We start from the raw sequence: 59,743 nt of genomic DNA, 5'->3' as shown, positions 1-59,743 counted from the left end.
TTTCACTTCTAAATTGAGGTAATGTTTTATTTTCAATTATTTAAAAATTGAATAGCATTTATTTCACTTTCCAGCACAAAGAGCACAATGAACCAAACAAAATTTTTATCTCCACGTTTCCAGCAGGCAGCGAGTGGCAAGCGCCGTTGTGCCCCCACTGGTGCGCCTATGGCTCTATATATTTTAAATGCAATGTATTTGGTATTTTTTCAGACTTCTGGTGTACTTTTGTATTGAATAATAAAACTGCACTGTTTTTGTGAGGTATGTTTGGTCGCTTCTTCATTTAATCCTGTTCGAGAGTTGGTTGAGATTTCTCATGGCTGGTTCAAATTTGAAAGATTGATAAAACATTTGACAAAGTAATTATTTATGATGGAATTTGCTATACTTTGAGACTCTCTACAAGTACCGAGAGTACTATTATTGCATATGCAAAACTGATATCCTTCAGTTCTTACGAGTAAAACAAGAAATTGACATATCTACTCTTGAAACATTGAAAACTATCGATTCATGGTAGTTCGGGAGTTAGAGGAAAACCATACGTTCGAAAGCATTATTTTCAATCTTTGGGGGACAACACGAATAGCTGGTTTGAAGACTTATGTTTCATTTCCCATGTAGTCCTATTAAATGCCCCAACATGACATTTAAGTGATTGTAAACTTGTTTTATGGTGATATGTCAGGTGAACTTTAACGTAAGTGAAAGCATGTGTGTCACTAAAGATTTTCACATCCACAAAGAACATACAAAACACATTTCCACCTCACTCAAGGATTATGCGAATTCAAACAAAATTGTACAAACACCTACAGCTGAATGTGAACGAGGGTTCAGTGCCATGAATTTAACCTTTTCTGATCAGAGTGGGGTTGAAAATTTGCTTGAATCATAGAATGCATTGCCGTAAATCAATTTTGGTTGTTAGTGTTTTATTTACGAGATACGAGCGCCAATTACCATTTTAAACCTTAATTTTAAAAGTTATTCAAACTGGTAATCGGGGTCCATTTTAAGTGTTTTTCCCCCACACTTAATTTGATTTTCTTTATAAAAATTGGGGGGGTTGTAGCTCCTTCAGCCCTCCAGTGACCTGTACTACAACCAGTTTAAAAAAATGAGAGAACTAGACGGAGCTAATGTGCGCCCATAGGCACAGGTTTTAATTTTTTCTTATTTGATGAAAGGAATTCAAAAGCAAACACCCATGCAAGGATTAGAATCTGGAACTTACGGTGGATAAATTGCTAGTCCTCCACCTAACACGCTTGCCTATCGAGACAGATTTGCAAGTTTATATTTTCTGTCATGAGTTATAGTGACAATGGTTAAAATATAACCGACAAAAGGTTATCACTATAACTTGACTTCGGCTACGCAAAACTCAATATGCTGACCAAGGCAGAAATTTATTTTATTATAAAACAAACTAAACGTAACGTTTCAACCTTCTAGCAATGTCTTCTTCAGACTGTGTACCAAGTACAAACGTAACAAGGTACACAACAGGACAATATATATACACAAAAATACTCCCCTCCATTAGAAAGTGACATGGCTAAGGTTCTTATCTCCATGCAAATCTTTGTCACATACTTCTTGCTGGTAGCGAAAACTTCAAGAGTCCACGTTCATTTAACTAGCACAAAAATATTTCTCCAATTTTTTTTCACCAGGGATCAAACCTTGAACTTCTCATACCAAAGACGAGAGTACAATCATTTGACCATGTGGGAATCCTATTGCATCAAGTGCCATCATATTTTCAGTCTTGCACACAAAAAAATGATTTATTTCAATAAATTTGATGTGTGCGTAAAATTTCTTATTCATCATCACTCTCCAAGTATACAATAAGATGCCATGTAACGACGACCGCGTCTATTCCGTCTGTCCTCGACCAGCCCTGAAGATGACTCCGTGAAGGAGTCGAAAGCTTGGAAGAACTCCGAAGTGTTTTTTATCGTGCTGTTAGTGTTTTAACAAATATGTTGCCGGCACGTGACGTAAGAAGCTTTCTACAATCATATGGCTAACCGGGTCGCCTTGCAATAAAGAGTGCCGGAATCAATTATGGAATGCTTAGCTTGAAATTATTCTGCACACATTTCACATTTGCGCTGTTATCATACTCCTGATTCCCACGAAAAATGTTTTCCTGTGGATGCAACAATATTCAACAATTTCCTCTACTTCTAAATTTTCTTCGAACTTTACAAATCTAATATAACCAAGAAAATACATGGATTTTTCAAGACTTGCTAGAACTGATTGTTACTCTGGATTCCATTAAGTTAATTAGTTTATTCTGCATTTAGATCCCCAAAAATGGGTCAGGGATTTGGCGAGTTTGTATCAGTCTCCGATATTCCTGTAAAACAGTCAAATTTTGTAGTTATTTCTACCAAATCAAGAAAACTGCCATTGTTGCCAGGCCAAAGAAATCCAACAAGACAATACACATATACACACAGACGCACAGTATATGGTATGTATATAAATAGGATGTTAATTTTTAAGGTTTTGATAGAAGAAGGTTTTGACCCCCCAAATAGATCTACCTAGCTACGTCCCTGCATAAAGCAATACACTGATGGCAAATAACCAGAAAAAATACTAAATAGCTAACTTTATACAAAATAAATTACAACATACAGTACAATTATGAACAATTAATGTGTTTATTTGATTATGAACAATTAGTATATAAATCAGTAATAGCCTGCAATCATACTAGGCATGCATACCACACCTAAATGACATTTAACATTTACTAGAGGTAAGTGAAAATTTACAATGATTTCCGTAACACAAAAATTAATGCAAAACCAAGTGGTAAGTACATTTTAAATATTAAAATCAGAAGTGTTTGCTACAGTAAATATGGAGAAAAAAAAAGTTCAAAACTGCAACAAAGTAATGAACATGTTTATACATATATATAGATTGCAACAAAAAAAAGTATGAACCATATATAAAGAATCTATGCTACTGTTCCATCTCACACTATATAGTTGAGCACAGAGGAATATTATACAATAGAAAGTGTAATTTACATAACCACCTCGCATAAGGAATGAAAATTTGGTTTCTCTTCTTATAAACAACAAAATTTTCCCCTTTCTGAAATCAAATCTGTTCTGGTGATGTACTGTAATGTGAGGTGGTGGCCAGCATTAGATGATCAGTCTCTGCGATTGCGTTTCTGATTTTCCTGAAAATAAAAGACCAATTAAATTAAGGATAAATTAAGTTTACCATGGAAAAAATATATGTATGTATACTTCAATTATTATGCCATTAACATGAAAATGCACTGGCAATGAAACGTGCCAGTGTGTGTAAAATTTAGCACAGCACCCAACACAACATTCCAAAACAGCATAGGATTGGAATCTGAGGTTTAGATCTAGGGCTGTTCGATAGAGTTGATATTTTTAAGCGTTGATATTGATATGTTGGTATCGCCATTCTTAAATTTGTCGATATTAAAATGCATGTTGGTCTGTACTTACATTCTGTTGCGCTTGACAGAATTTAGCAACAGCAAAAAGTAGAAACAAGCAGCAAACAGTACAGGATTCACATTCCCCTGCTCGGTGGTCCGAACTTCTCCCTCCTGACATTCACCAGGGATTAGAAGCAGGATGGAAATTATAGACTTTCCCTTGTCAAGCTTTGATAAGAAAATAGAATGTTCGATACATGGCAGTGTAGAACTCTCTTCAGAAATCTGTTAGAAAGCCTCTTATTGGTGGTCTATCACTATTATTTTATCCTGGTGTCTTAGGACTTTGAAAAATTCTTATCATACCTTAACAGTATCATGAATAAGAATATAGAAAAGTTGAAACTCGCACATACATTGTATTGTAATTTAAGGACTCAATAATGTATTGTTGTTTCGTTTGTAGTTCCTTTTGTCAACTAAAATCATGACAGCTATAACTATGCGTAGACTCCAAAAAAAAAAGTCACATTTACAGAAATGTGGTAGTGAGGTAGTGCATAGGTCATAGTTCATAGCGTGAAAACAATACCTCAAACAGAAAAATGTTATTTCAAAAAAGTTTGTGCTGTGAAACGCTGTATATGTTGTCTATGGTAAATCGATACAAGGTCGATAAACACTGGTTGGCATTTTGAGAAAAAAGTTACGATGTTTTCAAATCAATGGATGTTTCTGGAAGTATTTTGAATGCTGATCACAGAAATAACATTCATTTGTTACCATCACATCATAATTATTTTATAATTTCACAATAAAATACTCATATTCGCCATTACATGGCATTTATTACATAACGCAACAAAAGGGTATTGTTGGTTGTTTCAAAATCAATAAGTGATTCTGGAAGTATTTTCAATGCTGATGCCGGAAGTGACATCCATTTTTTCTCATCACGACAGGATTTTTCACAGGTTTACAATGAAAATTCTCACATTCGCCATTACATCACAAATGCAACAAAATAAATTTATAAAAGGGAAATTTCGGTTGTTCGAAACCAATAGGTCGTTTTGGAAGTATTTGAATGCTGATCACGGAAATGACATCAACTTCTACTCATCACGTTAGGATTTTTCTGCACGTTACCAAGATCAATTAACCCATTATAGTATAACACAGATGATTCGACATTTTGTGAAAGAAATCATCATGGCAATTTCATGGCAATTACATGGCATTTATTACATAACGCAACAAAAGGGTATTGTTGGTTGTTTCAAAATCAATAAGTGATTCTGGAAGTATTTTCAATGCTGATGCCGGAAGTGACATCCATTTTTTCTCATCACGACAGGATTTTTCACAGGTTTACAATGAAAATTCTCACATTCGCCATTACATCACAAATGCAACAAAATAAATTTATAAAAGGGAAATTTCGGTTGTTCGAAACCAATAGGTCGTTTTGGAAGTATTTTGAATGCTGATCACGGAAATGACATCAACTTCTACTCATCACGTTAGGATTTTTCTGCACGTTACCAAGATCAATTAACCCATTATAGTATAACATAGATGATTCGACATTTTGTGAAAGAAATCATCATGGCAATTTCAAAAATAAAACCATGTAATTAAAGTCAATATAATTTTCATGATAATGTGTCATGTAAAGGAGGATTAAATGCCCACAAATTAACATGCATTTATGATTCAAAATTGGACGATTTGTATTGCAGAAAATCAATATTTTACCACCATCAAAGCAGAGCCATCTATTGATGAAATAATGGAACTACACATTTTATTGTGAAAAATCCTGACATAATAGGAAAAAATAGATGTCATTTGCGTGATCAACATTCAAAATACTTCCAGAATCACATATTGGTTTGCAAACAAACGAAATTTCGTTTGAATAAATTAATTTTGTTGCGCTGTGTAATGAATGTGATGTAATGGCGAATATAAGAATTCTGACTGTGAAATTGTGAAAAAACCTGACGTGATGGGAAAAAATCCGTGACCAGCATTGAAAATACTTCCAGAATCAATTATTGATTAAGAAACAACCGAAATTTCTCTTTTATAGCATTATGTAATAAATGTACAGTAATGGCCAATACCATAATTTGATTGTGAAAAATTCTGACGTGATGGGAATCATTTCTGCAATCAGCATGCTGAAAGTATTCAGAGACAATAGTCATCTGTGAGACATCGAAAACCCTAGTCGACCAGTGTAATTCATGTAGAGACCTACACCAGCGTTCACAAATCGAGGCAAGACCTATAACGAGTGTCATTTACAACTCAAGACAAAGTCCTTGCCAAGTGTAGTCTCATATTGAATCAATACCATCCCTATCCTTGGGCACACACATAACCAGCAAGATCTATAAAGTAGGAACCTTACTCCATCTATTGGTTGTTGCATGTATTTGCTTTCCAATTTCATCGCCATTCAAGTTCGCTTCTTTTCAGTTCCTTTATTAACGTCTTTAAGAACTACAGATTCCATGGGAGTCCTATTTTCGCCACCAAAGAACAACACTATTATCTGATTCTCCTACATAACACTAAAATTCAATTAAAACTTCAAATTGAAAGGTTTAGATGTGACGATAACATTACCAGCATCATCGATATCGATATAATCGGCATCGTCAATATTTTCAATGAAAAACCTATATTGCACAGCCCTATTTGGATCTGATTGCAATTTTCGATGTCTTCTTTCACTATTTGAGTGTGCACACAAATGGTATTAGTACAAACCATTTGGTTTGTACTAATAAAAAAATAACCTGCCATACTTTGTGATTTGTGTTTTCCATGCGCTGGAACAAATTTTACATTATGTAAAATATCGAAATATGTCAATAAAAAATTAACGTAATTCTCAAGAGGGTACAGTGAGTCAATGGCTCTGCATTTGCTTTTGCTTTACAATACCTCAGTAATAACGTGAACAAGAAAATGTTTTTCTTTAGTTCATTTTACCTGTCAGAGGAGGAACACAGTACACTTAAAAATAAAAATTCTCACTTTACCAGCTTTGTGACAGAAAGGGAAGTGACATTAGGGCAGAATAAAGTTATCAAATGTATTCTTCTAGAAAAATAAACCCTAAAATAGCTTCTTATCTTGGCATAAGAAACAACATATGCAAATTCATTTTGCCAACACCAAAGAATGTTCTACATGATGTTTACATCTCAACCAAGATGAGAACCTTGGCAAACTCCCAAATTAAAATGGACATTAATTTGTTTACACCTATCACTCTCCCTTTGGTTGCACCCACATTGCCATACGTATAGTTTCCTCTCCCTTACCTTAGCACTGAATACAGGTGAAGATGTGCTGAAGACCACAGCAAATTTTAGCAATACAAGGGCAGGATTACATGATAAACAGCTATTGTCATCGCCCGTGCTTCCTCCCTTGGCATACGGTTGATAATTTGATGACAGTGGCAAGCAGCTTGTCTCATCTTGGTTAAGCTACATGTAAGTGTAATGTGAGCATAGCTTTATTGTATGGCACAAGGTCTACACACTATTGATTAACAACACCCTGAATACAACAAATAACTTACCTTCTGACTCAAGATGATAACCAAGCGTCGAAAGATGCCCACGAAATCAATGAAAAGGTCAACGGCATGACGAATAAAATCCCCGTCGCCGCTTCTCTTCTTTTCCATGATCAGCTGGGTGTCATAGAGCACGAAGCCACACATCACTAGCAACCCTAGGTACAAGGAAGCCTGCGAAAAACAAAAGTCTCTGCTTAAGTACATAAAAGAGAGGAACGGCTCGGAAATTTACCTTCTTTCACCATATAACTGTCGCAGAATTTACGACAGTTTCTTTTGCAAAAAAGTAGGGTGTGACCATTATGTGAAGCTCTTCTAAAAAAGGATTGTGTCGGTATTACAGGTACTTAGCGTGGCTATCATTGGTTTCATTATCTTAAGCGTTAATGTGAGCATTGTGCTGAACAGTTATAAACTGATTTTTAGACTGTAAGAACAGGGTGGGACAATTATGTGGTGAAATACGGTACACATAATCAACAGTAACAGAATGGACTAGTACGAAGTGAATTTTCTATTTGAAATAATCCTATAGATACCGATGCTTGAGAATTGTAAGAATTAGAAGTTGTTCAAAATATTAATATTAGTGGCTGATTATTCCACAATTACAAGCATGAATTTACCACAGTTTTACCCCAAATTTTCAAGACTTACATCACTCTCCCATTATCACAAAATACAGTATCTCCACAGAATACTGGTGTGAATTACAAGTTCGAATTTTGCCCAGTTCATCAGATAATTAAATTACACACAAGTGGCGTGCGATATTTTTGCAGACTGTGTGAAAGACCAAAATCAAGCAAAAGTATCGGCCGGCATCGGTAAATATCCTCAAATACTTTCTGATCCCGATATGATGACATCAATATGAGCTCAGCGTAAAGCAAATTATTAATGTTCAAATATCCACTAACCTCAAACATAAGGTAAGAGCCAAAGAAGAGATTAGCAAAAGTAAGGATGACCAGTAAGTTGAGGCCAGCAAGAAGAGTTCCTCCCAGATACAGCCAAGATCCTCGTTGGGCAAACATTGCACTCAGACTGAAGGCAACAAAGACGAGAGAGGTGCCCACAAATGCCGTGACAATGATGCTGGGGTTGATATCGACAGCGAAACCCACCAACGGTCCAAGTCCAAGTCCTAAAAAGTGACAAAAGCTTCATTAAACAATATTTAGGATCGTTCCACACAAGCCTTATAGAGCTTGCGTAAAAATATGCCTGGGCAATTACATGAAAAGGGACCGATAATTACATCAGGCATGCCATATAATGTTTGTGTGATAATATTTGATATGCATTTGCGCAAATATTTCTTACTGCTGAGAAGTTCTAAGCAGAAAAGATATGTCAATGACAAATACATTTTAACCAAAATGTACTTAGATAATATTAATAAAAGTATGAACTTCATTGTTAGCACATCAGGAGTTTTCATGCACATTTTCATGCCCATCTTGCATATATATGCCACCTATTAAATGACAGTGCGTTCGTACATCGCAGCATAATTGGCCCATCTAGTTTGGTGCACTATTTGACACTAGGTATAATTCAGATGCATTACAGTGTCAGGCTGGTGCAAACAAAATGTGTTCAAGTTAGAAGATTCAATAAATTCCTGTCAGCTGTTTTCAATGATCATTTGATCAGTTAGCACACACGCCATGTGACCATGAACAAAGCTGTATATTGTTCCAGAACGAAGTGTAAATCGTATAGACATCAAATACGATACGTAACACCAACTTTGTATTGACCTAGATACACAAAGAGAGTCAAAAAATGAAGCAAACTAGATAGGGCTCATTTCTGATTAATTCTATGTGCAGAGAAGAATTACTGGGTCTCCAACTGTGGCCATAAGTCAATACCACCTTTGTAAATAAAATCACAGCTTTTCTTTAGTTTAGAGCAGCATTTCTCAACTACTGTGCCAGGGATCAACACCAGTGTCTCACACACCAAAGCTGAGGGTGCTCTCTACATGGCACGGGTCCTAAATTGAACCACTACATCTTATATAACAAGATTAGAGCAGTTTTATTATGTTGCCTTCATATTCTGCAATTTCTGTCCATATACAGGAAAAACACCATTTAACAAACACAAAACTGCAAAAAGTAAGTACTGTGGCATCAGCATCAAATATCACACACACTGGGATTATTTATCAAGGTTTCTAGCATATTACTACACCCCACCCCCCTACAATCTTACAATGTGTAAATAGTGCATAAAATACATTAGTTGGGCCATAGACTTTTCTCCATTACTATATTCTAATTAAATCTTTAACTGTTTATTTCATTTTGTCACTCTGCCTATGGTTAGACATCCATTTAAAAAGTACACTGTTGTCCGAGACTGAACATCTTCATAGCTAGAGGCATGCAAATTTAGTTTTTGACGAAAACACGAAATATGAAATAACATGCTGTAATGTTCATTTTTCATGTTTCTGAAAAGTGTGAGGTGCATTTTCCTACCCTGTTTTGTCACGAAATAATGCGAAATGAACTGCAAAGGTGAAATATACTCTTAAACACGAAATTTACCATTTATATTCCGACGCGACACTTTTTGAAGTCTGAAGTATCCTGTGAGTTATGCAATTCACGGGAAATTGATTAATTCTGCTGTAAATATTTGAGAAGCAAGAATGGACCGCTTTACACAGGAATAAACTTTATACTCCGGTAACTACATAAATGTGCTATTAGAAGGGGTAAGTTTATTTTGTGTAATAAGTGCAGTTTTTAAATCAAATTTAGGAATATATTCACAATTTTAAAACCAAATTTTCATTTCATATAGCACTTTTGATGTGATTATTCACCGCTATAACACCGAAATTTCATTTTATTTACCGCTTTTGAACCCAAAATCAACTCTGTTTTTGTACCGAAATTTTGTTTTTTATTTACCAAAAATATGTGCCCCTATTCATAGCTCTTAAATGCTTGCCAACTTTAAATAACATGCACACACTATTTTGTTTTATTAAAGAATACCCTATCTAATTTCCCCACAGTAATATTATATTCAAACTAGCCACCTAGGAAAAAAAGAACATTATTCTCATTAAATTAAAACAACTTTACCTGTGCAGAATGAGAATCCCAAGAGATAGCCCAATCGGATGTGTCTGTTTTTGCCATCATCTTGGGAGGAGAAAAGTGCCAACATGAATATGACTGCAGCCAAAGTACTTAGGAGACCGCCAGAAAATAAGCTGGTGTATAAATGGATATATGCTCCAGTTGCAGCCACGATTGTGGACATTGTGAGACAGGCATACACATTTTTGAGATGCTGCCGCATAGGCGCCTCGCTGGAAATGAAAATGAAAATTATGGGCTACCAAAATATAAAATCACAAAAATAACACTTTCAAAACACAAAATCTACAATGAATTTATTCTGAGGATTATAATTTCAATAAGTTACATGGCATAACATACGGCTTACATACCTTATGAGCAACTCTCTGCTCAGTTCATGACGGTGCACTTCTCACATAGGAATTTTACAAGGAATATACTGACTATAGAATACATTGAAAATGTGACGTCGTCGTGTGCTTGCTGAATAAAATACGGGTCCATGGTCATCTAACCCACCCTCAATTTCAAAAAGATTTTTTTTTATGAAGATTGTGTGTTCCTAAGTGTGAAGAAAGAAATTCTGGAGCACGGAAAGAAGTATTTAGTACTGTACAGCCGTTTATAGTTGAGATATAGCAGTTTGTTGCAAGGTGGAATTCTAATTGCGGCCATGTTAGTTACGTAACATTCGTACTCTACTTGCGGCCATGTTAGTTTCGTAGCACCAGTACCGATCGATGTATGTGAAAGAACAAATGTCATGAAAATTCTTCACACTTAGCAATACATAATCTTCATAAAAAAAATTTAAAAAAACGGTTCCGGTACCCCTTTCTACACCCTCGATTTCAGTCACATTTCAAATATTTTTGTGAAAATATTTAGTTCCTCATAACAAACAGTGTTTGCAAATAGCGCGGAACTTAATTTTTTAGATCTACGTGCTACGAAACTTACGTTTTTTATAAAATTAAAATGTCTTGCGTAACGTCAAAAAGGTCTTTCTGAGCTTCTATGATGGCGGATGATGGATTCATGTCACAGGCGCACGTCTGAAATTTTTCTTTTGGTACTAGTTTACTATCCTTCAAACACATTTATTTATTTTTACAGAAGAAACTACTTACCGTAATAAGTTCCTGTAGCATTGTCGAACATCGGGAAGGTGTTTTGTGTGATGTGGGAATGTTTCATAGCTGAAATTCATGTTGTTCGTTGAAAAGTAATTCTCCGACGGAGAATAGCGTTTGGCACGTACACCATCACGCGTCGTGATTGTGTTTTGTTCACGTTTATTGGGTATCCAGTGTTTCAAACTGTCTGCGTTTGCAACAAGAGTTAGAAGGATGGCGTGTCGCTAGCCCCACGAACCATTGGCACGTGGTTAGGTTAGGCAAACATAGTTAAAATTTGGTGTCGTCGTAGTATCAGGAGTATATATATATATTTGGTTGTGAAACAAAAAAAAAATTGCGAAAATCAACAGTTTTCATTCCGAAAACTAACGGCTTATTTTCTCTTATTTTGCAATTTCTAAATGTTTCCCACTTATTCCAGGATGGATAGCCCCAAAAACCATTCACGGATAGCACCATGAAAGATTACAATTTTCTTCGTAAAACAACGCGGAAAAAAAATGAAAAAGAAATAGATCTGATGAACTTTGTTCACGGGCATTTCTTGGGTTCCGAAGGTTGAAACACTGCATAAAAGTAAAGTAAAGTTAAAAGGAAAGTGTTCCCCTGTGCTTAGCACCACGCCATGAAGGCGTATAGGTGATATGGGGGTAACGCCCCACACTTTCTTGATCCGGTCGTGAGTGGGGGTGATGTGATCAGCACCATGCCCCTGACCACCTTTACCCCCCAGGTTTCCCCAGGTACCCATGTTATTCAACGCTGGGTGGGCACCGGGGCCACTTCCATCGTTAGAAAAGTTCCCGGATATGAACCGGCCCGGGATCGAACCCGGGACCTTTAGCATTGTAGTCAGACGCGTTACCGACTGAGCCACCGTGGCCACTGAAACACTGCATAACAATTGAAAATCGAAAAAAGACAAGCCCGACGGGTCATTATGTAGGAAGGTGCACGCACCATATTGTGTGTGAGGCAAGCGGAAAGGCTAGGAGAAACAAGTACTGGTAATGTGAAAAATTGCTCTTACTTTCATCAAAACAACGTCAATACGCCTTCAGGAATGTTCCGCGAAGCAGATACGTAAGTACGAATGTCAAAAATTTGACAAAAGACAAGCACGACGCGCGATTATGTAGGAAGGTGTACTCGCCATATTGTGTCTCAGGCAAGCGAAAAGGCCTACCAGAAAGACGTACTGGTAATGTGAAAAATTGCAATTAATTTCATCAAAACAACGTTGATACACCTTCAGGAATGTTCCGCGAAGCAGATACGTAAGTACGAATGTCCAAAATTGACGAAACGAAAAAATTAGAGGTGCCCGAAGGATAGTAAATTTTTACCTTTCTTTTTCTTCTTATGATTGACTTGTGCAATGAGAACATTTGCTATTGCGATATGTTATTTGTGTGATATATTGGCAGATTGGACATTTCAGACATTGGATTTCATTTATGAGACTTCAGAAATTGCAATTAATTATTTCTTTTTGGCAACTGCAGGCCGTAAAGGGGAGGGTTGTATTTTCTGAATGACTTGTGGGATGGGATATTTTGTGATATTTTTATGATGGGAAGGGAGTGGAGGGTGTTATTCTGTGGAAAAGGACAACAAGGACTTTCAACGTAGGAGTTACTTCATTTTTGGACTTACAAATTTCACTTCGACCCGCAATTCAGTGCCTGGTCTTGGTAAAAAGAGATAAGTTACCTTCTTAGGTTTAATTGGTAGCGGTAGGTCAATTACCCCAGGGGCAGAGCACGGAGTCAGTGGGAAATTTGGACTCTTAACAATTTGAAACGACAACATCTCAACTTCAAACGGCTGTACATTCGTAAATACTTGTTTCCGCGTTCCGAATTTTTGTTCTTCATAATTAGCATCACATAAGATCTTTATAGGAAAAAAAAAAGTTCCGAAATCGAGGGTGTAGAATGGGATACCAGACCCAAAAATTCTTTGCAAAATCGAGGGTGGCTTAGGTGACGGCTAGAGTCTAGTTTACGTCCTTCTTGCCTTTTGGTGGTAACCGATGGAAGTTAACAACACTGCATGCTTGTCTTTCTGTCCACGTTGTGAATGCGTGTTAAAGAACAACAGGTTCCAAAAACTTCTAGATAGTGTAAAATACGTTTATCCCCAGTGATAATTCAGTGCAACGTTCAAAACCGTGCTAGCAGACAGCCGGCGCTCCGGCATCTCTTAGGGTAGCAGACGGCCACATCTCTTACGGTAAGTTAGCGGTAAATTAGTTTTTCTTTTTACACTTTCTTTTCACGATAGCCCCACTAACCATTCACGGGAGGTTAGGTTCCATTAGCACTCATTTCACCCCTCAATATGTGCTTCATCGAAAAATGTCCTCAGTACGTTCAATCACTCATGTCCGGACAACATCGGTTTCTCTCGATGTTCTCCTCCAGGAGATTTTTCCTCGCCTTGGGATTTACTTTGTTGAATTCCTTATACAATAACCTTTCCTACGATATATGACACGTTTTCCTTAAGAAAAGGATGCAAACTAGACTAACCTAGATGACCACGGAGCCTAAAATACAAGTAGGCCATCATTAGCGAAAGTACAAGGCGAGGAAATATCTTGGGTGTTGCTTCTTTCCCTTTACATGGCATAATTTGTTTTCTTTTTAAAAGGTTACAAGTACCAGAAAAGAATTAAACTATATTGCATCCAACACCAATGGAGGGTACGGTATTGTATGTATGTAATATAAAAATCAATGGCCTTCGGTAAATGGTGAAAAGAATGTTGAATAAATAAAATCTAACAAAATCAAACATCAGTTACCTGGTTTAATTTCAATTATGTTAATATTCGACTGTAGGAACTAGCTATCTAATTCGTATCCTTTTGACTTTGCATGTAATACATAGACGTTTATTTTATTTAAAACAAAACAGGATTTTACCAGGCAGGAAGTTAACTTATGCAGGAAAACAAAAATCCAAGTCATCCCAGCTACGCAGCCATATCGTTACCATTGCAACAGTACACACAAGATCACTGTAAGCACATTGAAAGATACACAAATAACTATTTCGGTAGCATTAATCTGCTAAATGCACTAATTTAATTAACTTCTATAGACATTTCATCATAAAATACTCACATTCTATCCCCAAAAGACTGAAGAAAGGAATCTATATTAACAGGAGCCATTTTGTACACGTACTTACTACTAGAATTTCTCACAGATTAAATACGAAGTTTCCTCAAGTCACGGATTTTGTTGTCGTCACTGATAGATCTCTCTTATTGGACACCGTATTGAACACCGTCGTGTACTGACGTCATGATATATACTTTTGTTATTAGGTTAGGGATGTTAGATTTAAAGATATTACCATAAAGAATAAAAATCACATAAAACTGCATTGTGTATGTATGCTAAGAGAACTAAACCTAACAGACCTTACATATCTACGACGGGATTTCATGGTGACGTCAGTGCAACATATTCCAATACCGTGTGCGATAAGTGAGAACGGTCACGGATATGTCGTCGTCGACTTTCCACATTTGTTCACACAGTGATTAGCGATTTCCTGATGTCTCAGACGGAATGGACAGTCATCAGAACGCTACATTTTAAAAGTATTTCCCTGCAGCTACAGCTACTATTCCAAAAATGTAGCTTCGCTACAGCTACAGCTACATTTACCAAAAGGTAGCTGGCTACACTACTTCCGTGCTACTCGCTACTTTTGCGCTACTTCTGCATAACAAAATTAAAATATGGATATTCAAATGAAATGAGACCCTAGTATGGTAGTTGTACTTACTGGAAAATATATTTTGTTATTTATTATCAAGTTTCCCATCATTCGATAACATGTCCTATATTACCATGTACTGTAATTTGTACACACCGGTAGTCCTTGGACGCAAATAAACTAAACTAAACTAAAGCATATGACTAAAGTGTTACTTCAGTTACTAATTTTTACATATTGCAATTATTATTTTTTTTTTATTTATTTGAGAAATCCTGAATACAGAGAGGATCCATTTTATATCAGGATATCAACAGCGAGAAAAATAGAAATTAACAAATGAGAAGCACGCACACATATGTAACAAGAATAATACAATAAAAATAATAAAAAAGATAAACAATAATAATAAAACAATAACAAGGGTATAACAAATATTAATTTCTCTTCAGCTGCTTGATGCACGCATTTCTGAAAGCCTGCTTAGATAGATGGAAGCCTGGAGGTTCAATTAGTGTATTGTACCTTGTTTGTAGCCTATAGAGAAATGACCTTTGTTCTAGGGATAGCCTTGAGGCTTTTGTGTAAAAGAAGTTGTTGCATTTGCTGTTGGTACAGTGGGATCCATGAGTATTATCGTGCAAATTGTCCATGACTATTTTCATTAAAATTTCTCTTACATCCTATATGTTTTTAAGCGATGGATTTTTATGTATGATGTTGCAGAAGTTGTCAACAGCTTGTTTTGAGTTTTCTTTTAATTCTTGAAGCTCTTATTAGGTCAAATAAAGTGCGTGAACATAGTGATGGACAATTTGCAGGGTAATACTCATGGATCCCACTGTACGTGGGATCCGGATGCGAAGATGTGGCAAGAGTTCGTTAATGAAAAGTTGTCCATTCATGATTTTGAAAAGAAATGTTAGATCTGAAACTTGACGGCGAAGGGACGGATCGTGAATTTGAAGAGTGGATAGGGTGTTAAAAAAAAAAAGGTAAAGTGTTCCCCTGTGCATAGCACCACGCCATGAAGGCGTATAGGGGGTGTGGGGGTAACGCCCCACACTTTCTTGATCCGGTCGTGAGTGGGGGTGATGTGATCAGCATCACGCCCCTGACCGCCTTTACCCCCCAGGGTTTCCCCCAGGTACCCATGTTATTCGACGCTGGGTAGGCGCCGGGGCCGCTTCCACCGTTAGAAAAGTTCCCGGATTTGAACCGGCCGGGGATCGAACCCGGGATGCTTACAACTATACACAATTGAAATTTCGTAGGATTATTTTAAGTTTACATATCAACATATAACTAACTAACTAACGAACTCCCTAGCCTTCTTAAACCCGAAGGTTCATGGCTGCAGCAACACAGGCCTTCCATCTGTTCCTATCTTGAGCAAGTCCTATATACTCTTTTCCATCCCTATCGATTTCCCTTAGGTCCATCTCAACGTTGTCCCTCCATCTTCGTCTTGGCCTTCCTACAGGTCTCTTACCATCAGGTTTCCCAACAAGAATCCTGTAAACTCCTCTTTCCTCTCCCATTCGTGCCACATGGCCTGCCCACCTAAGTCTTCTTGATTTAATTATTCTAATAATATCTGGACATGAATACAAATTATGTAGTTCTAAATTATGTAACCTTCCCCACTCACCTGTCTCCTCATCCCTTTTAGGTCCAAAGGTTTTCCTAAGGATCTTATTTTCAAATACTCTCAATTTATGTTCCTCTTTCAATGTAAGGGACCAAGTTTCACATCCATATAATACTACAGGCAAAATTACTGTTTTGTATATTTTAACTTTTAGTTTCTTAGATATTAAACGAGAAGACAAAAGTTTATGAAGAGAGAAGTAACATGCATTTCCTGAATTAAGCCTACTTTTTATTTCCTCTTTAATATAATTTTCATTTGTTAATATTACTCCTAAGTATTTGAATTTGGAAACTGGTTCAAACGAGTTGTTATCAATAATTAGATTTTGATTATTGCCTAACACTTGGTTTCGGCCTGTAAGCATATATTTAGTTTTCTCTTTGTTAACTTCCAAACCTATCTCTTTAGCAGTTTTGAAAAATATTTTAGCATTATTCTTAATTGTATTCACATCATCCCCCAGTAAGTCTACATCATCTGCATATGCTAACAACTGAGTCACACCATTTAATTTTAGTCCTTCTTTAGTTTCTTTTACCTTCCTAACAGCATATTCTAAGGCAAAATTAAAGAGCAATGGAGATAACGCATCTCCTTGTTTTAATCCATCATGAATTGTAAATTTGTCAGACATATTAATACCCACACGAATTTTACTTTCTGTTTCACTGGTGCATATTTTTATCATACTAACAAGCTTCTTAGGTATTCCAAACTCTACTAATATATTATATAATTTATCTCTTTTGACAGAATCATATGCTTTTTTAGTACCAATGAATAGCTGATGGACATTTTGATTATATTCCCACTTTTTCTCAAGTGTCTGTCTGATGTGAAAAATTTGATCTGTAGTTGATCTGTTACGTTTAAATCCACATTGATAATCACCTATAATTTCATTAGCATATGGGGTTAGTCTTGTTAAAAGAATGTTTGATAATATTTTATATGTTGTTGAGAGTAGAGAAATTCCACGGTAATTATTGCAGTTCATTTTATCACCTTTTTTAAACACAGGAACAATTATGGATTCTTTCCACTGTTGAGGGATTTCTTCTTTATTCCATATTAAACAAATTAATTTATGAATTTGACATATTAATGAATTTCCACCATATTTAATTAACTCAGCTGGTATTAAATCAATGCCAGGTACTTTGTTATTCTTTAGCCTTTTAATAGCATCTTTAACTTCAGTCAAGTTAGGTTCTGGAACTAAAGGTTCTGCTGTGTGGACTTCATTTACTTCTGATTTATCTCCTACATGGACATTTAAAAGGTCATTAAAGTAGTTCTTCCATCTATTTAGAATATCGCTTGGGTCAGCTAGAAAATCACCGTCTTTATCTTTTATCAAGTTTACTTTAGGTTGCCACCCCTTTCTAAACTCATTTACACCTTTATATAAATCTCTGATATTTTTATTTTTGCTGTTTGTTTCAATTTCGTTAATTTTGCTTTTCAAGTAATCTCTTTTTTTACTTCTAAATGTGCGGTTAACTTCTCGCTTTACTCTATTATAATTGTTTAGATTTGTATCATCAGAGTTATTTAACCACCTAAGTCTAGCCTGATTTCTTATTTCTATTAGATTATGACATTCATTATCAAACCATGGCTTACTTTTTCTCTGTTTATGGTATCCTATACTTTCTTTAGCTGCTGATTCTATTGCATTACGTATGTGCTCCCATTTCTTATTTACGTCTGTTTCATTTATATTTTCATCATCATTTAAATCCTGCAAAACATCAAATCTATTTGACAATTTAATTTGGTAATCTTTCTTAATTCTTTCATCAGTAAACTTTCGTGTATCAAATTTTATAACTTTTAGATTTTGTTGCTTATGATTTATCACTGAGAGTCTTTCTCTTAATTTAGCAATTACTAAATAATGGTCACTGGCACAGTCAGCACCTCTATGTGTACGAACGTCAATTATACTAGTATGCCTTCTCTTATCAACGAGAATATGATCTATCTGATTATGAGTTTTACCATCTGGAGAAGACCAGGTATATTTATGGATATCTTTATGTTTAAAAGTGGTACTTTTCACAATTAAATTCTTTGAGGTTGCAAAAGTAATGAATCTTATACCATTATCATTACTTAATTCATGAAGACTTTCTTTACCAATCGTCGGTTTAAATGTCTCTTCTTTGCCAATCTGTGCATTACAGTCACCTAACAGAATTTTCATATCATACTGAGAAAATTTATCAAAGACCTGTTCTAACTCTGTATAAAAATCATCTTTGGTATTATCATCTTTATCTTCCGTTGGTGCATGTATGTTTATTAAAATAATTTTACACCACCTACCCTGTAAAATACATATCAACATATATTTCTTGAAAATGATTATTTCATTTTTTAATAGACTGATGTGGAGGCAGTATTTTGAATGAAAAAATATATCTAGCGGACTATTTCAAGGATGATAATTGTCGTGAACATGATGGATAACCAGATTTTCTGAATATCTAGATAATTATGGCAGATATCCATCATTAAGATAAAATAATTCTTCTATAACTGACATTTCCACTAGAAGTTTTTGTACAACAATTTTGAATACTACTCCAGAGAAACATGGGCCTGTGTCCTGTCCGTTCAATTATGGTTCAATTTAAGGTAACAAACGACAACACATCGAAATTTGCCAGAACAGTGGGACACTCAAAACATGATCCACCGTGTTGAACGTTATTGATCTCTGGTTGTTTTGTCGACTGCTCTTCGAGAGTCTATTTTACTATGTCTACGGAGAGACAACGTGTGGGGTCCATCCAGTGTCGGATCTACAAATCTTGGGCCTCACCGCAAAATATTACCTTTACACACACAAACATACACACATTCATTATATATACATAGGCGCCGACTCAATGGAGCTTGGGTTGTTCGAGCCCCCCCCCCCCCAATGTTATCGATGTGCAGGGTTGGCATGTTTAAAACAAACGTGTTTAAAACACTTTGTTTTAAACGTTTAAAACACTTTGTTTTAAACGTTTAAAACACACGGCTATGTTTTTTTACAAATGTTTTAAACATGTTTTTTTTAGAAGTGTTTAAAACACATTTTGGTACTTGATATTTTATAATATATGATATTTTTTTTGTTTGGCAACCCTGTTTTTTCATTGAATCTGTGTCAATTAATCCGTGCTTTATTTGTCTCACTTATCGCACAACACTTGACCAACCTTTTGTTCTGACATCACGGGAGAAAGCTTTTTAATTTTAGGGCACATGCCTACGTTGCATGCACAAGGTAGCAAAACTGTTGTGCGACAAGAAAGACCCGTGCTTTACTGTAGAAATCGAAACTTCTCAGTTCTTTGTTTCCTACCGTTCTGTAAGTTTGAGACAGGTGGAAGCTGGAAACTAATATCTGAATACACAATGCGTGATTTTGATCATGACGTGATTTTTATTTCTCTTGCGATACGATTCATTGGTTTGTATAACTGAATGAAGCGCAGATTGTTACTTTTGGTAACATAATTTTGTACTTGGAAAGATAAATTGATCTGGAGAATTTATTATGACACTGCAGTTTGTTTTCTGCTATATAAACTGTTCAGGCAGCAGGAAATATTTCACCCTGATTTTTCCAGGACGAGGATAGTAATTCAATAATATTTAGTTTCTTGAAATTTAGATGAATATGAATCCTAACCTACTTCAACAGTCGGAAAAAGCGGGCTATTACCCCCAACCTTTGTCCCTGCAGTAGAGGTGTGCGGGATCCCGAAAAGTCGGGACCGGGATCGGGGGCAAAACAGGCCCGTAGCTAGAGGGGGGCAGGGGGCAACTGCCCCTCCCTGAGAGCCTGCTTTGGCTCACCTGTGAAAAATACAGAACACATTCCTACCTGAAATTCTCAATAATCTTTACAATTATATCATGTGTTACTCTAGCAACATAACAAAGACACTTATTGATTTTGTGATTTATTAGGGTGTGTGGGATTCCGTATAATGTCGTATCATGATTGGGGGGAGGGGGGAATTCCCCTCCAGATTCAGACTTCGGAAAATGATTTCGCAATTTTCAGTATCTAGAAGAGTTGTGACATTTTGAGTAGTCTTGTATTAAAAGTGCGTAAAGGTGTCGGATGTTTTTCTTGGGATGTGTTGCTATGAACTTGGAACTGCTTAAATTTTTGCTTCATGTGATAGAGAGAGGGAGTGGATATTTGAGTTTTGTTACGTATCGTTGCATTTCTGCCACTTCTAGCTAATGGCAACAATGGCTGATGACGTGAAATTGATGAAGAGACACTCACAAACAGTGCCGAAAACACAGGGGGGCATGAGGCATTGCACCCCCCTCACCTTGGACGGAAGTCCATTCTAGGGGAAGCAAACATTGAAGTAAAAAAACAAGACTAGGAGAATCTAAGAATAGCAGGACAATTGAATACTCATGATGGAATTAATCTTTACGTGTTCCTTGCATTTTTCTTACAGACGGCAAGGGGACTTGCAAGGGGCAATAGCCCCCCTCCATTTCAAATTTTATACAAATAACAATACATTTCGTAAAATGTTCTTGCTCGCTTCGCTCGCAATTTCTGCTATTCTTATAGTCCAAGTTCAGAGCCATAGCTATGGGAGCCAAATGATCTATAGTAAAAAAAATGTTGAAGAGAATGCCATGGCACCCCGTAAAGTTATTTGCGCCCTATTAAAACAATTTCTTTCAATGAAATTTAATATGAAATATTCCTATTCCTATTTGTTTGTCAGGTGTCAAAACATGTATTTCAACTACAATATAATACAATTCACACAATATTTTGCAAAATGGTTAACGTAACCAGTAGGCAAACATTGTCTGTAGTGATGCAAGAATCTCCCCTTTGAAGGAAATAGAGTTAATGGTGGACTAAGGGACCCATGCTTTAATGTTTTAGCAAGTACAAAAAATGTATTACAAATTTTTACACAATTCATCAAAGTGTAGATAATATGTAACCATTATTATTTAATTAATTCGATTTTTCTTACATAACACAATACAATGGTGTTGTTGGAATCACATTAGATACCTTTGTGAGTAAAAATCTTGCATCCTGGAAACTAGAGGGAATCATTATGAAGCATGATTTATAAAGGGCTCCCTTAATCAGTTTTGCAGAGAGGCCCAAATCTGTTGGTACATATTAATCATCTATTAACATTATCGACCTGTAGATATCAAGTTGATACAGTCTCTATTAGCTTATTTATGTTAAACTTTATATTCTTTGAAGTGGCGTGCCCAGGATTTTCGAAAGGAAGGGGTTATGTCTTCATTTTTAAGTAGTCATTCCTCATTTTGCCATATTTTCCAGCCTTTGACGTTACTTTTCTTTTAATATTGGACCAAAAGGGAGGGTTATAACTCCCACTAGTCCCCCCTTGGGCACGCCACTGATTCTTTGACAATCTGGAAAGATCATTATCGAAATGTTGCTATTTGATGCTGCTCGAAGTTTTTATTGATCGTTGCAGTTTCAAGATATCATCCACTTATCTCTTTTGGGGGAGGGGGCAAGTGCCTCTGTGTACCCTGCTATATCTGCCAATGTGACACAATATATTAAGAAATTACCCCCTCTAAACTGGGTCTCAGCGTAGGATCCGAGCACTTCGATGTTTCTCGGAATTTTGAGGAAGTCGCGTTTCCACCCCTCGCAGGTCATCAACCGGCAGGGTTTGGTATCGCCGTAGCGTCCAAGCAATGTTTCCAGCTCGAGTAGTTTGTGACCAGATTGAAGAATGACCGCTTGTACGGCGATAAACCGCATATATGCAAACAGTTACAAGTGGTCTCGAATCAGAGGGCAACACACGCTAAAATAAGTATAATGGTGGCAGGATGCCTATGTAGATTATCTTGGTAGTATTCGCACCAAATAACTATTCTACTATTGAAACAGCCTAAACACGCAACGTGTTAAAAATCTTCACAAACTGTGCGATTTCTTGATAGCACATTATTTCTCTCGATTTCTTGAAGACCGATTTTGAGAATCCTCCTTAGAAACGATGCCTCCGCGATGGCGGGTTCGATACCGGTCAAGGCACATAGTGATTCGGATCCCACTTTCAACCGTAGATCCAGTCCCGATTAGCATTACTGTGCATAAAGTGGACTTAAAACACGAACTCAACTCCTTAACAAACCTTTCGAAGAATCAAAAATTTTAACAGGTAAATACACTTTTGTCATTTTGAGGACAATTATCATTTTTGGCTATATTTGGTTCATATGAATCTGCCTCGTCCTCCTCCGTGATCGTGCGGTCTAAGGCGCTGTGCTATGGGCTTCGACTGCGGGACGGCATGAGTTCGAGTCCACCTGGGTTGTCTCTGGGTTCTCGGCCTCAGACACGTATCTAGAAATATGTTTCGGGGGGCGGGGTCCGAACCAAGTGTCTCAGGAATAATAATAATAATAATAATAATAAAAGTAATAATAATAATTAAATTAAAATAATTATATTAATATTATATTATTACACGAATAGGCAAAAAGACTGTTTAAGAATAGAGATATAACAGAGCATATTCATTACGTAGCTTACCTGTACTTAAAATCGGAATAATTTACATAAAAACAAATGCCGTGGCAATTAAATTAATGTCAAATAAATGAATAATTGAATATTTATAGAATATCAAAAATGATGTTACATGTAGTTGGAGAAAGTAATTTCTGTTTAATATTTTATGTATATTATTTTGAGTAGTAGTGTACATAAATCTTCTTTGTAATGTCATTCAAAGCCGTATGATGCCAATATAATCCTTGCCTTCTAAAAGTTCAGAGGAAATTAATAACCATCGATTATGGAACAAATGTTAATATTTTCATTACTTAATTTTAGTACTTGGTAAGTCTCTCGGGGAGTCCGAACCCCTGCCCCCCATAAATACGTTCTTCCTGTCCTTCAAAGCTGTATGATCCTAATATAATCCTTGTCTTCTAATACGTTCAGAGGAAATTATCCAACAAATGCTAAACGAGTATATTTTCATTATTTATTTTTCATACATAATAAATGTTTTGGGTGGGGAGGGAGTCCAGACCCCCTAAATACGTCCTTCCTGTTCTTCAAAGCCGTATGATCCCAATATAACCCTTGGCTTCCAATAAGTTCAGAGAATATTATACAACAAAGGTTAAACGAATACATTTATTATTATTTAATTTTTGTACTTGATAAGTCTTTCGGGGGGGTCCGAACCCCCTGGACCCCCCTAAATATGTCCTTGCTCGGCCTCTATATGGGCCGGTGGCAACCCACGATCTTGAGGAAATTGGGGAGCTACAATTGAGTAACGTTAACCGGTCATAAAAATCTTCTATAACGACGGGGGTCGACGTGCTGACCCCACGCCACCCCATTACCGGTTGAATATATCCACACCTCTGGGTAGAATTGTAGGAGGGAGACTGGCAGTTGGGAGATAGTCCAAGGGGCTTACGGCCTCAAGGGCTGTCGAGCCACGGGTTATTATTATTATCATCATTATTGTTTATTATTATTATGAATCTGCCTCGCTCAAAAACTTTATTTCATTGAATCAAGCACAATAGCCTACTCTTGCAATGAGTCACTGGAAAGACATACATGCGTGGTGGTACATATATTTAAGCATCTAAAGAATAATTATATTCTTGTGATAAGGAGTCGTTGTCATTTAACAAACTTTATTGATTTATCCTATCAGCATTATTGAAAGTATTGTGCCATGCTGAACTTAACTACTTAACAAAGGCACATTGATTGCTTAATGAAGCATTTTTCTTGTGTTGCAGAACAGGTTCAGTTTTTACAGTATCACAATGCTTTACACAATTCGTTCGAAGAATTTTGAGAATATTGGATGTTTTATCAGAGGGACCACACCCGATAAAATATCTGTGAATGTTTTACAGGTTTCATCGTATTTAAGATGATAATTTTCCGGTGCAACATGTCTGCTGCCACTCAGGCTGAAGAGCATGATGACGCTGACAAAGTTCAGATTCATAGGTTGCAACACTAACAGGCAGGAATGACCTTGACAGGAAGGGGCTCTGATTGGCACCCTGTTCACAACAGACTCAAGAAGCCCCGCGACCGACAGAACTCGAAGTGCTCGGATCCTACCTTGACATCAACTTTTAGGACTGACTTCGCCCCCCCCCCTACAAAGAATTCCTGGCTACGGGCCTGGGGCAAAAATTCCCGGCCCAATCGCGACTTTGGGAAATGACTTCCCGACTTTTCGGGATCCCAAGCAGTCGGGAAATACCGAATAGTCGTTTTAAAAAGTCGTCAATTCTCGACGTTTTCTGCATTGTAAATGTCTGGAACTTATCGGAAATTGTTAGTTTTGTACCAGAAGTGCAAAAACAAGCACTTAAGATGGAAATTACGTGTAGAATTCGAGATTTCAAGAGCTTTGGGAAATTTCGAACATATCCCGTCCCGAAAACTTCCCGACTTTGTCGGGAAATTGAGAATTTTCCCCGTCCCGAATGTCGGGATTTAAAGAATTTCCCGTCCCGACCCAAAAAATTGTGTCCCGCACACCCTGCAGTATGGTAAACCTTATCTCGAAAGGTAAATAAACTCTCCTTGCCGCCGCTACACTCATAAAAATGAGTATTTTTTCTTTAACGACTTTAACTATAATTTACTGGGAAAAGGTTGACTTTCTTTTGTTTAAAACATGTTTTTTTAAACTCATGTTTAAAACAAAAAAACAGTTTGTTTTATTCTTTTTTTAAAAAAACATAAATTTTGCCAACCCTGTCGATGTGGGGGCAAAGCCCCCAAATAATTTTGCTGAAGAGAATCTAATGTAGCTATTATCATAGCTATTATTTTGATTCTCTTGTAAAGTTTATTCTGAATTGTGCCACATGAACTTAACTTTAAATACACATTTGAAATGTTCTAGACCATCAAGTTTGGGGGGGGGGCTGAGACTGCTAAACCATCACCTTTGGGGGGGGGGGGCTATGACCATGACTTATTACTAATAGACTATACTAAGTATATAATTATGAGTATTGTTAACATTTTTACTAAACAGAGTTTCAAAAGAAGATGTGCATGAACTAGGAGAGTGGATGGGATGTTTGGGCTACAAATGGCTCTCACATGACATTCAGAACGAGATCATTCATATATTAGGGGGATCTATTTTGCGCTCCTTGGTACCAGATATTAAAAGTCGGGAATATTTTGCTATTATGGTTTACGAAGCTTGTGAACAATTGACATTTTGCATTCGAACTGTAAATGAAAATTTTAATATTTTTGAGGAATTCATGGGCTTTTACGAGATTCCGAACACTGAGTCCAAAACTTAAGAAAGGGACAGCCAGCTTCACTCAACTAGGGGTAGGGAAAATAAACAGAGAGGACCCCCTCTCCTCTCTAGTCCCCATTTGCTGCCCGCAGAATCGACTTGCATTCTTTCAAAAATTCCGGCCGCCAGGCGAGTATACACTTGCGCATGCGCCTTCCTCGCAAAATTCGTGGAAAGGAGAGGCAATAATATTTGCTTGGCACACATAAGACTCTTTGAACGTGTCGTTCAATTCTGGTGAACGAGTCGTTCACCGCTCACAAGAGAGAGTCGTTACTTTTGAACGACCCATCACTACTGTGGAGGTACGTACTTGAACACAGTGGTTGAAGTGTAGGCGCGAGTCTGTGTGTGACTTGGCGGCTGGCGCTAAAATTTGTTGTTCTGCTTGCACAGGATTGTCGAAGGTAAAGTTAATTCGAAATAAGCTATAACAACTATTTTAGTTTTTTGGTGTGAATAATCTAATGCACTTCCATTGTGCATGCGAGAAGAGAAGAAGATAAAAACAACAGCGTTAAGGTGCTGTTCATTCAGCATGAAATTAATAGTGGCGTTAAAATAGTTTGTTCCGTCGTAGCCTATGTAATACCTGGATTCCATTTCAAAGAAGCTCTGAAGTGTAGATGTAAGTCTTCAAGCATATCAAAATGTAAGTTCACTTTATGCTCAGATAAGCTTATCGGGATTGGACCTACAGTTTAAAGTAGAATGAGAATATTTGTGCAATGTGCTCCGACAGTAGGGTGACCAGACATACTCTTTTTAAGAGTATTATAATCCTTTAGAGGTGCATGTACTCTATACTCTTTTCGGTAACACTTTACTATACCGGAGACGGATTTATAGGTGTCTCCGGTATAGTAAAGTAGTACCATACTTAGAAACATGGTCACTTCGTTTTTTTTGAAGATGTCAAACAACTGAGGTATTTACTCATTGACTCAAGAATTTCCTATGAACAATTTCAAGAGCCATTTTCATATATCCATCAACAAGCAAGACATATTTCAAATTCATTGGAATTTAATGATAATGATATTTTTGACACTTACTGTACAATTTCAAAAACCGTTGAAAAACATCTTGAAGATTGGGGGGGGGGGGGAGAAAAGAAGCAATGATGGGTAAGTGGAGGTCACTGTACAAAGAGTTAATACAGGCTGGGTCAAATTTAAAAGTGATTGTGCCTCTTATAAAATTCTTGTTTACTCTGCCTGGTACAAATGTTGATTGTGAAAAACTCTTCAGTGTTATAAAAACTTATTGGCGAGGGGAAAAACGTACACTCCTGGTGTCAACACACGAACAAGTAATAAAAGTGAAATTTCATGTGGACATGACCACAATTAAGGACGATTTATACATACTCAAGAAAGCAAAATCATCCCAGAAGTATGAATGATGTTGTCCATTGGTAAGAAAGTTTTTTGTAATTAGCTAATTACATTAGACCCATAAGTAATTTGAATCTGTAGAGTGTAGGTCTATTTTATAGGGGCTATAATAGAAGCAATAACAAATAGCCACCCTTATTTTTGTTTTCTTTTTATGTTTTGTGCATGCGCACTTTCAACCTATAGACTATACTCTTTTTGGTCAACAAATATCTGGTCACCCTACCCACAGGATATTGAACCCAGAGCCACAGATGAGGTCCTATATGTGACATTAGGAAAACCACTGTGTGTGGTTTAATATAATGGTAAATTTTCCATGTCCGGAAAACGGTTGAAAGTAGCTAGTTGTGTCAATTTTAATATTCGTACTTACGTATTCTGCATTGAGAAACATTGCTGAAGGTGGCATTTCGCTTAATTCACGGAAATAAGTTTTATTTGCGACATATCGAGTAAGTTTTCTTCGTTTATTTTTGCCTTCGGGGTAATTGTCTGTTATATCGGAGACACGATTCTATCGGGTATTTTTACTTTTAAATGGTTCGTACTTACCAATTATGTATTGCGGAACATAGTTGAAGGTGCCATTATGCTTTTTACATGAAAATAACTTCGATTTTTCACATTACGAGTAATTCTTTTGGGTCCTTTCTTCCGTTGCGGAACATACAATATGGCGTGCACGGCTGTGGATCATCACGCGTCCTGCTTGTGTTATGTCAATTTGGAGTGGGTATGCAGTGTTTCAACCTTCTTAACCGAAAAATACCTACTTTCGTGTTCATTATGTCATCACAAACCATTGACGGATAGCCCCAAAAACCATTCACGATAGCCCCGGCACCATTTCCGGCAAGGTTAGGTAAGGTAAACATAGTTAAAAAAAAATTCTGGTTAAAATAACGCACGTTTGGAAACACTGGCGAGACTGCATGACTGCGCCATCTGCAGGTACATAATGCAAACAACGGCATAATGTTGTCGCTTTGCACAAAATGCAAGTTTATTATATCATAAGTGCTTCTTTCTTGTTGTGCAGCATTCTACGGTGAGGAAATACCTCCAAGAACTTTCAAAATACTACAGAAACTCATTTCCATAAGTAAAAATCAAGAAATGTGTCTCCGATGTAACAGACATTTACAGCCTTTGGTAACACGCAAAAAATGGCGGTCACAGTTTCACTACCGTACTCGGCATGCAGTGTTTCCACCCCACTGCACCCAAAAATACCTACGCAGCCCCACAAACCATTTGCGGAAACGTACCTTCTTCAGTTACAAAAACACGTGTTTGGAAACACTGACCGGGAATACGTCATCACACACAGGCTACATCCACCTGGATGTAAATGGATGCAAGAGCTTTCGTGCTTCGGTCAGACATTTATATTGAAAAATAGATGATTTACCGGCAAAATTCAGTGAATGATGCGAGAAAACACTTCTCCAAACTTCCACAACTATAAAGAAATGGTAACATTATCGTATGAGGGAAACGGATTCCTTCAAATTTACAGGAGAAAGTACTTATGGAAATCATTTTCTTTAGCATTGTGGAAGTTCCTGAATGTAGATTTGATCTATTTTAATGTGAATGCGTGTTGTTTTCTGCGAAAATCTCTGTCCAACATGCTGTTTCTGCTCCCACCATTTGCTTTCTGCACGAGAGTGCAATGTTCCATGTGTTAAGATGATGCAACCCCATAGCCAGTGTTTCAGCCTCCCCGTGTTTTCACTAGAACGACGTGTCGAGTATTTTTTATTTTTTTTTTTAACTATGCTTGCCTAACCTAACCTTACGGACAATGGTTTTTGGGGCTATCGTGAATGGTTTTTGGGGCTATCGTGAATGGTTTTTGGGGCTATCGTGAATGGTTTTTGGGGCTATCGTGAATGGTTTTGGGGGCTATCATGAATGGTTTTGGGGGCTAACATGAATGGTTTTTGGGGCTAACATGAATGGTTTGTGGGGTAACGTCAATGGTTTGCGACGTGTTAGCATAATTTCAAATCCGGGCACGAAAGTAGATATTTTCCGGTGAACGAGGTTGCATCACTGCATAAATCGACAAAACACACTCGGAACGCCCCCTAAATCAGTACCCTATCACGGCCATAATGTGTTACAGATTCTAAACAACAAGTAACAGTAAGTACTCGTAAATAGATGAAATAGACATTATCTTAGTTAGAAATGCATTATTTCACCTTAAGAAATGTTCCGCATTCGAAAATAACACGTTAGCAATGTAAAGAAGTCCGAAATATATGATTCGTAGGTGTTTCCTTCATACGATAATAGTACCAAAGAAACTACATTCGGTAAGTCATTTCTCCTGTAAATTTGAAGAAATCCATTTTCCAGATATGGGAAATTTACCAATATAATTAATAATATATGCAGGAAAAACGTGCAGGGCGGAAAATCATCGTTTCAGGTTTTTAGAACACTTTATTCCTTCCTAGAGTATCTATAAAACAACAGATAGGCCTACATCAGTTACACAAGCACTACTTGCTCTGCCTTTCTGTATAATGTAATTGTAGTAAGATAAGCAGTGAATTTGTGAAAATAAAACTATTTTATTCCTTGGTAATTCATGATTTCATGTGCAAAGGCGTGTTATTCTGTATAGCCCTCCCCTTATTCCATATTTAGATTTTCTAGTCTGAGTATATTGAATATGCTGTGTTACTTGAAATTATCTCTCTGTATTTCCTTTTGAATTTATCATATTTGATTAAGAGTAAGAAAAAGTAATTGCTGCCTAACACTTATCACAAGTGGTTTGTGATTAACTTCCAACGATAATTCTTTGTATAATTTCGCCATATGAGAACCAGAGGAACTTAACTCCAAAAATGTGGTTTTTGGTTTTATTTCTTTTGTCCTCTCAGAAGCTCTATTCGGACTCAGGTCGACTATCTCCACTTGTAATCCTTAAGGTGGAATCACGTATCCCTAATTTACTGACTCTTTTTAAGAGACAGACATATTCCTAAGAATACATAGCGGTAACAGTTCCGTATGGGCACAACACTTCTCACTCATTTATTTCGGCATTTTTAACATTCGTACTTAACGCATTCTCCATTGCGAAAGATTCTTTAAGGTTGCATTTTGCTTTTTTCATGGAAAAAACTTCAATTTTTCACATTAACATTAATTATTGTTCTTCCTTTTCTCGCTTCCGTAACACACAATATGGCGGGCTCCGCTTGAGTCACTTTGTGCTTCATCAGTGGGTATGCAGTGTTTCCAACCTTCTTCACTGAAAAATACCTACTTTCGTGTTAGTCACGTGTGCAAATTGTTCATTATGAACGTATTTTTTTATAAAAATTTAACTATGCTTGCCTAACCTAACCTTTCCGGAAATGGTTCGTGGGGCTATCCGTGAATGGTTTGTGCAGCTACCTGTGCATTTAATTGCTTGCACAGGTAGCCCCACAAACCATTCACTGATAGCCCCATGAACCATTTCTGATAAGGTTAAGTTGGGTTAGGTTAGGTAAGCATAGTTAAAATTTTGTTCATAAAACAATGCAGCTTTTAAAAAAAATCACCTTTACTTCTTGCAAAACAATGACGTGGTTGGAAACACTGACAGGGGGTTACGACATCAAACGTACACAGCATCCGGTTCACGTAGAGCAAGCAAATAAAAGGAACGGCAATTGTGCATTGGTGAGATATTTCTCGTCAAAAATACATGAGTACCCAGTCAAAAATATTCCACGATGAAAGAAAATACCTCCACGAACTTTGAAAATGCTACAGAAACTCATTTCCATAAGTAGTTTCTTCTGTAAAAATGAAGAAATGCATTGTGCCCATACGGAACTGTTACCATTGCTTCCCCCCTCCTGTAAATTTGATAAATTGGAGTTACGTCCCTTTGATTCTCACACTAACATGGAATGACATGGACTTTTTGAAAATTAGATTGTGATACGTTTTCTTTCTGTGTGTAAGAAAAAAACAAAAATTCTTTTGATTTAACTCGTTTCATGTATTGTTATTTTACAGGAATACAAGCGATGGAGTTTAACCCAGATGTGCTACCTGACCTTCTGCCGCTGTATTACAAGAGACTTTTTCCATATGGACCATATTACAGATGGCTGAGTTATGGCAATTGTAAGTGCTTATTGTAATCAAAAATTATTTTTCCTTTCCTGTAACTCCTCGCAAACTTTTTGTTTCTTTGAATATTTTTCTAAATGCAATGTGCCTTTTTTTCTATTTATAAATAAAGTATGGGTATTCAATTAGAAGCTGGTATGTTGTAATGAGAATGTATATTTTTCTTCACAGTGAATCCGAACTATTTCCAGCATCGTGAATTTTCCTTCACTTTGGCAGATGATGTGTATATCCGATATCAATCTTTTGCCAACCAAGAAGAAATGGAAAAGGAAATCCAAAAAAGGTGTCCTTTCAAGATAGATATTGGAGCTATATATTCCTTCAGGTAGGCTAATTGAAATAATGTGATATTTCATTTCAGTTCCGATTTTAACATATAGAACTAAACTCTGGGCCAAAGCCTGTTGAGCAGCCTCTATTTGGGAGACGTATGGTTAGCGAGTTTTATCGCTACTGCTTTTGAGCTTTCGAAACTAGTATGATAGTTTTGCTTTCAAGAAGCTCCAATTCTTCCCTCTGAAATTTTCTAGGCCCCACCCGGGACCAAAGTCAAGGCTGCTTGCTCTGAAGGCATGATTGGAGCATTTCTTTTCAAAGTTCTACACCCAATACTTGTTTCCAAGTGGACAAGTAAAACTTCCTCCTAACACTGTTTATATATATTCTACTTTATTTTTTGTTTCATTGGGTATTTGAACTATTAACACCAATGGTGTATTCTGACAGTTTGACCTGGTTTACCACAATAATTCTTATTTATTGAATATATGTATTCTATATTAATTAGATATAATATAAATAAAATGCCGAAGCAGGCATGCAAGTAAAGCAAACCGAAGTCTGATAACTTCAAATGTTCAAAATATATATATATATTATATGAAAAAAGTTGGTTTACCAGCAGTAAATCAGGTAACATGGGAGAATACACCACTGATTCACACCTAGTTTTAAAGAAGGAAGTTGGTAATTATATACTATCGATATATCCAGTCTTTGTTGAAGAAATATTACTAGATTTAGTATGTAAAAATGCAGCTTTTGATAAATATTACATGTTTTCTCGTACGACAATTATTAGGAAGTAGTTGCAATTGAGCTGCTAGATCATGGTACTTTCAAAAGCTTTGGAATATAAAAGAAACATTATTTCTTGAATTTGAACACTTTAACTTTGAACCATACCAATCTTAGTAAGCAAGCTTTGGAATATAAAAGAAACATTATTTCTTGAATTTGAACACTTTAACTTTGAACCATACCAATCTTAGTAAGCATCCTTCAGTTTATTTCCACTTGTTTTATCTCTTACAGTTATTGATTACTTTCAGTTTTAAATGTGTAAGAAATTTGTCAGATTATAGATATTGTAATCAGCTTTTATTCCAAAGATCGGTTAATGCGGGATGATTTTCACAATGCAAATTAAATTCATGCCACAAACATGGTTGATATTTCTTCTTACACACAATGATTCTTTTTTATTTTTGTGACTCATTGTCACCATTCATACGCTGTTGATTGGCATTCAATAAATTTCATAACAGCCAAATTATATCGAAGTATACAACCATTTTTGCCCATAGTCATGGTTCATTAGATGTCATGTTGATATTCTTGTGTAAGAAGAATGCAAGCGTTAACTTTCATCAAGATTTATTTCCCAGGCCGAAAGATCATCGGACAGTACCTGTGTTCAATCCCCAGGAGAAGGAGTTAGTGTTTGATATAGATATGACGGACTATGATGATGTGAGAACATGCTGTAGTGGAGCCGAAGTGTGTCAGAAGTGTTGGAGGTTTCTGGTGCTAGCAGTAAAAATATTGGACACTGCACTTAGAGGTACAGAATTGCTTTTTAGTTTTATGAAAACTTGTAATGTAATGTAGAGGTCATTCTGTATTGACTGTAATATTAACTATGACGACACTCGGACTATGCACTCCCAATTATAGTCCGGCATTCGTCCTAAGTCTTCACAGGACGGAGACAAAAGGTGTAAGTGTTTGTTTAATATGTGCCTTGGGAGAATTTGTATCATCCTAGTAGTGTTGCAAAATCTCGAAAGATGGCAGACCTGCTTAGTCAGCAATTAACTCTGATACGGGTGTTTCTCGCTAGATGGCATTAAACATTTGGGACATTTGTTTTCCATTTCTTAAAAGTATCTAAATTGTCATATGAAGCAAGGTGGAAATGTGTTGTTCTACAATGATATGTCATTGTTAAATTCCATGGCATTATTTGTTCTTAAATAAATTTTGCAATGATAGCATCCCTAACAGTTGCCAAGTTGGCTAAATGCAATGCGTGCTTCGGGACATTTGGTACAACGTGAGTTGCGGGGGGAAAGAACGGTTCGAGAAAGAAGAATGGAGATGAAAGGATGCACATCGGGTTGAGTGGCGTGCATATTGCCAAAATTTGCACACATCCAACAGTGTATGGTTGAATTACAGGTGCTCAGCTTGACAGATACCAGTTGCAGTAGGTACAGGAGATGATAAACTTGCGAGGTAGGTGGGAATCACCTGTTGTAAGAAGAAAGGTGGACCAATGATTGCATCATCCATGCTGGTATGCTCGCACATGAGGTAAGATATTGTTTCTTTTCACTAAGAAGAAATTCGTGAACGTCACGTTATGGAATACATTTTAAGTACATAACTTTGTGCAAAACTATAAGTGTACGTACTCTCATGCCTTTTACCATATCGTACAATTGCGATCATGTTGGCATCATCGCCTATTTTGTATGCTATTTTGAAAAAAACTTGGTTTTCGAACCATGTCAGCCATCGATCGATGTGTTAAAATCACAAGTATCTCAAACGAAGTTTATTTCAGGGAGAATCTATCGTGATTTCTATGTGTATAGTAAATGTAAATATGTCCACGGTCTGGTAAATGCACATACACTTAATCTCCATTCATTCAATGCTTACGTTCCTTGAGCAAAGACACAAAAGTTATAGTGTTGCTTTGAACTTATCATTTTCAAATATAAGTGATGGGTAATTTTTATGCTGCAAGCAAGCATTGTGAATTTACAAAGCATGTATCAATATACCATGTAAAACATCATCCACCCTTGTGGGTGATAGCTAGACGTCAGATTTTAGGTTTTTAACCTTTTTTTTCCCCTTTACAGGTATGTAAGAAATAATAAGTTATGTCAGTGTTTCGCTGCAAAAAAGGAAACGACTGATGAATTTTTATGCTTGTTAGAACCTATTTTAGGTTTATGCACTTAGGGTTTTAAATTTTTCACAGGATTTTTGTAATACAGAGGTAGCCTATTTGCTTTGTTTAGTCACGAAAAAAATCAATGACGAACGTGTTTGAAATGTACTCTCTGTCGGTTTCCCTTCCTCCAAATCCATGGTGATTTTTCAAAGCTCTAAACAAAGCAAAATGTCTGGTGCCACTGATACCTGTACAGCCCAAAGTGCAAACTTCTGATATGTGTGGTCTTGCTCACTTCCACGTCACTTTGGTGCTTTGTGGCATTCACTTCTTGCAAACTAACATTTCAACATTGAAGTTTGCACCGCTGACTATGTTTATGTTGAAAGATTATTTTCAACATCTACGATGATCCTCGCAGACGAAATTGCGGAGTTTGACTGTGGATAGATAACATGAAAAAAGACTGTTGCCTAACTATACAGCGAGGAGTGGATTTTAATAGCAAATTTCCAATGGTAACTTCTGCCATCGCCGTAGGGTTAGGCAGCACACATACCATTATGCGTATTTCAGGATATAGGTGTCCCATTTTCATTGCTGGTGACTATACATAATCATCATTTTTCAGGAATTTTGAACTATTTTAACTTTTTTTGAACCTACTTCAGGAATTTTTGATCCTAACTTAGGATTTTTAGAACCTATTTTTGGATTTTTAGAACCTATTTTAGGTATCTAAAAGCACACTTTTTAGAACCTAAAAATCCTAGGTCGAGTGATAACGATCGGCTTTTCATATAATTCCAAGTGTGATAAACTGTGTAGACGTAACGCGAGTTTTCATGTAAACGTACACTGTTGTATGTAACTATTGGTAGATCAAGTAAGGATCAAGTCATGATGTAATTGGTGTATTAGTTTTATCAAGCTAATTTCTACCAAGATTTATTTCTATTGTAAAAAAGCTGTGCAGGAAATTTAATTGTTGCCTATCTGTGAATACACGTTATGTGGCACCATAAGCTAGTATGCTTTAGGTATGATTGATGTTCAGTCATGGCCATTGACAGTGTATGATTATAGTAAATATATGGAACTCATGCCGAGTAAGCTGAATGCACACAAATTGCTGTAGAATCAGAATCATTGTTACAGATACTACTCAGGTGAATAAGAGTTAGATGTATAAGTGTGCATATTACATTCAAATACACCATCTGACATTAAATTTGAAGTGTTCAATTTTGGCAATTCTAATTTAAAGGTTGTAGGAAAGAAATAAACTAAAACAGTATTTGAAACTAACATTGAATGGTTGAGCTTTCCATGAGTTGCAAGATACAGGGTATGTCCTGTTAATGTCTCCTCATTGATAAATTACATACTGTTCTCACAGATACAAGTATATTTGACATAACAAGGAATCTAATACATTATATTTTTCTTTACCTCTCCTCATTGATAAATTACATACTGTTCTCACAGATACAAGTATATTTGACATAACAAGGAATCTAATACATTATATTTTTCTTTCATTTTTGACAGATTCCCAGTAATCTGTTCGTATGATATGCATAATTGAATATATACAGTATATTGTGCAATCATGTTTGTGTATAACTCATGTACTAATGATGTCTTCTCTTTCAGTGGGGAAATCTCTCATGAGTATACTGGGCTTTGTTGCCATTTGTTTTAGTCAACTGAATGTTGACACTGTTGCATAACCTTCAAGGGGAAGTGCGTGTCTGGTCAATATTGTCAAGAATATATATCCTGTTTGAGGGTCACACTTTGTCTTACACAATGGGGTATTAAGTAATAAGAGTGGGCTTCCATCCATACAATCTTCTTAGCATCGGTGCATGCCTGATTGCATATACCTAGTCATATCATAAATTCGTTACAAAGTTAATAGTGAACTACAGGCACAGTGAGCAAGCTAATGTATTAATATTTGGATGTTACAATGGTACAGGTCTTGCCAACACAGAGCACCAGTCATGGTTTAAAATGGCCACCTCTGGCCTTTACACAGGCCCGAAGTCTCTGAGGGTAAGTCTGCCACTGCCTTCACAAGAGAACACTCGAGACTCGCAAGGTTTGGATGTATCTTCCCTCGGACCACAACCTGTAGTACAATGGGCTGAGGATGGGGCCGCTGGAGGGCTAATCAGCCGGAGCATGGAAATCAGGCACACTCCTCTGAAGTCACTCCTAAGTGGTCTTTTCCTTGTTGGACGGTGCTAAGTCCTGCTGGAAGCTCCACGGCTCATTGTTGAACGTGGTGTGGATCAACGATTTCACAAGTGTATATTAAGAATTAAAAATTAAATTGGGTGGCGTTTAGGGTTCGAACCAACGTTTCGTTATTTAAGGCATGGATGTTCATTCATGTAATAGAAATTTAAATGTACCATTAGAATTAAGACACGGTATTATTCACCGTGTCTATGGTCCAAAAGTTCGGCCGATGGAAAAGGACGATCAAGTTCCTTATACATCGGTCTTCATTTACTAGCCAAAATTACCATGACAATTAGGAATCAGAAATCGGAAATCAAGAATCAGAAATCAGAACACTGAACACGGAAACATGTTATGACATAATTTAATACATTACTGTTGAAATACTTACAACGTCGCTCGCCTACACAAGCACCATTAAGAACAACACACTATCGCAGACCCGCGATGCACCGGGTCAAAACAAGTTAGCAGCGCAGACCGCTGATGGTCGGCGTTGCACGTAAACACTATATTCGAGCACCATTGCCTAACCAGTTAAAGTTTAAGTTTGAAATCTCAAAGCTATGAATCTAGACTTGGTCAAGAGAAGAGAAAACAATTCCTCTCTGACCTACAAAGGTGCTGAATCGAGAGTCTCGATCTGAAAGTTTTAACTGTTAATCTGGCACTGTGTCTCTAAAACTGTGAATATCGAACTGCCTCTGCTAAGTCCTTACTTCGTCTTTTTCTTTCCTTCCCGGAAGAATTGTCCTTCACTCTATTGGCCGTCGAACTTTTAGCTCCGCCCACCCGTGGTCACTTCTGCATGTAAGGGCCAAAATCTTTACACTGAGGGGTGATATTCGCGTAGCACAAAAACACAATAGCACCTTGTTTGAGAGCTGATCTCGAGAAAGAAAAGTATCTTGTTCTAATTAATTTTTATTGCTCACAACTGGGACACTTCGTTAAAGTTATGCCTTGGCTGCCAAAATCCCACTGAAGCGAAGAGATACGAAGAGAAATGTTCTGGCAGGGTTGTAGTTCAAGATTCTGTACTATTTACTCTTGTCACTGAGCTGTCACTGAGCCAGACGGGCCGGCGGTGATCGTGGAAGTTATGCGTCTCGTCGAGACCGCCATGTGTAGAGCAATTGTCTCGATTCTGAGCCTGGCCACCTGCAAACAGAACAGAGGATCTTTGTTTCTGACGAGGGGCAAAGTCTTCATTGGGTTTTTAAATTTTAAAATGCCCGAAGTTCCGCGATAGGCTCCATCTGGGCTTGAATTTATGTTGACGTGAGCCGAATTTGGACGGGACAGATATGGGAGTTTATTGCGAGACACACTGGTTCCTTCACCTTGGAGTAGGGGCGGTGATATATGCGGGGCTTCATGGGAAAGAATGCTGGTTTCTTGAGACAGCCGTCTTTTCTCAGAGAGCAGGAAAATGAAATCTTGGGGGAATGCTTAGAAAGACCGATGTTAATGACAGTTCGTACATCAGGTAATTGGTACATTGGTTATAAGTGGCTCCAATACTGTCGCTTGGTACACTTTTGCAGATGTTTTCACACCATGTTCACAGAAGTGGAACTCAGTTGTGCCATCGTTCGAAACCCCCCACCAAACTATGATGACCTCTGAGGATCCATGGCATGTTTACATGAGCTTCCTGGGATGTCGAGGCATAAACATGGTTGTTTTGATGATTGTAAGACTCTTCAATCGTGAAGATTTTTTCCTCCTGTGGCCACCATTTGTGTAATACTGAAGGAGTCTTTTTGTTTTCTGCTCCCTCTGGACCTTAAGCTGTGGAGTGAGGAAGTGACCAGTCCTTTTGCCGATAATCTTGCTCACTTCGGAGCACACGCGACATCGACATTTTCGAAATGTTCAGCTCTCGAGCCATCACTGCTTATTTCCTCACAGGATTTCATCGAATCCGTGCCGCCACTGGCTTTCATGACCTTCTGGCTTCTCACGCTGCGAGGTCTACCTTTCCTGGGGCGGTCCTCAATTGTCCCTGTGTCACAGAATCTGTTGATGGTCTGATGCACGAACATCCTGCTGATATTCAGCTTTTTCAGGGTGTTGAAAATGTCCAGTGGTGATTTGCCAACTTTGTGCAGTGCGATTACTGCCACACAGTTCTCGTATACACCCCACTCCATTTGACTCGCAGTGAAATTCACCTTTCCGCTACCACAACCAAACACACAATGGAACTGGTTGTTGTTTGATCCAACATTGCGGAGTTACGTGGCCAAACAGTGTTGCCATCCCTGTCTAAACTTTGTAACATAATTTATGATATGACTAGGTACAACTAGGGGCAATGGATTTGTTGAAATTTTACTATAAATTCTAATACCTGCATTTAGTATTCCTTTATTGTCCAGTGAAAGTTAAATAATTATTACTTTATATTTTTGGTGACAGAGTGTTCAGTTAATCCCACATCAGTTTTAAATTAACGTAATAAGTATGCGCTTGTTTTTAAGTGAAATTTTGGTAGTTGTGATCCTTTGGGTTTTGTTCAGTCTGTAGTAGCTGTTAGCGTTCCAAGTGTTACAGAGTCATACGGGTTACTGGGTTGGATGTTGAAAGTGAGCGGGTGCAGCAGAGGAATATCAATTTGTAAAAGTTGGGACATTTTATTCTCTCGCCAATTTGGACTGCTTATAGTTTAGTCTTGAACCCGTTGCCTGTAGATTTCGAGACTTTTTGAGTTTTCGTAGCACAGGCCCGTTACGTAACCTTCACAAGATGTGGAGACTGAATGAGAAACTAGTTAGCAAGACTCTGTCCCTTCAGGTGAATGCAGTGATGGTACGTTTAACAAAGGTGGTGGTGATGATTGTCCTCTCCACCATGGTTAACTTATGTTGGTGGTAATTAAAGCAACACCCATTGGAGTGTAAGGCATGACCCTTCCACGTAGAACACCCAAATGTCTACCTCACTTCCACGTAGTACACCCTGAAATGCATTTTGCGAAATAACTAGGCTCCGGGGTCTGGAACTATGGCCAGTATAATAATCTGTGGGGCTGTATGTGTGTTTTGTTTTTGTATGTGCTGAGTGTCCCTTTACAGCCTCTGCTTTTTACCCAGGAAACAATATTTGTCTTCAGACACATTTGATTTATGATAAGGGGCTGGGTCACATGTAATGTGGTTGGTGCAAAATAGCCTAAGGGCTCACGCACCCAGAGTTTTCAATTCAGTCCGTGTTTTTTATGTGCTCAAGGTAAAATTATTCAATTTTGATGTGAAATGAGACTTCGTAAATTTAATTACATTCATATGATGAGAAATTCTACCGAGTATAGACAACTTCAGAAGCAACAAAAAATATGTTTACCTAAAAATTGCTCCCTACTAACAATTTACCTCTTTCCTTTCTGCAAGAATGAATGTAGCAACGTAAAATTTAGGTGCGTAATTACAAAATAAAGCAACTGGTTATTAATGGATCATGTATTTGCTTTTCCAGAGGACTTTGGCTTCCAACATCTGCTGTGGGTATTTTCCGGAAGAAGAGGTGTCCATTGTTGGGTGTGTGATGAAGAGGCTCGGAGTTTAGATGGCATGGCTCGTAGCGCAGTTGCAGAGTACCTCCAGATTGTTCAAGGGGGCGAGAACCAAGCAAAGAAAGTCAGTCTTCATGGAGACAAAATACACCCGTCTATTCGGTTTGTACACCTTGTTGGGTTGCCTACTTTTCGAGTGTGTACAGTCGAACCCTGATTTTACGTTTTTCAGGGAACCAAGCTGAAAAAAAACTTAAAATGCAGAAAAATGTAAAAATTGAGAAAAAATTTATAGCATTTTGCTATGTTGGGACCATAAAGACAATGTATTATGGAGGAAAATGTAAGATATAGGTTCCTCTGTATTAGTTTTTGAAATGTATAATAGTTATTGTTAGTAGCAATTTACGGTTATGAATTCTAATTGTATTGCTACATGACAAGAACAATAGTAGTAGTAGTAGTTACAGCATTTCCACTGACCACTTGAAATCCTACGTACACTATGAAAATCAGTTGTTTTGTGTACTTGCATTATTATACTGGAAAGCAGTACAATTTCTTATCTCTAAAATGCTGTTTCCTTCTTTCTTGTGTCGCTGTGACAAGATTGATACATGAGCCAATTGAAAAGTCCTGTTTGCATCCCAGCACCTTTCATCGTGTACCTGGAAATTCTGGTGTCACGCAACAGTATATAACCTTACGATTTGGAACACACAGATGTACTATGTAGAAATTTCAGCAAGAATTGCAGGCTCGACCAAAAGTTGAACCTGGGTCTCTGACGTACCATGCCATTGATCTATCAACTGAGCTACTGGGTGAAAAATGGATTTCGCCTAAATTTGTCGCAGTTGCTGTTCTACCTGTGTGAGATTATCTTGCCAGTTCTATCATGCAATAGGATCAGTTTTGTTGGAAACACTGTTGGCATCGACAGTGCCTAGTTCCTTCCAGCGTAGAGATGTACTTTTTGAAATTATATTCATGAAAGGCAACAGATCCTGTTGAATTGTTAATGAAACTATAATAATTTCCGTAACTTTTCTTCCAATGAAAATAAACATTCTGGATGTACTACATAATTGTAACTTAATTTTTTTGTCTTTGTGGCTGAATTTTGGATTATTGTTTTTAAATGATAATTTAGTTTGCAAAATATCAGCTGCCATGTTTATTTACAGCTTAATGATAATTACAATATTTACGGTTTAACATGGTTAGTTTTTTGTATATTATTCTACACAAAATTTTTGCTTTTTTTGCCTATAAAAATCATCCAATTTATATCAATCCACTTAGGTAGTAATGAAATCTGAATGGCATTTATATTAATTAATAATAATGTAGAAAGCTACACTCTTATTAAATTATGGTTTCTCTTTAGCCGTGCCATAAATATCATCAAGAATCATTTTGAAGTGATGTGTCTGCAAGAACAGGATATTCTGGGAACAGCAGAAGAAATGCAGAAGGTTCTGAAGTTGATTCCGGATGATTCTATCAGACAAACGGTACAAGTGGAAATGAAACAGTGCAACACATCGAAAGACCGATGGCAAGTTTTGGAGAAGCAAGTCTCGAATATAAAAAATGAGGTAAGTCAACCTAATTCACTGGTTGCAGTGAACTCAACTGTTTTTTTTTATTTTTTATTTCTGTTCCATTTTGATGATGGGCATAAGTTTTTTATTGTCACTTGCAATTGTTATTCAATGAAATGAACTCATCCAGAAAAATCTACAGCAGTAAAATCTATAGTAGATTTATATGGTATAATTGCAATGAATTATCACTATTTTGATAGCTTGCAACTGTTATAATGTTGAAGCCTAGGTATGGGTGTCAGTTCAACCCTAGCCAAATTTTCTAGTTGTTACACCAAAATATGGTCATCTAATCCAACACATGTTTTTAAACCTTTACTGTGCAATATTGCCTTGCAATAGCAAGTTGGTATTTTGGCACTCATTAGGGGAAGGTCTGATTATGTAGTGCATGCAACTTGGCTTGCATATCATCTGTCCCTTTCACAGTACACAATTTCAAAAATCCACTATTTTCTGGTAATTTTTCAATTATTTTTTTTGTATCTTCAGTCACATGTAACGTGAGCCATGAGCTAGATATGGAGGCAGCCTAATGTGTCTCCCTTGAGCCAACATCAGGGTTACTAGAAAACATAATACATACTATGTTCCTGGGTTGATTACAGTTGTAACTTCAGGCACACAAAATATGCATGTTTTGGCATGTAAGACTTTTTAAGGCACATGTCGGATTTTTTATTTGCTAATGTATACAAGCTGAGGGTATTTTGATACGATGTGTGTGTTCTTTGGGTTGAGATTCGTTGGATGTGTGAGCATTGCAGGGCTGTGATCAATAATTCCTAAGTTATCGAGTCCTGAAGTTAGCTCAGAGGCTCATTTCTCAGATTTGAGTCTGTTGAGCACCACCTTCTTCCACAGGCTGAAGCTCTAGAACCATTTCTCAGGGGAACCTAATATTTGGAATACAAGTCTTCCGGACATGATTGATCCATCATGCCAAATATCATCCAAATCTTAAACTATGATTTGGAGCCCTGTAATACGATAAAATGAAAAAAGAAGATATGAGAGAAGCAGACAGTGAGACTAAATATCGAGAAGACAATTCAGTTAATCTATCTCACTAATCAATCATTTTGATAAATGCCCTCAGTGAAATATGAAGTCCTGATTGGCACATCATTTTATGCATATACCTGTCAGAATTCAAATTAATGTTATAGCACAATAGGAAGCTACGCATATCTGTTGAAAAGGAATACCTGCTTACATATGCTGAGGAATAACGTTTATGTTCAAACAATTATAAGCATTTTTATGCAAATTATATTGATAAAAAACAAGAAAAAACAAAAGTTACAACAGCATCAAATTATGCATTCATTAACAAGACCATTTATAACATATAAATGTAATTTAAATAGAGAAAATATTTCTTTGTTATTCCCTTTTGAGATAGAGTATATATTAGCATGCATCAGTTCTAAATCTGAGTATACTCAATATGTCAATTTCTTCAACCAGGTTTACAAGATGGCTTCCATTCTTCAATTTGTAAAACTCCACATATGGTTAATTCACATCCAAAATGCAGAAGATATTTCTCTCACTTTATAGCCCAGTCAATAAAGGTTTCATGTCGGGAATAATTCCGTAAAAGCTGAATTTTGGTCACTACTAGTAGTGCAAAAAATCCCCTCCTCGCGGTGCTTCCCCCCCAGCACCCCCTCCCCCCCAAACATCAATTTTGCAGACTCTCAGTTATTGACCCATATCTCCGTAACCAATGGTTGTAGGCAGGTAATCTTTTTTTAGTCTTAATCCTCATTCGATGGGCAACAAAAAAGATTCTGTTTAATATTTCGATAATGTTGGTGATTTTGCCGTAATTTAAAAAATAATCTTCAAAAAGTGAATTTTTTCTAGTACTTTCTGAAGTTTTTGCCTTGTAACTTTTGAACAAATTAAATGACAAAAAATTGTTTCGAATAAAAGTTGTAACCTAATTTATAAGCTTTAAAACGATATCAGTTTTAATATATTTTAATGAAAGATGCGCCATAAAATGTGTCTCCAAATGGAGGACAGCACCAATAAAGTGCATCTTTATCACAGACCGGCGGTTAAGTCTGGAATCATTGACTTTTTGATAAAAGCATGAGACTTGGTGGAATCAATTCATATACCACTTAAGACATGTTCAGTCGAGTAGCCAATCACCATCTGCGTGCTGATGGCCGCCATCTTGAAATGAGTACGCCATATTGGATATTTTTGATTTGATATATCTTGGGAAGAGTAGCACCTGTAAACTTACATAATATAGCAATAAATCTATTTTTGAAAAATAAAAATAGTGGTCTTGTAGAAAAACTCACTATAATACTTTATGTAAATAACTCAGAGTTAAAAGTCTTAATAATTCTCGATCCATACAATAGTATTGTATATTTGGTAACATTACGAAATGTTTGTTAGAAAACTTTAGATGAACTGAACCCTTAAGGTACTATTATTTGTATTTATAAATTTACCTCAAATAACATTTTTAAGAGAAATTCAATTTATGTACAACCCAATTTGATTTCTGAAAGTAGAAGTAATTGAAATTCTATTAAATTGATTAATAAATTGATTCTATTAAATTAAATTAAAAGAAGGGGAGAACGCGAGCAAAGTAGTCCACACTGACGCAAACAGCTGGTAACTGCAGTCCCTTTTGCACATCCACGCAACCCCGTTTCCTCGCAAAATTTCATTGTTCGAGCCCCTCTTTGGCAAAGACTTATTTTCGTTCGCTTGCTCCAGAGATTCCCGGTTGTGCTTGGTTGTAATGGTCTTGAGCGTGAAAAACCCACTGCAGATTTAAAAAATTTTGATGTATAAAGAGAGGATTATTTCATGAAGGCTCTTTCTCCAGATGAACAATGTGAAGTTCTCTCTCAATTTAAGTTGTTACGCTGAGAGTTTTGGGCTCATTTAGTTCCTTGCATGCACTAGTATTCCAAATTGAGATATCTTGAGTCACGTTCTGTGTTGCAATTGACAAGTTATACATGCTTATGCAGTTTGAAGAGTACATATGTTGTAGTCTGATGGGCATGTGCTGTTTTCCTCACATGTGAAGCTTTACTAAATGAATCCCTTGTACGTACCAAATAAGAAGAAATTTTGGTTTGCTCCAGAGTTTATATCTAGACTCCTCCAGTAAGAACACCACCATGCATTTTAAGGCAGTCATTTCAAGGTGGAGCCTCCCAACATGATGACTCTCTTATCGTCTTCATATAGTTGTGGCTAGCAGGGAACCACTGAATCCAGTTCGATATTTTGAATACATATTATGTACGGTACGTATATTCAATATCAATATGCAAAAGTTGGAACTGTAGTGTTTTCAGAAGATTTACCTTTTTTTGAGTGACGTCAAACCCATGTCACATCATTAAGACTTATTTAGTCATTAAGAAACAAAAACAGCAGTGCTGTTACGTCACGTGAATGGGTTGAAGTTTGGGTATCCACTCATTGCTATCGACTCATCTAGTTCATAACATGTCAGCAACAGGTGGTTTCTTTACTTGCAAGTTCTTAATTCATCAGATCTTGAAGGCTGAAAGGTGCTCAGCTTAAGTAACTCACTCACTTTCTAGCATTTCTAAACCCGAAGGTTTATGGCTGCAGCAATACAAGCCTTCCATCTGTCCCTATCCTGAGCAAAATCAATCCAATCTTTTCCATCCGGACTGATTTCCTTTAGGTTCATCTCAACGTTATCCCTCCATTTTCGTCTTCCTACAGGTCTCTTACCATCAGGTTTCCCAACAAGAATCCTGTAAACTCTTCTTTCCTCTCCAATTCGTACCACATGAACTGCCCACCTAAGTCTTCTTGATTTAATTATTCTAATAATACATATCTGGACATAAATACAACTTACACAATTCTAAATTATGTAACCATCTCCACTCACCTGTCTCCTCATCCCTTTTAGGTCCAAATATTTTTCTAAAGATTTTATGTTCATATACTCTTCATTTATGTTCCTCTTATAATGCAATGGACCAAGTTTCGCATCCATACAATACTGCAGGCAAAATTACTGGTCTTTTTTTGTTTTTCGTTAATTTTAATGTTGTTTCATAGATATTATGTGAGAGGATAAAAGTTCATGAATAGAAATATGTTTTGAGCTTAAGGTCATCTGGGAATGTGTAGTTATTGGAAAATATCCCAATCGTTTTTACTCGTTTTGACATGGCTAGAATGGGATATTGTGATCCACTTTTGTCAACATGAGGATGTTAGAATAATGAAATTTATGTATCATGAAAGAACCTCCAGCACTTATAGCCATAGGGTTGGTATCTTTGTAAGTGCCTTTGTTCTCAACCTAGCTCTGCTGATTTCTGATGGAGGAGTACAAAGCGACAGAGGTCCTTGGATACGCCAATGGCTGACAATGTATGTAAGTATTTGCTGGTGATAACTAGAGAGAAATCATAAAATACGCGCCAAGTTAACAGTGAACGAGACGTTCCAAGTGATGAATGGAAAATCTTGCGTCCACTACATTATGCGAATGTGAAGGATACGTTTTTAATTTTCTCTCATTCATATTTTCAGAAATCAAATCGGGTTATATATATATCTTGTATTTATCTTAAAATTGTTGAGGTAAATTTATAAATACAAAAAAATAGTATTTTAAGGGTTTATTTCGTCTAAAGTCTTCTAACAAACATTTCGTAACGTTACCAATTATACGATACTATTGTATGGATCGAGAATTATGAAGACTTTTAACTCGGAGATATTCACATAAGTTATTATAGTGAGTTTTTTTACAAAAATAGATTTATTGCTATATTATGAAAGTTTACACTGTTTGGAACATTTCTCAAAAATCCTGAAGTTGACAGGTGACACAGTTCCCGAGATATATCAAATCAAAAATATCCAATATGGCGGACTCATTTCAAGATGGCGGCCATCAGCACGCAGATGGCGATTGGCTGCTCGACTGAACATGTCTTAAGTGGTATATGAATTGATTCTACCAAGTCTCGTGCTTTTATCGAAAAGTCAATGATTCCGGACTTAACCGCCGGTCTGTGATAAAGACTGCTGGTGCTGTCTGACACAAGACACATTTTATGGTGCATCTTTCATTAAAATATATTAAAACTGATATCGTTTTAAAGCTTATAAATTAAGCTACAACTTTTATTCGAAACAATTTTTTGTCATTTAATTTGTTCAAAAGTTACAAGGCAAAAACTTCAGAAAGTACTAGAAAAAATTCACTTTTGAAGATTATTTTTTAAATTACGGCAAAATCACCTACATTATCGAAAAAAATTAAACAATCTTTTTTGTAGCCCATCTAATGAGGATTAAGACTAAAAAAAGATTACCTGCCTGCGATGATTGGTTACGGAGATATGGCTCATTAACTGAGAGTCTGCAAAATTGATGTTTTTGGGGGTGCTGGGGGGGGAGCACTGCGAGGAGGGAATTTTTGGGATTTTGCACTACTACAGGGAGGTTATTTCAGTCGTTTACTGCCAGCATATCGGCCGTTTGACGGCCTCTTCATGCAACAGCTCCCGACAAATTGCGTTCAGAAAGTCCGTAACAGAAACCGCTTGTTTTGTAATGTTTCCACTTTTCACAATTACAGTTACAATTACAATTGAAATAAGCACGTACCTTGTCGCAAGGATGCTGGAAAAGGTGCCCTCCCAAATACAAATATTTCTGGCAACTTATTTCTGACATATAATCTTGGATTAGACATCACTACTTTATCCTCAGTGGACAGAAATGAAAGACATCAAACCGAAAGCGTAAAATGATATTTAAAAGTAATAATAATGATGATCACTAACCTCCTTTGTTATAAGAGATGTTGAAAATGACCTTCAACAGCAATACAACACGTTTCTTAGGTTCAAGAGATCCTGTCTCTCGTAATTCCCTGACCACTTTTCTGCAAGAATTCATTTTCACGTAATTATCGTACATAAAAACTCTTTGTTCAAGACTATATTTGTTTAGCAGCATAACTAATGAATTAATAACAATTAGCACACAATAAAGCACTGGCCATGAGAAACACAGTATAAACAACACGTGTACTGATAAACGCAAACAGAAGTGAACATGAACGTACACTGACTACGTCTGGTAGCTGACAGTGTTGCTAACTATTTTTCGCCAATGTCCCTACAGACGTAGTCAAAGTGTCCCTACAACTGACCAAATGTCCCTACGCCAAGTAAAGAGACTAAAAAAAAACAACACCTCATGAGCATGCAAAACAGAAGATGAAATATACGCATTTACTTACCAAATCTTCCTGCTCGGTGCTTCCACAATTAATGAAGGAGCGAATTTACAATACGACCCCTCCCCGATTTTTGTAATATTTCACATACTCACTAATTGAGGCCTCCTAATCATGAGTTTGAAGTTAAAATTTGGGGGGCACGTGTAGAAATTGCAAAATAAGTGAAATTGAGTGGTTCGCGATCGGCACGATTGCTCATAATTTACCGGAAGATTTTGTGTTTCCAATACCTAAAAAACGAAATATACATTCCTGATATTACTACGACCCCAAATTTTAACTGTTTGCCTATCCTAACCTAACCTTACCTGAATGGTTCGTGGGGCTATCCATCAATGGTTTGTGGGGCTACCTGTGCATGTTTTTTTCGAGCCCAAATTTTAACTGTTTGTTTGCCTTGCCTAACCTAACTTAACCTAACCTTACCGAGAATGGTCAGTGGAGCTGAATGGTTTTGCGGTATTTGTGATTACGAACCGATAAAAAATCTTATTTTCGTAGCACTATAACGGCAAACGTTCATCATCGAAGACGCCATTTTTGTATCCTGCAATTTTATGATCGATGTACTGTTGCCAAATTTACCTGTAATCAAATCAGTTCTTCTACATCGTGATTGTTGCTGTCACATGTAAGCACGTTCTTTGGGCAATATACTGAAATCCATAAGTTTATTAATTAGCCCACGGCCATCCTCCTGCACACTCCACCTAACAATCTGTACAACATTAACAACTTTTTTACTGTTCTCTTCCACCATTCTTACACAATCCATGCTCTCCAAGTATGAAATCAACAGTGTGGCAATGCTGTAGACAGCGTAACTAATTGTAATTTGTTCATATTAACAAATATGGCTACCATAAAGCTTATTTTACAACTTCTACACGTTAATAAACAATTTTTTCACCTCACCCCAATATGTTAACTTGAGATAAATCATCACGACTATTTATTTTGTGAGTATAAGCAGTAGCATAGAAATTACAGATGGGTCCGGTATTGTAAATTCTTGCCTTAATGAATAATAGGGGTGTGTGGGACAGAATTTTTTGGGTTGGGATGGGATCGGGACGGTAATTTTTTAAATCCCGACATTCAGGACTGAACAATTTCCCGACAAAGTCGGAAAATTTTCGGGATGGGAAATGTTCGAAATTTTCGGGACGGGAAATGTTCGAAATTTCCCGAAGCACTGGAAATCTCGAATTCTACAAGTCATTTTCACTTTAAGTGATTGTTTTTGCATTTCTAGAATAAAAACTTACAATTTCCGATAAGTTCCAGAAACTTACAATGTAGAAAACGTCGAGAAGTAACAACTTTTTAAAGTGACCATTCGGTATTTCCCGTCTGCTCGGGATCCTGAAAAGTTGGGAAGTCATTTCCCGAAGTCGGGATTGGGACGGGAATTTTTTTCCCCGATCCCGGTCTTGACTTTTTGGGATCCCGTACACCCCAAATGAATAACGTTGAGTCGTTTACTGTTGATTATGTTATTTGAAGTCATACATGCTGCTGCTGTGAAGAGATAGATGTTGGTTGGTGATATATGCTGTATTTCTTGCAGTCTTTAACAATTCTGGTTCCATTTTATTTATCTTTTTTGTTTTTGTATCACTTAACATTGAAAATATTCTTTCCGTTTCCACGTTAGAATACGGCAATGTTAGCACTATTTTCGCAAGAGTGGAAATGTTTTCAAAAAATAACTTGCCTTGAAAGTTCTTGGTAACCGATAACATGTTCCAAAATTCTGATGGAGATTTGTTACTTAGTTCTTTTTTCTCCTCGTTAAAGTATCCAGACAAACTAATCCATAAAATGTCATTTTCCAAGATTGAAAAAAAGTACCTACGTTTTTCCTCATTTGGTAAAATCTGTCCCTACGTCCCTACGTGGGCGAAATATAGTGAAAAGTCCCTATGCATAGGGACATGTCCCTACGGTTGGCATCACTGTCGACACGTGCAGTATGAAGCGCCCTCTCGCGGCTGACAACTCCCCGATAAGCTGCCGGCGCTGTCGCGACAACTGAGGATAAAGTAGCGATGTCTAATCTAAGATTAGACGTCAGAAATAAGGTGCCAGAAATATTTGTATTTTGGAGGGCACCTTTTCCAGCATCCTTGCGACAAGTTACGTGCTTATTTCCATTGTAATTGTAACTGTAATTGTGAAAAGTGGAAACATTACAAAACAAGCAGTTTTTGTTACGGACTTCCTGTAATGCAATTTGCCGGGACCTGTTGCATGAAGAGTCTGCCGAACGGCCGACACACTGGCGGTAAACGACTGAAATAACCTTCCTGTAATAGTGTTCTAACAACTGACCAAAATTCAGCTTTTACGGAATTATTCCCGACATTGGCCTTTTTTTGTCCTTCATTGACTGGGCTATTAAGTCTTATTCCTCAAAACATCCATTTGAGGTAAAGCATTATTCATCTACTAGCTTGATAATGCAGATGCAAGCAGATAATAATTTCCTGCTTCAAATTTAACTTGGCACTTTTCACAAGTTCCAAATCTTTTTAAAGATTATGCCATTATAAAAGCATTTTCAAGATACTGTTATGAACAAAAATGTCTCTATATAGTTTAAACAAACTATTAAAGATTAACTTTGCAAAGTATAATCTTTCAAAATATCCAGATTTATACAAATATTAATCCACCAATAGCTACATTTTTACTATTCTTCCATCCATCTTCAGATAACCCCAAAGTCACAGACAACTAGTATCAGAGAAACTAGTTCAAGAAAGATTTTTAGCATGTGTTATCTTCAATTGTTTTTTTATACTTTTGTCAATAAGTGCTTAACAGCCTGAATGTTTGTAAAGTAAATGTACATATTTGCTCTGTTGCACCTATTTTGCAATGTATATCACAATATACTTATCTAGTGATTACAATTATCATTTTTTGAATGTTGATACAACATACCAGAAATGACATCATATTATACATGGAACAATTTTAAAGAGTTGACCTTTGTATATGAACCTTGATGCCTATGCAAATGTACACAATTTTAATAGAATTAATTATAAATTTGAATGTATCTTATCTTGCTTGTCTGAAAGAACACACATATGATTGAAGATATTTGTTTTTCATATTGTCAGTCAAAAATAACTGTTACAAAATATTGCACAATTAAATAATTTTGTCATGATATACCAATTTGCTTTTTTAAACATCATATTTAATAAAATTAGTTTTAAATAGTAATTTCAGACACTTAATTGCATTATTTTCCTGTAGTTTACGGTTATTACAAGCATAAGAAAACAGTTTTTCTTTGTGACGTTTCAGGAAAACGTAAACTACAGGAAAATAATTCTACAATGCAAGCAATGCGTACATACAAGAAAAACTTAATTGCATTATATGAATTAATTTTGAGCAATCATATGACCAAAATTATTATAACTATTGCACAAACGTGGAACTCTGAACTTAGCCTTACTAACCATTTTCAAATGTTATTATGACAATGTATTAATTCTATTGTCATACCTGGCTGAACTGACATGTAGTGACCCTTCTGTGAAATCTACTTATGTTGATAATTATGCAAAATTCTAAGTTTATTTTTATTTTCCACCATATTTGTGTGAAAAATATTTTTTTATACATAACATGTACTTTAATATTTGGATGGATTTCTTGAATATTTAATTTACACCATTTTTGTGTGAAAAACTTTTTTTTTACTACGTAACATATACTTATATATTTTTATATATTTGAATATTTTAAAGCAAAAGTCTTGTTAAATTAATGTATATAACATAGGGATGGGACAGATTGGCACTCTATCGGTATCGGACAATATAGGCATATTGGTGTATCAGTAAAATTACCGATTATTTTACCGATCCGATACATCTATAAATATCTTATAGTTTAGTGCAAAATTCTACCATTTTGTTATAATTTTTATGGATGATCTCCATGCCCTAGTTTTTAAAAAAGTAAATGTCTAAATATGCAACTTCTTTTGCACTGCAGTCACCTGGAAACAAGCATGTATTAAGGAGGTCAATGAACCATTCAGGTTTTCAAGGACCATTTGGAATTTTATATCGGACCAGTAAAATATCTGTTATCGGTATCGGTAAATTTTATATTGGTATCGGCCAAAATTTCATATCTTCCCATCCATAATGTAACAGTTCTGTATGAATGCCCTGGTATTAAAACAATCTATACTTTGGACTTGTCTAGATAAAGTACAAACGGATGTGGAATCTTTTGGAGGAGATCATGTTGCAGTACACATACCCAAGGCTGGATATCAATGTATCAAAGGGGCTCAATCACTTGCTGAAGTCACCCTTCTGCATACATCCAAAAACTGGCAAGGTCTGCGTTCCTTTCAGTTCCAGAGCTGTTGAGAAATTTGATCCATCCTCTGTACCTACCATAAGGTAAGCACCACAATTGGTGTGGTAGAATTGAGTTACTTATATTTCCGTGGTGTTTTGCATGTGTCACCATCACTAGCGTATGCAGGATATTTTTTTTTCTGAAGGAGCTGGAATTGTAAAGGTGGATAATATATAGCTGCATTCTAGTGGGAGCATGATAAACTATAAAGTATTTGTAATTACCACCTTATCCTTCATTTTGAAGGTTGTTCAAAGACAAATTTCGTAATCGTTTTCACCTTAAGGGAGGTCCACTTGTTTTCCTCGAGGGGCTGTAGCCCAATCAGCTCCTCCCTGCATATGCCAATGGTCATGATTGATATTTTCATTATCCCATAATAACAATATGAGTGCTGACAGCTCATATACTTCAGATCTTACACCATTATATTTCAGCTGGTTCTTTCCAATGATGCACCTCCGACGTTTACATTTTCCCACATTATACACTGATTTCTCATTTTCCCAATAAAGCCATATGTTGTAATATTTTCCCAGATTTTAATTTTTTCTTCATTTTTGACTTTTTTAGTTCCATTCTGTAAAATTAAAAAAAATGCAAAATCAAAGTTCCACTGTTCAGTGGAACCCTGATTTTACATTTTCCCCCATTTTAAGTTGTTTTTTTCAGCTTGGTCCCCTGAAAAGCATAACCCGAGATTACACTGTATATGCTCACCAGACTGCAAATTTAAAAATTTTTACAGCCACGTGTCAAAGTCTGTGTAAAGATACAGTGGGCACATTACAACTTGTTTCTCTGACAAGGTTTGATAAAAACTCGGAGTGGTATGGTGTGTGTGGGTGGACAATGTAGATGGGGGGGGGGGGGGCTGGTGATAAGGGGTAGAGAGAGAGTTTGTTTTGGAATGTTAATGTGTTGCCTTATTCAAGTCCGAGGATGTGGTAAGGTGGTTGTGACTAAGGTGAGGGTATAGTTCCCCATGCATGTAGCACTGTGCACATTTAGGGTATGTGGGTATAGGACCCACACACATTCTCGATCTTGCCCATTTTGAAGGTGATGTGATCAGCTCCATGCTCCGGCTGCCTTTACCCCCAGGTACCCGTTGATTTGAGGCTTGGTGAGACCCAGAGGTGCTTCTTGTGGGGACAAGGTTTGGAAAAATTCCAACCTTAGATCAACTATCCTGGGAATCGAACCCGGGTCTTTACCCTTCCAACTAGACCACCTCAGCTCATGGCCCTTGTGTGTATTTTCATGATATAATTTAATTTTCTGCTGTTGATTGATTGATTTGGTGTTTTAAGTCTGCTTTATGCACAGTATAGCTAATTGGGACTGGACCTACAGTTTAAAGTGAGATCCAAACCTGGGACCCTTTGTTTACAAGGTAACGACGCTACCACTGTGCCATCGGGGAGGCCCTAATCTTCTGCTGTAATATACAATTGTAGCTTGCACTGGTAAAAGGAATCATGAAATATGTAACTTAAGTGTAAATCACCAACCCTGAGACCTTCTGTAAACAAACAGTCTCACCGATTCGATGTATCACTCCGCGTCAGCTGATTCATGACCGCCTACTACCGCAATCATCTGCAGTACACACATAGAACTCGCCATGTTGAGTGACACTACTTCCTTGCTGTTCACATGATTATTTTTAGAAAATAACCAATGTTATAAAATATCATTATGTACACAAATCTCTAAGCTCATTGAAAGTTACAATGCATATTCCTACAAAATATTCACACTTATCTTGCCTTGCCATGTCACCAAGTTATTTTACGAAGTGCACTATATTCGGCAGAACAAAAATCGTTGGTAAAAATGTCATATACGGGAAATGGATTTCTTCAAATTTATAGGAGAAAGTACTTACTATTTTGCCGCTAAATCATGTATTTTTCTATAATAATGTCCATCCGATGCACGAAAGCTGTTGCTTGCATTTCCATCCATGTACTTGAACCAGATGTTGCGAGCGTCTGATGACGCAATCCCCGGTAAGTGTTTCCAAACACAGTTTTTTCACTATATTGCCCAACCTAAAGCAACCTAACCTAACCTTACTTACCGTGATGGTGCATGGGGCTATAGTGAATGGTTTTTGGGGCTATTCGTGGATGGTTATACGATCCAGAATGGTTTTCGGGGCTATTCATGGATGGTCATACTATCCCGAATGGTTTTTGGGGCTATGCGGGAATTTTTCTGTTAAGAAGGTTGAAACCCTGCTTTGCCGTTTGAAACACAACGCTAGTCAAGATTTGCCCGCCATTTTGCATGTTCAGGAAGCGAGAAAACAACGAACAATAATTACTCGATATGTCGACAATAGATACTAATTTTATTGAAAAAAGCTAAATCCCTTGTTAAACAATCTTTCGCAATGCAGAATAGTTAAGTACGAATGTAAAAAAGTAGAGAATAAACAAGTTAGAGCGATTTCCCGCATATGACAGTTTTACCAAATCGTTATTTGGATGCTTGTCTAGGTTTCCAACCGCAATACATTTATGAACTCTCTTTGTCTTGTTTTGATCATCATCATCAATATATTTATTGGACTTACAGCATTGCATATGGCTGTTTATGCCCATTATATATTTTATTTACATAAGATACAATTTACATAAAATCTACAAACAAATTTCAAATACACTCCTATCTATATCAAACCTTAGAAATATAGGGTCGGGTACCCTATTCTACACCCTCGAATTTTGAATATTTTTTTTTTTCATTATGAACATTATTTGATCCTATTTGTGAATAAAAAAAAATTGGAGCGCGGAAAGAAGTATTTACGACTGTACAGCCGTTTAAAGTTGAAATTTTGTCGTTTGAAATGGTTCGCAATTATTTCCAATTTCTAGATCGTGATACTAACACGACACCAAATTTTAACTATCGATCTCAACCTAACTGAACTAACCTATCCACGCGCCAATGGTTCGTGGGGCTAGTGCCAATGGTTCGTGGGGCTAGTGCCAATGGTTCGTGGGGCTAGCGCCAATGGTTTGTGGGGCTAGCGCCAATGGTTCGTGGGGCTAGCGTCAATGGTTCGTGGGGCTAGCGCCAATGGTTCGTGGGGCTAGCGCCAATGGTTCGTGGGGCTAGCGCCAATGGTTCGTGGGGCTAGCGCCAATGGTTCGTGGGGCAGGAGACCATCTCCCTGTAATGAAGGCTAAAATTAAACCAAAGAAGGTAACTTACCTCTTTTTACCAAGGCCAGGTATTGAATTGTGGGTCGAATTTCAATTTGTAAGTCCAAAAATGAAGTAACACCTACGTTGAAAGTCCTTGTTGGCCTTTTCCACAGAATACTAACCTCCACTCCCTTCCCATCATAAAAACTAGAAGTCGCAAATTATCCCATCCCACAAGTCATTTAAAAAATGCAACCCTCCCCTTTACGGCATGCAGTTGCGAAAAAAAATTATTATTTCCAATTTCTGAAGTCGCATAAATTAAATCGAATGTCTGAAATGTCCAATCTACCAATATATCGCACAGAGAACATATCGCAATCGCAAATCTTCCTATTGCACAAGTCAATCATTAGAAGAAAAAGAAAAAAATCAGACGTGCGCCTGTGACATAAATCGATCATCCGAAATCTTCAGACTTGCGCCTGTGACATGAATGCATCATTCGCCATCATAAAGTTGTGAAAAACCTTTTTGACGTTATGCAAGGAATTGTAATTTCATAAAAAACGTAAGTTTCGTAGCACGTAGATCTAAAAAATTACTTTCCGCGCTATTTAGAAACATCGTTTATTATGAAGAACTAATTTTTGTAACGAGAATATTTGAAATGTGCGAAAAATTGAGGGTGTAGAAAAGGGTACCCGAGCCGAAATATACATTACCATGTTATAGGCCCTATAATTTTGTCTAAAAAAAAATGCAAGTAAAATATATTCAATTCGCATGCAAGAAAGAAGCCAAATTTATGGGAAATGATTACTGGTGCAAAGAGTTAACCATAAAGGTGAAGCAATAAGTACAAAAGAAAGAGCATTGGGTTTAAAGTGAGACGTCATTCGCAGCAGCGTATCCCATACTACAAATTGGCCTTTGTTTTACCTTACGTAATGAATCCTGTAACAACGCTGGATTTTTGTGTGGATTATTTTACTTCTATGAGTTTGTAATGCTATGTGCATGCACGAGTTTTGTTTACAGAAGGTCTCAGGGTTGGTGATTTGAACTTTAGACTCAGTGTATTGAAAATTTCAGGTAACAAAAAAAGTAAAAAGATGCTTCCTAAAATTCAAATTTGCTGAAGAATTAAATTGTCGCTTTTTGGTCTACATAGGCATATGTTTTTAGTTTAATATTATTGTTATTAATATTTCAGTCAATTGATAGAAGAAGTTGGTCAATTTGATGCTAAAATCAAGGACACAGAAGGCGAAGCCACAGCAAAGAAATTTAAGGGATATAAAAAGACCAGCATGTTTAAGAGTGTTGTTGCATTTGAAGAGTTTTTATCAAACTTGGAGAAGAGTCAGAGACCAAAGAAATTAGAAATCAATGGTAAGTGAAAATGGTTTGTGCATTGTTGCATTTTGTTTTAGAAGATATTGATTTCATTTTATCACTGTTAACTCTCAAAGTACACATTATATATTATATTTACTCTTTATTTTTTACCTCATTATAGGTTCATTAGTAATAATTCCCGAAACATGTGTAATACCATTCCCATTGCATTAATTTTTCATTTTGTATTACTTTTGTTATTTTTCTCCCAATCCATTTAAAATTTAAGTGATGAAAGTAAGTTCAGTAAGTAGGACAATTATAAAGGAAGATATTATAGTATTTCGACTTTTAACTTTGAAAGTTCTTTTAAGACAGTAAAGCCTGAATATAAAAATAACAGTAAAGAGCTCATATAGCCTATTCGCTAGTTTGTTGCCGAGAGTAACTAATAATGGGAAATGCTTATATGTGTTTCCAAGTGTTATGAATATTGTAATCTTTACTAATTTCGAGGGTGTAATGTTCTGTAATTCCGCAAACTGTAAAAGACCTGATATTTGTTTTCTCTGGGCTGTAGCATATCTTTTATTCAGTATTAAATATTCATTTATTGCATGTGAAATTCATTCAGCAGGGTTCAAATTGTTACCCAGAAAGTCCTGTGGTTTTCATAATAGTCACCAGGAGTTAGTGGTAACTTTTTCAAGGACAAATTACATGTTCCTGCATGTAAACTGGCTGTGCATACTCTAAAGTACCCATGGAGAGAGGCTGGGATGTTCGCCTCCACCAGGCACCGAATGTTGTATGCATGTAAATGGATATTAATTACTATACCAGTTTTTACATAATAAAATATTTATTTTATACATCTTTGATTTCAAGCAATTCTACATATTTGTAGTGTTTTTTGCTAATTATAGTTATTGATATCTGCCATAACTTTTGTCAGATATTCTTAAAACTTGTGAGTGTTGTGGAACATGTGATGTTAAATGAGGAATAAACAGAATGTAATATCTATTGCTTACACACAGTTCGAACCAGGCACCTCTGGCAGTTAGGCAAATGCTTTGTCACAAAGGGTGTCTATAATTCTCTCTTGTAAGAAAAATAGTGAATGAAATGCCATATGCTCAAGTCTATATTATTCCAAAGACCTTGTCAGATCGAGATCAAATGTTGTCACAGAGTGGCACTGCACTACATAAATAACAATCTGTGGATGTGACCATAGCTGCCTGGAAAGGGGGTGTAAGGTCACCCACCCATCCTGATAAATGAATGTCTACCTAAAAATTGTATATTCCACACATACTTTTATTTCAGTCACGGTAATTATGTTAATTTTAAAAAGAAATGAAAAAATCTGCAGACTTCCATGGATATGACATTAATAATTTAAATGGAAACGAGTAAAAGAAAACTTCATCAGACACTTTTTAGTGCATGCTTTCAATTCAACGTTTCTATTTGATTTCAGATCGTAAAATGGAGTTTTGAAGAAATATCCTTGAGGATCTGTGGTGAGATACAGGTGATGTACCAGAGTGGTCTTGGAAGAATGGATAAGCATGTTAGCCACTACAAATACAACATACTCAGGTATGCATTTAAGCCGTCTGTTGTTTGTTACAACCAGTATCGAGTTTTCAGTGTGAAAAAAACGAATATTTCAATCAACTTGGGCCTGTGAATAATTTTGAAGACTGCACTGAACAAGAAAAATATTTACAAATCTCATAGTGCAACTATTCTTTTGTGAATTCTGTGCTTGGATAGCTGTTGTTATTATTCTTGTTATTCAAAAACTATTTGGATTTTATTTTAGGTTCGATGGGGAAGGGGGAATTCAATCATTACCAATTCATCGGTATCAGCCAATATCAGTTGTATTGATGTAGAGAGGTGAATTTAAATTATTACCTTTCCATTTTACTTCGACATTTTGAAACTAGTACAGATGTGTCTTTGTTCTCAACAGACACACATGTGTATGTGTATCAGAATGTTAAACAAATAAAAAAAAAAGTACAATCCCAAAAAGGTTTTTTTTCTTCTCGTTACTGTTTAATATAAAGTTGCTGTTGTTACACACAAAATCTGGAAAGATCCTATTTATTATGTCTTCAATAAACTTTGTTAAATTCTGCATCTTGTCCAAGAGTTTGTAAATATCACCTTTGCTTCCTCAGTGTCTAGAATTCCCTTGTGAATGTTCATAGTCCTTTAGGCTGGGCTAGACCTTTGTCTGCCACCAGGACAGATTTTTTCAAATTTTCCTCTCCCTTCAAAAAACTGCTGTGATGTTCCAATATAATTCAATCTAGAGCACTGATGTGAATTTTCACGTGGTTTG

General features: G+C 36.6%; 2 protein-coding genes across 4 annotated transcripts; one reads left to right on the top strand and one right to left on the bottom strand.

The window, feature by feature from the left end:
* Positions 1 to 2,668: 2,668 nt before the first annotated feature.
* On the bottom strand, positions 2,669 to 14,558 carry BI-1 (Bax Inhibitor-1). The gene is made up of 5 exons (XM_083129411.1): positions 14,439 to 14,558; positions 10,169 to 10,398; positions 7,979 to 8,205; positions 7,059 to 7,229; positions 2,669 to 3,220 (listed from the first exon to the last, which is right to left on the bottom strand). Exons 1-5 carry the CDS (start codon positions 14,486 to 14,488, stop codon positions 3,191 to 3,193), a joined length of 708 nt encoding a protein of 235 aa, XP_082985537.1. The 5' UTR covers positions 14,489 to 14,558; the 3' UTR covers positions 2,669 to 3,190.
* An 11,821-nt stretch (positions 14,559 to 26,379) lies between these two features.
* Positions 26,380 to 59,536, top strand: Prim1 (DNA primase small subunit). Of its 3 annotated transcripts, none has more exons than XM_083118763.1 (9): positions 26,380 to 26,471; positions 31,497 to 31,607; positions 31,785 to 31,941; positions 33,284 to 33,459; positions 40,537 to 40,735; positions 41,964 to 42,174; positions 52,718 to 52,920; positions 57,257 to 57,435; positions 58,868 to 59,536. In XM_083118763.1, exons 2-9 carry the CDS (start codon positions 31,508 to 31,510, stop codon positions 58,885 to 58,887), a joined length of 1,245 nt encoding a protein of 414 aa, XP_082974889.1. In that variant the 5' UTR covers positions 26,380 to 26,471; positions 31,497 to 31,507; the 3' UTR covers positions 58,888 to 59,536. The 3 variants fall into 3 exon arrangements, with proteins under 3 accessions (XP_082974889.1, XP_082975063.1, XP_082974976.1); XM_083118937.1 differs by lacking the exon at positions 26,380 to 26,471 and adding an exon at positions 26,496 to 26,692; XM_083118850.1 differs by lacking the exon at positions 26,380 to 26,471 and adding an exon at positions 26,496 to 26,716.
* Positions 59,537 to 59,743: the final 207 nt, after the last annotated feature.

The sequence above is a fragment of the Lepisma saccharinum genome, chromosome 1, assembly GCF_977018435.1.
Source record: "Lepisma saccharinum chromosome 1, izLepSacc3.1, whole genome shotgun sequence".
Taxonomy (NCBI): domain Eukaryota; kingdom Metazoa; phylum Arthropoda; class Insecta; order Zygentoma; family Lepismatidae; genus Lepisma; species Lepisma saccharinum.
The sequence above is the reverse complement of the archived record's forward strand: the minus strand, read 5'-3'. Positions and strand labels throughout refer to the sequence as shown.

Excerpts from the sequence above, each read along its gene's own strand:
- BI-1 (XM_083129411.1), bottom strand. The coding sequence starts at position 14,488 with ATGGCTCCTGTTAATATAGATTCCTTTCTTCAGTCTTTTGGGGATAGA. Across the intron at positions 10,399-14,438 it reads CAGTCTTTTGGGGATAGAAT|CGAGGCGCCTATGCGGCAGC; the intron begins GTGAGTATTTTA and ends TTTCATTTCCAG. Across the intron at positions 8,206-10,168 it reads GGGATTCTCATTCTGCACAG|GACTTGGACTTGGACCGTTG; the intron begins GTAAAGTTGTTT and ends GTCACTTTTTAG.
- Prim1 (XM_083118763.1), top strand. The coding sequence starts at position 31,508 with ATGGAGTTTAACCCAGATGTGCTACCTGACCTTCTGCCGCTGTATTAC. Across the intron at positions 52,921-57,256 it reads TCCTCTGTACCTACCATAAG|TCAATTGATAGAAGAAGTTG; the intron begins GTAAGCACCACA and ends TTAATATTTCAG. Across the intron at positions 57,436-58,867 it reads AAAGAAATTAGAAATCAATG|ATCGTAAAATGGAGTTTTGA; the intron begins GTAAGTGAAAAT and ends ATTTGATTTCAG.